This window comes from Mus caroli, unplaced genomic scaffold (assembly GCF_978045245.1).
Source record: "Mus caroli unplaced genomic scaffold, Mus_caroli_1 scaffold_2, whole genome shotgun sequence".
NCBI classification, from domain to species: Eukaryota; Metazoa; Chordata; class Mammalia; order Rodentia; family Muridae; genus Mus; species Mus caroli.
In genome coordinates this window covers 26775446-26840507 of record NW_028227257.1, presented here as the reverse complement: position 1 = coordinate 26840507, position 65062 = coordinate 26775446, and the positions used below count along the sequence as shown (strand labels likewise).

The 65062-nt window shown below is 44.2% G+C and overlaps 1 protein-coding gene across 3 annotated transcripts; it reads left to right on the top strand.

Moving 5' to 3' along the window:
* Positions 1–5332: 5332 nt before the first annotated feature.
* On the top strand, positions 5333–50895 carry Tpx2 (TPX2 microtubule nucleation factor). 3 transcript variants are annotated; one of them, XM_021152745.3, is made up of 18 exons: positions 5333–5434; positions 12282–12392; positions 23926–24099; positions 25541–25663; positions 29084–29210; positions 31405–31536; positions 32424–32546; positions 36101–36222; positions 37004–37155; positions 38497–38665; positions 40508–40646; positions 41353–41569; positions 44646–44738; positions 45907–46083; positions 47009–47155; positions 48116–48227; positions 48786–48973; positions 50267–50895. In XM_021152745.3, the coding sequence occupies exons 3-18, from the start codon at positions 23994–23996 to the stop codon at positions 50372–50374; spliced, it is 2235 nt and encodes a 744-aa protein (XP_021008404.1). In that variant the 5' UTR covers positions 5333–5434; positions 12282–12392; positions 23926–23993; the 3' UTR covers positions 50375–50895. The 3 variants fall into 3 exon arrangements, with proteins under 3 accessions (XP_021008404.1, XP_021008405.1, XP_029325021.1); XM_021152746.3 differs by having other exon boundaries at positions 12282–12405; XM_029469161.2 differs by lacking the exons at positions 5333–5434; positions 12282–12392 and adding an exon at positions 15129–15207.
* Positions 50896–65062: the final 14167 nt, after the last annotated feature.

Below are 65062 nucleotides of genomic sequence, written 5' to 3'. Positions count from 1 at the left end.
GGCTGGTTCCACTCCCTGTTAGCAGCTTTCCTTAGTATGTATCCCATGGCTCTGGCATCTTTAACATCTTTGAGTCTCCAAGACAATTTCAATGTTACAGCTTCTTGTTTCAGTGTCTGGGATTCATTCACACTTGATCTTTTGGGCTCCTCCTAATGGCTGGCATCACTTCTCCAGCGCTGCCCTCGGTAGCACTCTAAGCTCAGGTTGATCCACTCCACTATGGCTGCTGTTCTTGGTGATCATCCTATGGTACTGACATCTCCAATACACTGGGGTGTTCCACTCCAATTAGACTTTACCAATAGCCTCTCATAGGCTCTCTTCGTGGTGCCAAACCTCAAATCCTTTGCATGACCCCTTCAGTCCTGGGCCATCAACTACAGCTGAGGTTACACTTTCTCCAATGGCCTTCCGTGACCTCTCACAACTGGGGTGTTGCTGTGATAGGCCTGACCATGCTTTTATTTGAAAGAATGTGGATTTTGGGACTTTGGATTTGGAAAGCAGTGGAATGCTTTAAATGGGGTTTAATGGATCATCCTAGTAGGAATATGGAAGACTTTGTTGTTGGGAGTAATTTGAACTGTGTTGACCTGGCCCAAGAGATTTCAAAGGAGAAGAATTTCAGAATGTGGCATAAAGACTGTTTTTGTGGTATTTTGGTGAAGAATGTGGCTACTTTTTGCCCTTGTCTGAAAAGTCTGCCTGAGGCTAAGGTGAAGAGACTCAGATTAATTGCATTGACAAAGGAAGTTTCAAAAAAGTCCAGCAGAGCTGTGCGTGGTGGTGAATGCCTTTAATCCCAGCACTCAGGAGGCAGAGTCAGGCAAATTTCTGAGTTCGAGGCCAGCCTGGTCTACAAAGTGAGTTCCAGGACAGCCAGGGGCCAGGGCTATACAGAGAAACCCTGTCTTGAAAAACCAAAAAAATGAAAAAAGAAAAGAGTCCAGCCTTACAGTTTCGTGCATTTAGTCCACTAGTGTCAAGGCAAGAAGCCTGGTGAGATGTGGACAGAGAGATAGTGCTGAACAGGTAGCTGAGATCTGCAGGCTGAGGAAGAGAGACACTGGACCTGCCACCACACCTGGTTTATAGGGGCCATTCTTATTGAAACCACTTCAGGGGTTTAGAGCTGTACTGCTCCTGCAGAAAGGACCCAAGTGTAGTTTTTAAACAAAATCTCAATTGTTCAGTTTTACCAATGAAGACTTGGGAGCCCAATGCTGGAGTGAAAGCCTGCAAGCTCAGAGAGGCAGAGAAAATACCCATTTATCTGACCTTCCTCCTCAGCCAACTCCCAGAAGGAATATCCTTCTCTCCTGATGTCTCAAGAAACCTTCTCCAGTTGGATGTCCCTCCCTTCTACTTTCTATCCTTTTTAAAAAAAATTATTATTTATTTATTTTATGTATGTGAGTACAGTGTACTGTCTTCAGACACCCTAGAAGAGGGCATCAGATCTCATTACAGATGGTTTTGAGCCACCATGTGGGTGCTGGGAATTGAACTCAGAACCTCTGGAAGAGCAGCCGGTGCTCTTAACTTCTGAGTCATCTCTACAGCTCCATATCCTTCTTGACTCCCTCTTATTCTCTATATTTTTTTCTTAATAATCCTATGTTCACTGTCAACTGGTTGCTTGTTCCAACTCTCCTCCTATGGTTGACTTCATTTAATCCTGTTTACAATATTGAAGCAGAAAGCTCTTGGATTAAAGGTATGTGCTAAGGCTGAGCCAAACCTCAACTAAAAACAGTTTTTCCAGTAAATAACACAATCTCTGGGTTTACACCATGATCAAAAATTCTGCAACACCCAAGTTTAATTTTTCGCACCTCTGTTGTGTGCTCACAATCACCTGCAGCTCCAGCTCCAGAGACTCTGCAGGCATCTGCACTCACAGGTACGCATCGACCCAATGTACCTAATTAAAAATTAATCTTAAAGCCAGCTGGTGGTGGTGCACACCTTTAATCTCAGCTCTTGGAACGCAGAAGCAGGTAGGTCTTTGTGAGTTCAAGGCCTGCCTGTCAGAGTGAGTTCCGTGACAGCCAGCTTTACACAGAGAAACACTGTTTTGAAAAAACAAAACAAACAGCCTTAAGAAAGGAAAGCACTTAATCGGCTTGCTGCCTTGGGATCTATTGCCATGCCCCACCCTGCTTAGAAGGGCCAGGAGACCTCTTTAGCAATGACAGGATGCAACCCATTCCTGGCATCGGAGGGTTTATTGGTGGCCTAAGGTGTCTAGGTTAGTTGGAACACTCTCTGTCTTAGTCAGTCTTCTATTGCTGTGAAGAAAGACAATGACAAAGGCAACACTTAGAGAAGAAAGCATTAATTGGGGGATTTCTTACAGTTTCAGAGGTTTAATCCATTATCAGCATGGCAGGTAGCATTGGCACTCAGCACTGGAGGGGAGACTGAGAGCTACATCCTGATGTACAGGCCAAGATAGAGATAGATGGATGGAGGGAGTGAGGTGGACAGGGAGAGGGGAGGGGAGAAAAAACAGAGAGTGTCCAAAAATCCCAGTCCCACACTCCTGACATCTGTCCCAAACCCTGTCACCTGAAGTCATCAGCCCTCACCCCAGCATAAGCCAAGCATGTGACAGACAAATCATTTTCTTTCCTTTGTTTTTCTTTCTTTCTTTTTCTTTTTTCTTTTCTTCGAGACAGGGTTCTTCTGTGTAGCCTTGGCTGTCCTGGAACTCACTTTGTAGACCGGGCTGGCCTCGAACTCAGAAATCTGCCTGTCTCTGCCTCACAAGTGCTGGGATTAAAGGCATGCGCCACCACTGCCCGGCGCAACAGATCATTTTCTTTTGCTTACAATTTACTAAAAAACGTCACCATCATAGTCTGCCCTCAGTATTTTCAGCTCTTGTCCCCTGAGGCCGGTGAGCTTGCCTAGGAGCCCATCCAGATAAACTCGACTTTTTTTTTTTTCCCTTTTAACTCGACTGGAATTGGCTTATATTTTCAACATAGAAAACATATTAACTATCTCATGAAGTGGAAACTTTTTTTTTTAAAGATTTATTTATTTAGTATACAGTGTAGTACATTGTACTGTCTTCAGACACACCAGAAGAGGGCATCAGATCCCATTACAGATGGTTGTGAGCCACCATGTGGTTGCTGGGAATTGAACTCAGGACCTCTGGAAGAGGAGTCAGTGCTCTTAACCACTGAGCCATCTCTCCAGCCCATGAAGTGGAAACTTAAGGGTCGGTTGGATGATGTTTTGCTGGGACAAACACGTGAAGGAACGTTTTATTAAAGTGGACACAGGTGTGAAAGGCTAAGACAGACTCTCGAAAAAAAAACATTTTGCTGAAGCAGACGCTGGAGAGAGGATGTTCTGCTAAAGCAAGCATGTGAAAGGAGATATGATGAAGGATTCTTTGCTAACAACGTGCATTTATTGGTCTGACTTACACTGCATAGTTGAGGTGCATTTGTGGAGCCCCACAAGTGCACCTCAACTATGCACCAAAAAACTTCAGGTAGTATGCTGCAGTTACTTGCTAATTCCTTGGACTCGGGCTGTTTGGCAGAGTCAGCTAAGACACATGCACTTGCTGAGGCAAGACCCATGGAGGACACATGATGTTTGGAGGGTATACATAGGACTCGATGGACAGTGACGGAGGCTGAGCTAGGTTTACGTATAGAGCTAGCTATGCAATGCTTGTGAGTCTCCCTCCTGCTGACTGAGTCCAGGCTGAGGCCTGGCTGTCTCTGTTAGATCGTGTCACTGATGTTGCTAACCTGACTATGGAACTGGACTGTTGCTGTATCCCTGTATCCGAGAAGTGTTTGTGAGTGGATGGAGGTGCACCTGCTGACCTGTGAACTGAGCTGCCAATTTCCAGACAACACAGACAGGAATTGCTCCAAAGAACCTTTCTAAACAGGTCCGTTCATCCTCCCCCCAACCCTCCCTCTTCCATATCCTTTCTTTCCCACTACCTTTCGTGGGTGGTGGTCTACAAGGAAGGTTAAAGCATTTAAGAACCACCATTAAAAATAATTTTGAAAAAAAATTAAAGTTACAATCTCACATGATTTTAGAAAGTTTACTCAAGCTTCTAATTTTTAGCTTCTAAACTGTGTTTCATGTGCCTTTTATACATGTATGAAATGCAACATATATCATTGTACCTAACTCATATTTGCTCCTTTTCTATTACCCACCTTTTTGGTTTTTCTGAGACAGGGTTTCCCTGTGTTGCCCTGGTTGTCTTAGAACTGGCTCTGTAGACCAGGCTGGCCTCTAAATCATAGGCATCCACCTGCCTCTGCCTCCTGAGTGCTGGGATTAAAGACGTGTGCCAGCACCTCGCACCTTTTTAAAAAATGTTTATTTTATATATATAATATCTTATCATATATATATATATATATATATATATATATATACACTGTAGCTGACTTCAGACACACCAGAAGAGGGCATGGCATTCCAGTACAGATGGCTGTGAGCTACCATGTGGTTTCTGGGAACTCAGGACCTCTGGAAGAGCAGTTAGTGCTCCTAACCACTGAGCCATCTCACCAGCCCCATTTTTTTTTTTTTTTTTGATATGCTTTTTTTTTGAGACAAAATCTTCCTATGGAGCCCTGATAGGCTGGGAACTTTCCCTGCACACCAGCCTGGCTTGAGGCTTAGAATGCACATAGATTCATTCTGTTTCTGCCTCCTGAATGTTGGGATTAAAGACCTGGGCTACCACACTGGGTTTATTGTAGGAAATACATTCATAGACATGGAGAGAATAATCTTTAAAAACTAAAACATTTCCTTCCATGACTTTCGGGAGGCCTAAGACTCAGTCTACTGTTTTAATATACTTGAATGGGGCTTCTCACTTCATCTAGTTTCTAGACTCTAGTGCCAATTCTTCCAATTAAGTAGGAACAAGCTTAGCATGATGAAATAATTCTGAAATCCCTGTGGTTGGGACGTGGGGAGGCAGAAGTTTAAAAGTCAGCAATAGTTTAAAAGTCATCCTCAGTTACACTGAGGAATCAGGCAAGCTTGGAATCCAAGTGGCCCTATCACAAACAAAACAAACAAAACCTCACAACCCTATCAATCCCTATACAAAAACCAAATAGGAGCAGAGGATTCTGGGTTTTGTAGTCAAGTCCTTTCAATGCGCCACCCTCCGCGCAAGAGACCACATTTCTCTGAAAGCGCTCTGGCAAGTTATCATCTTGTCCCGCCTCCTAACTTCCGGTATCGCTGAATTTTCTGAGGCCAGTCAGAGGGCAGGGTTTGTTGGCTTCCGGCTCTCTGATTGGTGCGTTCGACCGGGTGTCTGAGTTCAAATTTTCAACCGTACCAGTTGAGTCCGGACGCGGTCGTCAGTCGCTGGACTCCTAGAGTTGGTGCTAGCTGAAACCGGGAAAGTAGCGTGAAGGTGAGGGGAAGCAGTGGTGCGCCGGGGGCCGTTTCTCCAGGGTTTTGAGAGGGCAGGGGAGTCCCCGGGGCGGGGCGGGTCCGGACAGCCTAGACAGCGCGCGGGCTTTGGACGCCGGTGACAGGACTTCGGGGTGAAGTCTCGTCGGCGTTGGTATTCCTGGGAACCCCGGAGCAGAGGCTGCTCCAGGCTGTCAGCCACTAGACGGTAAGGTCTGTTGGTGTAAGCACTGCTCTGCAGTTCCCGCACCAAGCTTATTCATTAAGCGTTCCAAACATTATTTTAGGGAAGGAAGTCGAGGCGCAGTGGGCGGAAATTGCCCTGCCATTAAATATTTTTGGTGGAGGAAAAGAGGTGTGATCACCAACTGCGTTTGTCTGGGATAGCAAAGTAAAATTGTTGTCGTGCCAACACAAATTGAGGTAGAGTTTAATTCCATTTTGATTGTCTTCTGTTTGGAATGTAAGATTCATTTTATTTTCTCCTTATTGCTCGCTCTCTTTGTATCGAGTCACTAGGTGTTTCTGCCCTTTTATCTTCCTTTCTTGGAACGTTTATAGATTGGAGGGGAAGGAAGGATGTGGCCCAGATCATATAGTACTGTGGGTTGGGCTTACACCCAATTTTCCTGATTCGTAGTCACATATAATTTTCTCAATAGCAGCAAGGACTCCCACCAAACTATTTCCTCCTTATGTATGTGTGTGTGTGTGTGTGTGTGTATGTATGTATTTCTGCCTCATTCTTACCTTGTATCTTCACATCTTTTGTCTGTTTTGTTTTTGAGACAGGGTTTCTCTGTGTAGCCCTGGCTGTCCTGGAACTCACTGTAGACCAGGCTGGCCTTGAACTCAGAGATCCGCCTGCCCCTGCCTCCCAAATGCTGGGATTAAAGGCATGTGCCACTACTTCCCACTGTCTTTTTATGAGTACACTGTAGCTGACTTCAGACACACCAGAAGAGGACATTGGATCCCATTACAGATGGTTGTGAACCACCATATGGATACTGGGAATTGAACTCAGGACTTCTGGAAGAGCAAGCAGTCAGTGCTTTTAACCACTGAGCCATCTCTCCAGCCCCACATCCTTTGTCTTTATTTGCCCTTTTCTCATATTAAAAAACAATTAAAGAACTATTTGGTAATATAGTAAAAATATTGGTTTTGCTGTTGTTGTTTTGAGACAGGATCCCTTTACATATTCCTGGCTGTCCTGGAACTCACTGTGTTGCCCAGGCTGGCATCAAACTCACAGAGATCTGCCTGCCTCTGCCTCCCAGGTTCTGGAATTAAAGGTGTGTGTCACAGTGCCTGTTAGCAAGAATATTCTTGTGTGTGGCCTCAGTGTATTTTAACACCTGTCAAGTTGCCCCAGATCATACTGTTTTCTCTTGCTTGGTTTGTGTCTCTACAGTAGTTTCATGTTATCATTTTTAGTTCAAAATTATCGTGGTCTACAGCTAATTGGGCCAAGTAATTGGCCTTTGAGAGTATATTATGTGCTTATGTTAGTTGATTTTAGATTCTGTATACAGATGCATAATGTAATTTTAGATTCTGTATGCATACAGATGCATAATGTATTCAAGGGTTTTCTGGTATGCTTGAAATCAAAATGGTTGATTATTTGTGTGTGTGTGTGTGGGGGGGTATTGGTGTTTGAACCCAGTATCTTGCTCATGGTAGAGAGGGTGGCTGGGGTACTTTGTCCTTGTGTGTGTGTGTGCGCGTGTGTATGATATTGATTACTGTTGAGACAGGGTCTTGTGTAGCCCACATGGGCCTGAAAGAAAGGCTGTTCTTTTTCATAGTTTATTTATTTTATGTGTTTTGCCTACATATATGTCTGCATGAAGGTGTTGGAACTTCTGAAACTGGAGTTACAGGCAGATGAGAACTGCCATGTGGGTGAATTGAACCTGGATCATTTGGAAGAGCAGCCAGTGTTCCTAACCATTGGGCATCTCTCCAGCCTGCATAGGCTGTTCTTGAACTCCTAGTCCTCTTTCCTTCACCACCATACCCAGTGCTAGAGATTGAGCCCAGGGCTTTGTGTATACTAAGCAAAAACTCTACCAGTTTCTATGTTTAAGACAGAATCTGTCTAAGTGATTATGTAGATAAATGCATTGTTTTGGTTTACAAGTATTCTGGCAATTTAGAAGTGGAGATGGATGAGATTTAAAGAGGGAAGGTTGGATTTCTGAAGTGTCTGGGATACAAACTCTCAGAAAGCAGGGTAGACAGGGACAAGAACAACCAGGCTGCATATATGTTGAATTGGATGTCTAGGGAGGCCCTGTCTAAGTTGGCAGCAAAATAGCAAGTGTGAGAAACTAGATCATAGTAATTTTAAGTTTTCTAGTATGCAAATAAAAACATTCCTTGGCCAAGTTTATGCTAATGTGCTCATTAGAACCAAATTCTCATCAGATTATCCTGCTGGCCCAGTTACGTTTGGTCAAAGAAAAGTTTTGTTGAAAAGTCCTTTGTTTCTTGTTCTTGTATCAGGAGAGACTGAATTCTACATTCCCTTTATATTTTTATCCTTTAGCTTTTCTTGGGTCTGTTCTCTACAATATGAGCCTGTACACCCAGCTTCTTTTTCAAAAAAAATTTTTTTTTAACTTTTGGGAGAAGAACAGAGAGGAGAATTTATGTATCCTTTCACAGAGGTGGTGGGGTTTTCTTGTTTGTTTTTGTCTTTGCCATGGTAGCAGTTAGGAAGCAGATCTGAGAATGGTGTGATTGACTAGCCTGAGTTATTACGTAAGATAGATTTGTATTTGAGACAGCCATGTAAAGATTCTGTATAATAGAAAAGTGTTAGTCAGGGCTCTCTAGAGGAACAGAATATTTCACACACACGCACACGCACACACACTCCAGCTAGTCCAGTAATGGTTGTCTACAACTATTGATCCAGTAGTTGTTCAGGCCTCGTGGCTGGATGCATCAACTAGGCTCTAATGGCAGTGAAGGAATGGACTTGCCATTGAGAGCAAGCAGGCAAAGAGAGCAAGCTTTCTTCCATGTCCTTTATATAGGCCCAGATTAATAAATAGGTGGAGCTTCCAACCTCAAAAGATCTGGATTAAAGATGTATTTTCCTATCTCAAGAGATTCCTATTAAAAGCAGGTCTTTCCACTTCAATGATTTAATTAAGGGAAGAAAAAGCCTCACAGGTGTACCTCACTGCTTGGGTTTTAGTTGATTCTAGATACAGTCAAGTTGACAACTAAGAAGAGCCATTTCAAACTGACCCCTTGTCAGCTTGACACACAGCTATATCTATTTATGCTATTCTTTTTTTTTTTTTTTAAAGATTTATTTATTTATTATATGTGAGTACACTGTAGCTGTCTTCAGACACTCCAGAAGAGGGCGCCAGATCTCATTACAGATGGTTGTTAGCCACCATGTGGTTGCTGGGATTTGAACTCTGGACCTTTGGAAGAGCAGTCGGGTGCTCTTACCCACTGCGCCATCTCACCAGCCCTATTTATGCTATTCTTAATTTCTAAATGAAAACAATAACCAGGTCATTATCACACCCTTCATACAACTGCAAATGCATTATAAATGTTAGCCTAGATAGCAGTGTCCCTTGAGGGACATGCTTTTTTTGGGGGGGGGGGGGCGGGGGTGTTGGGTTTTGTTTTGTTTTTTTTGTTTTTTCGAGGCAGGGTTTCTCTGTGTAGTCCTGGCTCTCCTGGAACTCACTCTGTAGACCAGGCTGGCCTTGAACTCAGAAATCCGCCTGCCTCTGTCTCACAAGTGCTGGGGCTAGAGGTGTGGGGTACCACTGCCCGGCTGAGGGACATTCTTTTGGCATCTCATAACTTAAATATGATAACCACTGATATTCTCTTTATTATTTTTTTTTGATGTTACATTGTATGATAAAGAAATCAAGGGAGTGGTGGTGCATGCCTTTGATCCCAGCACTCAGGAGGTGGAGGCAGGCGGATTTCTGAGTTCGAGGTCAGCCTGGTCTACAGAGTGAGTTCCAGGACAGCCAGGGCTATCCAGAGAAACCCTGTCTCGAAAAAAAAAAAAAAAAAAAAATCAAGGAAAAAACACAAATGTCCATAAACATATTCTTAACAAAGTATGACAGGAACACTCACATCAATGTTAATCCTCATTTCTACAACAGGTCACATAGTCTTAGCTGGTATTTGTTTATTTATTTATTTGAGTACGACTGTTGCTATCTTCAGACACACCAGGAGAGGGCATTGGATCCCTTTACAGATAGATGGTTGTGAGCCACCATGTGGTTGCTGGGAATTGAACTCAGGACCTCTGGAAGGGCAGTCACTGTTCTTAACTGCTGAGCCATCTCTCCAGCCCCCTTAGCAGGTATTTATAACTACCTTCCTCTACTACCCATTCTGTATTTTCTCCTCCACCCTCAGCAAGCTCTTGGTCCCTCTCTACCTCCATCCAGGAGCGACCCATACCTGGATTTTTTAAGAATCTGTGCCCTTTATCATCCTGCCTGGATTAGACTGTTTAGTTCCCCATAGGCTTAAATCACAGGACATGGTAGTACCAAGAGACACCCTAAAGCTCTCTTGTACTCCAGACCTAATCTTTCTTACCTCTTCTGTGGAGAAGCAATCCAATTTTCCATTGCTAATCTGGATCAATCACCCCTCCTAACACTGTTATTCCTTTCTTTTACTGTTGGCTTAAGGGCATCAGAAACCCCAAGTGGCCAGGGGGAGAAGTCTGAACTTCTAGTTCAATTGGATGTTTGTTATGGCTCCTGGCAGGAATGTTACCAGCTCTGGAACCAAAACTTTTAGGCCAGCAGACCTTAGGGTCCAGAACAGGAAGCAAAATTTTTCCTAGTGGGTTACTAGCGATGGATAGTGCATGGAATGATTCCCTTTTGAACGCCTTGATTCCTAGACCCATGGATTTTGGCTATGGAAGAAACTACCACACACTGGATGCTGATTCAAATCATGCATTCTGGAGAAATCTGTCTCAGCCCTCCAGGCTGCTGCCACCTAACTGGTGCTGTAATTGTCTTCAAAAGGTCATTCTATCTTTCTATCAGGCCAGCTACTTCAGGATGGTGGGGAACATGGTAAGGGGATCGTGAATTCCACGATTGTGGGCTCACTGCCGCAAGTCTCTGGCTCTGAAATGAGCCAGATCAGCCTCTTTCTCTAGCCATCTGTTATTGTCCAATAGACCCATGAACAAAGTATCCAAGATGGTAGAAAAGGAGGTTATGCACAGGTTAACAGTGTGGATTTCTACTCACCAAGGCTGACATGGGTACAGCTGCTGCTGAATGCCAGATATGCCAACAGCAGAGACCAATACTGAGCCCCAGATGTGCCTGAAGTTCTTCCCATTGTAAAGATTTCCTCTTTCAGGGTTGTTTCAGAAAGGGGTTTTAATGCTATAGTTATCCACTCTGGGTGGTGACTTCATAACATACAGAACCATCAGTAAACCAGCCCATAGTCTTCTCTTTAGAGCACACCCCGTGAGGCTATAGGTAATGCTTGGTAACAGATGGTATTTGTAATGGGAGTAGAAACCATAGGCATTTAAGCAACTTCCTTATGTGTAACTTCCTTATGCCTTTAGGATCTGATCACATACATATTACTTATATTTATTTGATAATAGATGCTGCTGTGCATGTCCTGCTTTATAACTTAGTGAGTTAGATAATACCCAGCTCATGATGGCTAGACCAGGTTACATGGTGGCCCATCATCAAACTTTCAGTTTCCATTAAGGCCCTATAACAGGCAAAGAGCTATCTCTCGACAGAGAATAGTTGTTTGCGGGTGATGGTTGAGTCTTGCTCCAAAATCCCAAAGGTATCTTCTGTGATTCATCTTGTAGAGGTCTGACAAAGGCTCCAAACAGCATCTCCATTTGACATCTTAAGTACCATTGGGTTTGCTAGGTCATATTGTCAAGTGGTAGAGCAGCCTGCACAGCAGCCTGGACATGTTGAAGAGCCTTCTGTCACAGGACCTATTCAAAGCTAGCAAAACTTTGTATTAGGGGCAAGATAACATAACAAAGTGAGGAATTGTCTATCTCCAGAATCCAAATAGGCCCACTAAAGTATTTAAAAGTATTTAAAATACTTTTGGTGGTGAGGGGCCACGTACAATAACTTCTCCTTCACTTAGAAGAAATATCTCTGCATTCCCCACACCACTGGACTCCTAAGAATTTCACTGGGGTAGGCCCTTAAATTTGGTTGTATTTATTTCCCATACTCTGATGTACACATGTTACCATCAAGTCTAAAGTGGTTACTACTTCTTGCTTACTCACTCCAATATTGTTATCTATATAGTGGACAAATGTGATATTTTGTGGGGCAGAGAGACAGTTGTTATTTGTTATGATATCAGGCTGCAGGCTTACTATACCCTTGAAGTAAAACTATAAAGTATTCTGCTGAAATTGTCAACTGAGAGCAAATTACTTCTGGTGGTCCTTATGGATAGGTACTGGGAAAAAGGCATTTGTTAGATCAATAGCTGCATTTCAGCTACTAGAAGATGTGTTAATCTGCTCAAATGATAATATATCTGATATAGCAGCCACAAATGAATCCGTGCTTTATTGAGTTCTTTGTTTCTTTTCTTTCTTGTTTTTTTCCAGACAAATCTATGTGCAGCTCTGACTGTCCTGGAATTTGCTCTGTTAAGGCTGGTCTTAAAATCCTATAGACCCGCCTGCCTCTGCCTCCCAAGTCCTGGGATTAAAGGCGTGTACCACTACTGCCTAGCCATACACAAAATATTTTAAGTTTATTCTTAACCTTTTAAAAATACCTTTCAACTGCTTCCAGGTTCTTCATGAGAAGTGTATGCCAGACTGCAAGAATTCAAGAGACTTGAGAACTTGATTGTGGCTTTGAGCGAGGTTGTAAGAGGTGGACTCAAGAGACAAATTGTGTCAGGTGTGTATCCATGGTGAGTTATACTCAAAGGAATAAGAGAAACGTTAGCATACCAGCTTCATAAATGTTTAAAGAACTTAAATGTATCTTTTTAAGTTAATACATATCTTAGAAAGAAATTCCTTAAGCTTGGAAAAGAAAATGTAAAGCTACCCATTATCATACTTTTTCATACATTTTAGAGAAATTATGGCTGCCTTGTGCTTGTGTTGGATTGAAGCCAGACTTTCACAAATCCTACCACTGAGCTAGTCTTAATTCTCTTCTCTCTCTCTCTCTCTCTCTCTCTCTTTCTTTCTTTTTTCAAGACAGGGTTTCTTTGTGTAGCCCTGGCTGTCCTGGAACTCACTCTGTAGACCAGGCTGTTCTGGAACTCAGAAATCTGCCTGCCTCTGCCTCCCAAGTGCTGGGATTAAAGGAGTGAACCACCACTGCCCAGTTTAGTCTTAAATCTTTTTGTACTTTTAATTTTTATTATTGTTTTATTTTGTACATATTTTTAATCTTATGTATATAGTATTTTGCCTGTATGTATGTCTGTATCTCATGCCTGTTGGGTGCCCATGGAATCCGTGATGTCAGTTCTCTTGGAACTGCAGTTACAGACAGTTGAGTACCACCATGTGGGTGCGGGGAGCCCTACCCAGGTCCTCTGGAAGAGAAGCTCATACTCTTGTTTTGCTTTGTTTGTTTGGAGATGGGGTTTCTCTGTATAGCCCTGGCTGTCCTGGAACTCATTTTGTAGACCAGGCTGGCCTCAAACTCAGAAATCTGCCTGCCTCTGCCTCCCGAGTGCTGGGATTAAAGGCGTGCACCACCATGCCAGGGTTTTTTTAAAAAGATTTATTTATTTAATGTGAGTACACTGTGGCTGTCTTCAGACACACCAGGATCCCATTACAGGTGGCTGTGAGCCACCATGTGGTTGCTAGGAATTGAACTCAGGACCTCTGGATGAGCAGTCAGTGCTCTTAACCGCTGAGCCATCTCTCCAGCTCACAACTTTCTTTTGGTGTTTTGAGAGAGTGTCTCACTATGTAGCCCTGGCTGACTTAGAACTCAGAGATCTGCCTGCCTCCAGAGCTCAGGGATTAAGGGTGAGTGCCACCACTCCTGGCCCCTTTTATACTTTCTGTCTTGACTCAGGGTCTCACACTGTCACCTAGGCTGACTTTGAACCTGCAATCCTCATGTTTCCATCCCCTGAGCAGTTAGTTACAGGTCTGTGCCACCATGTCTAGCTTGACTGACAGAGGTTTTTGTCTAAGACCATATTTCAAGTAAAAAAATGATACTCTAGCTAGGTATGGAAGTGGAGTCATCTCAGACTTGTAACCTCAGATTTAGGAGGTTGAGGCAAGAGAAGCAGAAGTTCTAGGCTAGCTTTGCCCATATATTCACTTCAAGGCTGGTCTGCCTGCCTGCCTGCCTGCCTGCCTGCCTGCCTGCCTGCCTTCCTTCCTTCCTTCCTTCCTTCCTTCCTTCCTTCCTTCCTTCCTTCCTTTCTTTCTCCCGATCCTATCTCAAAAAACCACAACAAAACAAGAACTAAGAACAAACTGTGTTTGGGGGCACATCCTGTAGTCCCAGCTCTTAGGAGGCAGAGGCAGAAGCATTAGGAGTTGAAAGTCATTGTCAGCAACAGATTGGGCAACATGTGATCCTGCCTCAGAGATATGTCAAGGGAGGTGTGGGGAGGGGGGCAAAAAGCCAAGTGAATGTTTATTGTTAATATGACCACACAAAAAAACCAAACAAATACAAGACAGATGTGGTAGTCACACCTTTAATTTCAGCACTTGGAAGAGGCAGAGGCAGGCAGATCTCTGTAAGTTCAAAGCCTGCTTGGTCTTCATAGAGATTTCCAGAACAGCCAGGGCTACATAGATAGACCCTATCTCAAGACAAACTCAAGCAGGGCAGTGATGGCACATGCCTTTAATCCCAGCACTTGGGAGGCAGATGCCAGCGGATTTCTGAGTTCGAGGCCAGAGAGAGTTCCAGGATAGCCAGAACTACACAGAGAAACCCTGTCTCGAAAAAACAACAACAAAATAAGACAAACTCAGTACAGTATGACACTTACAAGGTTTTTGGTGTGGTATGGTGTGTGTGTGTGTGTGTGTGTCTGTCTGTCTGTCTGCCTGCCTGCCTGCCTACCTGCCTGAGTCTGTGTATGCAGGGACATGAGTACAGTGATGTGTGTAGAGGCCAGAGGATAGTTTTAGGAATTGGTTCTCCTTCCACCACAGGCAGGGATTGAACTCAGTTCTGACCACAGCTCCTTTACTCACTGAGCCATCTCCATTGTCCTTGCTTGTTTTTTGAGATAAAGTCTTATAGGCTGGCCTCAAATTTGCTAGGTAGCCTAGGTTGGCCAACAACTGATGGCTATCCTGCTGCTTCAGCAGCCCATGTACTGTGATTCCATTCATAACGACACCATGCCTATCTAGAATTGATAAGCTCGAGAAAGAAATGAGAACATGTTCATTGGCATTCTGGACAGTGGCAAATTAGAACAAGTGTCCAGTGTGTCCTGTGCTGACTTCTGAGTGTTGGGTGGTGAGGGATTGTTTCGGATTTTAAACTGGCCCAATTTTGGAAGCTTCATGGATCTGTTTCTGTAAACAGATCTGATTTCAACATTAGAAGTTAGCAAATGTGGAAACAAAGTCCATTAAACTTTCTTCAGATTTAGTTTGTAAGTTTGATTTATAGTCAAACCTAGATGCAGGATATGTTGCCATTTGCTCACTCTTTCTAATTCCTTATGTACAACAACAACAAAAAAATGAAGATGTTTTCTCTCTGGGTGAGTGAAAATATGTGTTATGTAGTGAGATCACTTACTCAGTGAAGGTGGGAGAGTGTTGGGGGAAATGGCCTGGCCTGGATGAGGAGAGTTTGACTGACGTCTAATGAAGCCCTGACTCGTGTTCACTCTTGATTACCACCCGGTTAGCTAGTGCTTCCTTTCTGTTTCACAGGCTGGGCGCTGGGCGCTGAGCTGCTGGGCCTTCCCTCACTGCTGGCTGTTTAGGGAAGAGCACTAGCCTGCAGTTTCAGGCCTGCTTAGAGTGTGCTCTGTGCAGCTTCCCCACCCCTTCTGAACCTGCACCTTTTGATTTATAGAGCTTGTCAGGGCTAGTTATTTTTGGTTGGAGGATGAGTGAAGAGAGACAAGAGGTGACAAGAGGTAAATTTCAGATGAATGCAGAAAAGGTTACATTGCTTCTGCCATCTTCCTCATGTGTATTTGTCTTCAGTTTTCTTTCTTTTCACCTGTTTCTTCCTCAGGAAAAGTTAGTCATTTTTATTTTTATGTTTTCTCAGACAGGGGCTATCCAGGAACTCATTCTGTAGACCAGTCTAGCCTCAGACTCAGAGATCCTCCTGCCTCTGCTTTTTCAGTGCTGGGATTAAAGGTATGCTATGCACCACCTCTGTCCACCCCAATTGTCTGTTTTTTAAGGAAAAGGATTACACATTTATAAATCATTTCAGTGTTTATTTTGGGAATCAGATGGGTATAAGATATGATAGGTGGTGTTTAATACACAATTTTATAAAGAACTAGTTCATATGTCGCAAATGATTTATGCATAGAATACTGTGTAGGCTTTCTTTAAAGAATATTTCTACTTAATTTTATTTTGTGTGGCTATTTTTGTCTGCATGTATGTATATGTACCATGTGCATGCTAGGTGCCTGTAAGTCTGAAGAAGGCAACAGAACCCCAGGAACTGGAACTAGAGTTAGAGACGATTGTGAGCCACCATGTGGATGCTGGGAATCAACCCTGGACCGGAGAGAGCAGAGAGTTCTCTTAAGCACTGAGCCCCTTTCCCTCCCTCGGGTTCCCTGTAGGATTTTTTGTTAGGCTGGAATCTGCTCATCCCCAGCACTAGCTGGGAAAAGCCCTGCTGCCCTCCTTCTCCCAGCCCTGCCCTCAGAGAAGTTTCTGTCCCAACAGTGCCCGCCCAAGGGCTCAGTTTTTGACCATGTTTGGACACCATTCCAACTCCTAGCTGACACATCATCACTCCTCCCTTCAACTGCATAACCCCCCCTGGCTTTATCCTGGATAAGTCACTTCCATTGTCAGATTAGGTGAACCCACCCCAGAGCTGCCTCCTAAGAAAATTGCCTTTATTTACTTTTAATCTGGTCTGATCTGGCATCACTGAGGAAGAAAAAGTCTATTTTTATTAAAAGCTGGGTTTTTTTCTTTTTATTTATTTAATTTTCATTTTCTTAATTTGTTGTTTAGTCAAGGCTGGCCTTGAACTCAGATCCACTGTGTGTGTTTTCCAGTGCTGGATTAAAGTGCCATCAAGCCCATTTTCTCCTGAGAATATTTGTAGTTTTTCAGGAATCTGCACTGTGGCAATTTCAGATAAGTTTGAAATATGAAGTTAATTCTCTTGTTTGGCAGCTTGATTTGTGTAAGGGAATGTGGTTGATGTATCTGCGTTTTTTCCCCCTTCAGTGAGACCTGTTGACAGAAATTCAATCTTGATTAAGGGTTGCAGGAGGATCCAGTTCCCACCATTCCTGGGGCTCTCAGTTAAACAGCTGCCCTTAGCTTTGACCTGTGCGGTATCCAACTAGGCCCCAGCAGACTTTAATTTTTGCTGTTTTGACAGCCTAGTATTTATTGTTTGTAGTGAGGCAGTGTTATAAAACTGTCTTGATTTAGCAGTTACTTTGCTCTATGTCCTGGTGCCTGCCCCTAACCCACTTCCCCTGTTTATTTTCTCACCAAGCTCAGACCCCAACCCTACTTTTGGTTATCTTCATATACTTTGTCAGGCTTGAACAAGAGGATGAGAGTTCTCAAGGGATAACTGATTCGTATTTGTTAATTTGATTCCATTTTGAGGAGAGACAGGGTGTTTTTATCATTCTTATGTTTTTCTTTGTTGAGACAAAGTCTCACTTTGTAGCCCAGGCTAGCCTAGATGTCAGTATATAGGCCCAGGTTGATCTGAGTCAGTCCTCTTGCCCTAGGTTCTCGAGTGCTGGGATTGCAGTGTGAGACGCCATGCTCAGCTAGTGTGGCAGGGTGGCCTTCTGAGTTGGCCACTCTAGGTAAAAATATATCTTAAAGGGAGCATTTTAAGAAAATAGGCCATTGGGCTGAAGAGATGTCTCAGTGGTTAAAATGGTTGCTGTTTTTACAGAGGATCCAGGTTTAAATCTCAACACCCACATGGTACTTCATAATCACCTGTAACTCTAGTCCCAGGCCATCTGATGCCCTCTTCTTACCTCTGCAGGCACCAGGCACACATGGGGTGCACATACAGACATGCAAGCAAAAAACACTTGTGCAAGTAAAAAAAAAAAAAAAAAGACTGGAGACATGCCTTAGCAGTCATGAGCATTGGCTGCCCTTTCAAAGGTCTTGAGTTCAATTCCCAGCAATCAACTATCTCTAATGGGATCATCATGATGCCCTCTTCTGGCATGCATGAAGACAGAGCACTCATATACATAAAATGCATAAATAAATATTTAAAATATACATAAATACCAGAAAGAGTATGTAATGTTTGGATAAGTCAAGATAGTGGTCAATTTATGAACCACAAAAATGCAAAGTAGAATTTCCAAAAAGCAATTGATTTGAAATTATTGTCAGATTATCAAAAATATTTAACAAAAACTGCAGGAGTTCCAATCTTTTCTGAGTGCAAACTTAGAGGAAAATAAATGCCTAGCTAGCTAGCCTTTTCAATGAAAAGGTAAACATTTATTTTATATAATAATAAAGAACACCAAAGCTTTAGAGTGTGGTCTCTCCTACTGCAGGATTCCCAAGTCCCTCACAAACTCAGCTACTAACACTCACTACTTCTTCATCCATGGATATGGATATATGAATATGTTGCTTTTTCCTCTTTTTTGTTTCTTTGAATTCAGAGGCCCAGACAGGAGGACAGAGGTTAGCCAGAGAAGATCCCCCCTCCAACACAAAGACACAGATGTATACACACACATACACACACAGAGACACAACACACACACATACAGACACACAGCAAAAAATAAAGCATGTGAAAAGGTAGATTTGAATACTTGTCAGGTTTTGTTTTGTTTTTTTACCAGAATTCTTTAGTGGAATCCCTCCCCCTTTATTTTTGTTTTGTTTGTTTTTTGAGACAGGGTTTCTCTGCATAGCCCAAGCTGTCCTGGGACTTTCTCTGTAGATCAGGCTGGCCTTAAATTCAGAGACTGGCCTCTTTCTGTCTACTGAGTGATAGACTGAAAGAGCGAGCCCCACTGTCTGGCTTTTTTGTTTGTCTGTTGTTTTGAGACAAGGTCTCACTGTAGCTCTGGCTGTCCTGGAACTCAGGAACAGACTGACCTTAGATTTTTCTGCCTTGGCCTTGCAAGTGCCACACCTAGCTCGAGTTAGGGTTTGTCCAGAAAGGGATTTAAAACAGATTTAAGCATGGCACTAAGGGTAGGAAAGGGGCTTGAAATGGCCCAGCCATTGACATGGCTGCTTTTTCCGAGGACCTGGGTTTGAAGTCCTAGCATTCACATGGCAGCTCGGTTCCAAATGGATCTCACCACCTTTCCCGGCCTCTGCAGACACTCCATACCCAGACATGCAAGTGAACAAAACACCCAAGCACATAAAAATAAGAATTCATACATAAATAAAAAAGGCAAAAGGAATTTGAGATCTAAGTAAAGGTCAAAAGAGTGCATATCCTAGAGTGATGGCCAGCTTCTCCAGAGAATTGCTGGAATCGAAGTTTTGTGTGGTTGGGGTGTGTTGTGTTCCTGCCTCTTCCTCCCCAGCTCTGCTTGTCTTCATTATAGTCCTGGCTGGGAAGTGTTCCCAGTGACCTCAGTTAGCTATTGAGATCATGGGAATCCAAGATTTTCCCATGTCTTCCAGCATAGTTGTTCAAAGAAGAAAAAAAAAATTTTTTTTTCCAAGCAGAGAAATCCTTAGCTAATTGTGCCCCCCCCTTTTTTTTTAGCTTTGCATGTGTTATTTGGTATGAATTTATATATGGTGTGTGTGTGTGTGTATGTGTCTGTCTGTCTGTCTCTCTGCATAACAAGTTCTAGGCCAATTTGTGCTATGTAAGTCCCCGTCTTTACCCCCCACCCCCACCAGCAACAACAACAAAAAAAGCTGGGTGTCCTGTTTCATACCTTTAATCCCAGCACTCTAGAGGCAGAGGCTAAATGACTGAGTTTTTGAGGGCAGCTTGTTGTAGAGATCAAGTTCCAGGCGAGCCAGGGTGACACAGGACGAGAGATAGTGAGACCCTGTCTTAAAAAACAAAACAAAAAACCCCACAAGGACAAAAACAAACAATGGAACAAATAATAACTCACCAGAAAAAAAAAAAAAAAAAACAAAAGAAAAACAAAAAAAGATAAAACAAATAAGCAAAACAAACAAAAAGCCCATGAATAATGAAGAGAAATGGAGGAGAGTGATGTTAGGGTGGTGGAAGAGAGAAGCCTTCTCCAGGTCAGGAGACTGCAGAGCAAGGGCCAGCCTGCACACAAATGGAGACCTGATCCTCCTAACACTGCAGAGTCCTAGAGTGGGGTGAGGCGTGTCAGGGTGTGCTGCTAGGAGACAGCTCTTTACACGCAGGATAGTGAGCTGTTATTTAATCTCTGGTCTTCAGCTTTCTCCTCTAGGATGAGGACAGTAACTGATGCTTTACAAGGTTGCAGATGAACATTAGAGTTGATAGAGAGTTAGTACATAATACAACCTGCCATCTCTGGGAGTTATTTTTGTTCCTATGTTTGTTTTTAACCACAATTTTAGTATTGTTATGTGGTTTTTGGTAAACCCTAGTTTGTTAATCATTATCTATAAGCTGCAAAAATCAGATGTTACCATCCAGGCATAGTGGCATACTCCCTGAATCCCAACATTCAGGAAGCAGAGGCAGGTAGATCTCTGAGTCTGAGGCTAGTCTGGTTTACATAGTGAGTTCCAGGACAGCCAAGGCTATACAGAAAAAAAAAAAAAAAAAAAAAAAAACCCTGTCTTGAAAAACCAAGATAAAAAAACCCTCAGATGTTACCTACAGTTCCTCACAATTTTAGAGTATCAGTTTCTACTCTAAGTCCTCAACTAGAATGTTGCCATAAAGAGCTAAAGCTATAATGAGTTCAAAGGAAGAAGTTGTATGGTATGTAGAGTATGTGTGATGACGTCATTGTAGAAATCTGTTGTTTGTTAAAACAATTGTTTCTGAGACACTCTAAAACCCAGAAGTACTTTCCACGTGAGTCGTTCACTAAGAAGCTAAGGAAATGCTGGCAAACCACTGGGCAGAAATGAAGGTCAGGTGACTGAGCTCAGAATATGTTGACAGTGGTGTAGTTCAGACATCCAGTATGCAATATGCAACGAATAGAATTGCTGGTGAGATGGCTCAGTGGTTAAGAGCGCCGACTGCTCTTCTAAAGGTCCTGAGTTCAAATCCCAGCAACCACATGGTGGCTCACAACCATCCGTAACGAAATCTGATGCCCTCTTCTGGAATGTCTGAAGACAGTGTACTTACATATAATAAATAAATAAATCTTTAAAAAAAAAAAAAAAAGAATTGCTGGTCATGGGGTTGGGGAGCTGACACACTCCCCCAGTGATGTGATGTTCTTCTGATTTCCACAGTATGCATTAAGACCCCCCAACTCAGCATTTTTACCTCATTAGAATTATTTTAGAGAAAAATAACCAATATGTACAGAATATTAGCTATAAGAATTTCTTCTCAAAGTTTTTTGGTTTTTTGTTTTTGTTTTTTGTTTTCATTTGAGACAGGGTTCTTCTATGTAGCCCAGGCTTTCCTGGAACTTACTCTGTATGTAGATCAGGCTGGCTTTGAATTCACAGAGCCTCCCAAGTGCTGAGATTAAAGGCATGCACCACCACTGCCCAGTTAGAAGTATTTTTAAAGTGGAAATATTGAAAAAAATTCAAAAAAAAAAAGGGTATAAATAATTTCTACACATCATTAGGTAATGGTATATGCTCAAATTTTGGTATATTGCCATGGAGTATTTGTAGAATATATGAAGCAGATTCAAGATGTGCTGGGACTGCAGCTATATCTGACTTTAATGTGTGTTTACTCACTATGTAGCTCTGTCTGGCTTAGAGCTTGTATATATAGACCAGGCTGGCTTTGAACTTGTATAAAGTCATCCTCCTGCCTTTGCCTCCTGGGTGGTGGGATTCTAGGCATAAGCTACCAGACCTTGGGGTGTGTGTGTGTGTGTGTGTGTGTGTGTGTGTGTTTTGAGGGTCTTAATGTAGCTCAGACTAGTCTTAAACTCCCATCCCTTTGACTCTACCTCCTGAGTGGTGCTGGTCTATGCTATTACACCTGGCTCTGGTTTAATTTTTATACAAGCGTTTTTGGTTTAAATGAACATGAATTTTATAAAATTAATTTTTACAGGCATTTAGAGAAAGTTTTTGTGTGTGTGTGTTTCATTTTTGAGTCATGTTTCGCTATATAGCTCTGGCTTGGTCTGGAACTCAGTAAGTAGACTATGCTGGACTCAAACTCCAAAGAGTTTACCTGCTTTTGTCTTCTGTTGTGTGATTAAAGACACGTTTCACCACACCCAGCTTAAAGAAAGTTTAAAAAATATTCTTAGCTGGGTAGTGGTGGTGCATGTCTTTAGTTCCAGCAGTTGGAAGGCAGAGGCAGTCGGATCTCTATAAATTTGAGGCCAACTGGGTCTACAGAGTGAGTTACAGGACAGATCTACACAGAGAAACCCTGTCTTGAAAAAACAAAAGCAAAAAACAAAAAACAAACCTTATTTGTGTTTGTGTATGTGTGCCCTGATACACATACATATGAAGGTTGGAAAATTGCTTGCAGGTGTCAAATCTCTCTTTTCTTGTGGATACCAGAAATGGCACATAGGGTTGTCAGGTATGACTATCCCATGATCCCAAGAGAGGATAACGTTTATGCAAATATTATCGATCTCTACATCCCTTACAAGATACAGAATCCCTTTTCCTCTTATTGAGATAGGGTCTTGCTCTGAATCTTGAGTTTTCCTGTTTCTGCCTTCTGAGTGCTGGGAGTGACAGACATGCCCTGATGCCTATCTCAGTATGCTAGCTAGCACAAACTGCTCACTCAGTAGGCAATTTTTTGTCAGTGAACATGCCATTTAGGCTATTTTTCTGACTGCTGCAGCTATTCTATTACCTGGATAGAAGCAGAGTGAGAGGGTTGCGTTGCTGTTTGCTGCACACAGTGGATGCAGTTTTGCTGGTGTTGGGCATAGCCTGTAGTGCTGACTTGGTCCTTTTACTTACTCTGCTTGATGTCTATAAAGTCATTCTCCTCATGCCTAGGGAAGTTTTGCTTTGTTTTGTTTCTCCCCCCTCAGTGTGAGATTAAAATCACATTCTTATACATGCTAAGTTTGCTTTCCATCACTGAGCTATACCTTCAACTGGGGAATAGAGTTTTCTTAAAATATTTCCAAGGGAAAACTATGTTTCACTCTTCTGTGCATAAGACACTCTGCTAAGCACCCTCATATACACAACTAAGATTAACTTTTGTCTTCAGAATGCACAGTCTGCCAGGATAATCCTTTATGGAGTTACCTGATACCAAGTTGGATGCTCGTTATTCTAGAGAAGATAAAACTCTAACACTGTGGGTTTGGAGATAATCATATGTAATGGGTGGATATTTGCATAGCATTTTCTAGAATTTTAGTTGGACTTGGGTAAAGATTGTTAGGTAGAAAAGCTAATAATGTGTTTTAGAAATTAGGTTATGGGGCAGAGAGTGAGTACCTAGGTGGAAGAAGGCTTAGAAATAAGAAATGGCAGATTGAGGGAAAATGAATAGTGAGTGCCACACCCAGTAGTACATGGCAGACTGAAGTATGCATCAAATTTGTCCTTTTCTTACAATAGGAGAAACGAGGAAAAAGTTTGTACAATTATTTGTCTGTGTGGGTTGCTTGCTTGCTACGTCTATGGAGCTCAGTGGACAACATGCAAGAGTCAGTTTTCTCTCATGCTACCTTGTAGGTTTTGGGGATAAAACTAGGTATTCATGCTTGGTGGCAAGTGCCTTTACCCACTGTGCCATCTCACCAGCCCCAAACTAACTTCTTTCTAAGTCCAAAAACTAGAGCAATCTCCCAGGCAATTAATTTTTAGGTTGATTTCAAAAGGTAAGGTATATTTACGAGATTCCTCTCCTCCCCTCCCCTCCCCTCCCCTTTCCCTGTGTTTTGATTTTTGAGACAGTGTCTCACTATGTAGCCCTAGCTGACCTGGAATTTATTATGTAGACCAGGCTGGTCTTGAACACACAGAGATCCATCTGCCTCTGTTTACTAAGTGCTAGGATTATAAGCATGCAATTGCCATGGCAGCCCCTGGATGATTTTCTGAATTGGAAATATAAAAACCAAAGTATTTTGTAGGAATCAATATTTACTATTGATGTACAACCAATTTTTTGTAACCATTTCTTCCCTCAGAAAACAGTCTATTGAGGAGAGTATTAGAATCCTGGAAAAAGCTTGTTTTTCTGCACTAAGTTGGGGCAATGTCACAAGTCCCGACTACTTACTCTTTCGATGCCCCCACCGACTTTATCAATTTTTCATCTTTGGATGCTGAAGAGGATACTGAAAATATAGACTCATGGTTTGGTAAGTGACACTTTTTCTTTTGTTTGTTTTGGTTTGGGTTTTGGTTTTGTTTTTGTTTTCAAGACCTGATTTCAATGTGTATGTACCTCTGGCCATCCTAGAACTTTTACTCTTTAGACCAGGCTAGCTTTGAATTCAAAGACTCCCCTGCTTATGCCTCCTGAGTATAGGCATTAAAGATGTGCGACACCAACCTGCTGTTTCTCTGCCATTATAAGGGTTAGTGTCTTGCTTGCTGAGGACATTTCAAGAACAAAAGGGCTGGAGGGAAGGCTCAGCAGTTAGGAGCAAACCCACTATGGCAGCTCTCAGGTGTCTATGGCTCCAGTCTCAGAGGATTCAATACCTTCTTCAGGCCTCCACAGCACCAAGTGTGCACATGGTGCACAGATGTGTGTGTGGATAAGACACCCATACACATAAAAAAAATTAATAAAATTAATCAAATTGAAAATTGAGAGTGAGATAAAGTAAATACATTCTCCCATGATTTAATAGAAAAAGCAACTCACTTTTGAACTACAGGAGTCTGCTTATATGTGAAATTAGTTGTTTTCTTTTAAAGATTTATTTATTTTATTTATATGAATACACTGCAGCTGTCTTCAGACACACCAGAAGAGGGCATCAGATCCCATTACAGATGGTTGTGAGCCACCATGTGGTTGCTGGGAATTGATCTCAGGACCTCTGGAAGAGCAGTCAGTGCTCTTAACCACTGAGCCATCTCTCCAGCCCCCTGAAGATTTCTTTTTACAAGTTTTCTCTATGTTCCCAATATCTACAGAAAGGAGATATTAACATAGCAATATTAATGAAATTAAATACAGAGTCTGGGAGAGAAAAAAAATTCTGTACTTTAAAAATCATCTTAGCTGTACTCTTTTTCTTCTTTTCTTTCTGCTTGTCACATCTTGTCACACAGTCATAATCAGAGTGTCCATGCATGCTGTAGTTATTCAGGGACTCCTGAGCTCCTGCAGCCTGTCACAGTGTGCTGTTGCTGGGACAGACTGTTTTTACACCAGCTTTAGTCACAGCAGAATCCAAGATAAAACTTCAGAAAACTTGGTTCTGCTCTACTCTCACACCCCACGCTCTGAATATAAACTGTCCCTTGTCCTTCTAATCTTACAGTTCCTGGGGGCCAAAGCTTCTTCAAGGTCAATGTATTTAAATGGTAGATAAGGACAGATAATGTTGGTGTGGCCCTAACAGTATCTTAACAAAGGTAGGAGTCACTCAGTACAGAATCTGCAGCGTTCCTCTCTGTAGGATGCTGGGTGTGGCAAAGTCTTTGGGGATGGATTTTGCCTCTGTCCTGATGTGTAGTGAATGCACTGTGCTTTCCTTTAGCTGCTGACAGTGCTGGAAGCGGACTTTTCTCCCTTTTGAATGCATGACTCTTCTCTGGTTTGTTTCCTTACTGATTATTGCACAGATGAGAAGGCCAACTTGGAGAACAAGTTTCTTCGCCAAAGCGGAATAGGAGAACCTTTTCAGGGGAAGAATTCCTTGAGAAAAGCCAAACTTCAACAGGGCTCCGTCACACCGTTGAAGGCAGGTAAGGAGAAAAGCTTAGACAGGAGCCTTGAGGGCAGCTGGTGGTGACTAGAGCTGTCACCTGAGGGAATCACCAGAGACTGGAATTGTGGTTTGTTAGCGACATGTGTGAATTCAGTCCCTGGTAAATGTACTCTTTTTCCCAAGACAGGGTCTGTGTGGAGCTCAGGTTGCCCTCAGACTTGTAATCTTCTTGCCCCTGCCTCTCCCAAGATTGTGGGCACCGCCACGCCTAACTATACTTTTCTTTTGACTATGCCTTTAGGATTCATTTGCTTTTTTTTTTTCTCCAGTGCTATGGGTTAAATCTAGGAGTTCATGCTTAACAAGTGCTCTACCAGGGTTATGGAACTATCCTGAGCACTACATTTTATTTTTTTAAGATTTATTTATTATACATAAGTACACTGTAGCTGTCTTCAGACACCCCAGAAGAGGGCATCAGACCTCATTATGGGTGGTTGTGAGCTACCATGTGGTTGCTAGGATTTGAACTCAGGACCTTGGGAAGAGCAGTCAGTGCTCTTACCCACTGAGCCATCTTGCCACCCCCTGAGCACTACATTTTAAAAAGAATTTTGCACAAAGGTTCATGAATAGTGTTATGTTATAATTTTCTCTTGTGATTTTTTTTTTTTCTCTGCTGGTGTTTGTCTTCCTTTTTTCTTTTTGCTTTGAGCATGGCAGCAAATGCTTCCCTACTGGACAGCACTCCAGCCCCCATTTATGTGATTATAAGCACGTAACTTTTATTTTTAAAAAAAATTTTAAATAATTAGTTATATATATATGAATGTAGCCAACTGCTGAGCCATCATCTCTCCATCCCCAGCACATAGCTTTTATAAACAGGCCTTCTGTATAACTTTACCTGAGTTAAGGTTACCATGCATAGGAATAATATTTGTATGTGTGTGATACATATGATCTTCATTTTGAATTTTTTAGTCACACACACATGCTATGCATACCTGCTTACATATATACAAATGTGCATATATATATATATATAATTTCTGATTTTCTTGAGAGTTGAGTACTGATTAGTTTCTATTCATTTAGGGGGCTATTACTTTAATTAAAAATATTTACTGGGGTGCTGAAGAGATGGACCAGTGGTTAAGAGGACTGGCTGCTCTTCCAGAGGACCCAGGGTTCAATTCCCAACACCCACATGGCAGCTCACAACTGTCTCTAACTCCAGTTCCAGTGGATCTGACACCTTCTCACACAGACATACATACAATCAGAACACCAATGCACATAAAATAAAAATAACTCTTAAAAATACATTTTTTGCTTGAATTCATACATGCATATTTTCTTTTTAAAATTAGGTTTTTTGTTTTTAATGTATGAATGTTTTGCTTGCATGTATGTATATGTACCCGTGGAATTCAGAGGAGGCCATCAGAATCCCTGGAGCTAGAGTTACAGATGACTGAACCACAATGTGGGTGCCAAGAATTGAACTCAGATCTTCCCAAAGAACAACAAACCTACCCAACCGCTGAGCCATCTCTTCAGCCCCATATATGATCTAATCAAATCTATCTCCTATCCTCTCCCTTCTGACTTCTCCTCTGTCCCTCCCATTATTATTGCAAGTGTGTGTGTGTGTGTGGTTTACCATGTTTTAAGACAGGGTTTCTCTGTGTAGCCCTGGCTGTCCAGGAACTCTCTTTGTAGACCAGGCTGGCCTCGAACTCAGATCCACTTGCTTCTGCCTCTCAAGTGCTGGGATTAAGGGCATCAGTGTAGGACCATCTACTGGAGCATCCCTGAAGAAAACTGACTTTCACTCTCCCAACAACCATTGGTTGTCAATAGTTCCTTAGGGAAGGTTCTTCATGACCCACCTTCCCATCCATGTTGGGATTTTGTGTGGCTTGATCTTTGTCTTAACCTCTGGTGCATAAAATCCTAGCTATTAGAAGTTCATGTGTGGGCTGGTGAGATGGCTCAGTGGGTAAGAGCACCCGACTGCTCTTCCGAAGGTCCAGAGTTCAAATCCCAGCAACCACGTGGTGGCTCACAACCATCCGTAATGAGATCTGGCGCCCTCTTCTGGAGTGTCTGAAGACAGCTACAGTGTACTTATATATAATAAATAAATAAATCTTAAAAAAAAAAAAGAAGTTCATGTGTGTAACTGCTCTGACATAGCTGGATAAATGCTGGTTCACTATAGTCTTTTCACTACCTGTGGCTCTCTCTACCCTCTTATTCTCTGATCCGTGAGTCTTAGAGGAAGTGGTGTGATGCCCCATTTAGATCTGAACAATCTACAATCTCTTATGCTCTACACAATGATCAGTTTTAACTCTCTGTGTTAATTGTCATATACTGCAAAAAAGAACCTCTCTGAGTTGTAGGTGAGGCAGTAACCTATGGATATAAAGATCAATAGAGGGCAATTAAATCCAATGTCCATTTAGCAGAATAGTAATATAGTAGTAGGTTCTCTCAAGAACTCATGGCCTCCCTAGCCCCAAGTTCTTGGACCTGCTAATGGTGCCAGGTGTGAGTTCCATGTTCTGGGTGGACTTTAAATCCAATCAGAAAGTGGCTGGTTACTCTCAGAACATTTCTGTCACTATTGAAATATGGTGTGTATGTCTTGACAGGGCAATTACTACTGTAGCTGACAGGGTTCACGTCTCAGATAGACTATTGATTGGTTCTTCAGTAGTATACATACACTTTCAGCACTGTGAAAAGTCAACTATAGGACTGGGGCTTTTAGGTTGATAACAACTTGATTTTCTCCATGTTCTATGACTCATGTGTGTGGTGTCTTAGTGTCAAGTTCTGGAGGGAGGCTAAGAACAATGGTAATAGCCTGGACTATGGTGTAGGCAGTTGTCTATGGGGGAATCCACTGACAAAAACTTGAAAAGAAGTAATGTGTATATATGGCTCTGTGCTTTTGATTTGGTAGCTTATGGTGTCTGGGAGAGGTATTGCCCCCTCCTACAGGGTAACTCCATTTAAACTTTCCAATTTTTAAAGTTTTATGTTTATGGGTGTTTTCCTTGCATATGTGTCTGTACATCTTGCTTTCAAAGGCCAGAAGAAGATGTGAGATTCCTGAAGTTACAGATAGTTGTGAGCCATTATGTGGATGCTGGGGATATAAGCTCCGGTCCTCTGGAAGAGATAGCTGTTGAGCTGTCTCAACAGTTAAATAGCTACCATTTAAACTTTTTTTTGTTGATGGTTTTTGAGACAGGGTTTCACTATGTAGCCCTGGCTGTCCTGGAACTCAGGTACCATATAGACTCAGAGATCCTCCTGGTTCTGCTTCCCAAGTGCTGGGAGTAATAATGGTGGGCACTACCACTGCCAAGCTACACTTTTAATAAGTGGCTACTTTAGGATACTTTTGCATTAGTCTGACTAGGTTTTTGGTCTCTTGTAGTTGACAACACTTACCACAAAGAGACAGAAAAGGAAAATCTTCAGAAACAGTCTATCCCATCAAATGATTGTTCTTCCCTGAATGCTAAGAGAGCTGCATCAGGAAATACTCCTGTCCAGCCTCAGAGGTAAGAGTGGGGCACAAAAGTGGATATTACTGGTTCTGCTCAATCAATATAGTAACTCCACAGATTCCTTATGTTACTTCAGTGCTTATGGATTGTAGCTTGCAGGTTTATTTATAGGTAAGTGCTTATAGACACTTAGTTGCTTGGTCAGGGAACATTCATTTCAAAGCCAAGATTCAAACTTGTCAGTCTGACTTTAAAAGCTGTGTATGGATGCAATTGTTTTTCTGATGTCAGTTCTCTTTCTATCTCTTTTTAAATTTTCATTTTTATTTTATGTGTATGGGTATTTTGCTTGCATTTATTTATGTGTGTTATGTACACTCCTGGTGCCTGTGGAGGTCAAAAGGGTGACTCCTGAAACTGGAGTTGCAAATAGTTGTGAGCCCTCATGGATGCTGGGAGTCATTGCTCCGGCCCTCAAATGCCTTTCTTTGTCTTTGTATTACATATAGAATCTTTCTTGTGGTTATGTTTATTTTCGTCTTTTATTGTTCATGCTTAATATTTTGTGGTGCAAGAGTTTAAACCAATCTCAGGTATGCTAAAAGCAAAGCACACTTTCTACTATGGAATTATATATCAGTTCTTGTTTAAAATTCTAAAATTACATATATATATATATATATTTATTTTGTGTGTGTATGACATTGTACACATAGACAGTAGTTGGAGAACTGTGGGAATAGGGACTGGAGAGTTGGGGTGGGGGTTAAATGGAAACAGAGTCCATGATGATGCCCAAGATTCAGACTCTGGAGACCAGCGTCAGAGTGCAGATCTAACTTTATCGTTTACTACACGAGCTTATATTTAGCTTTTTAGTATGGTATGGGTATGTTTATGTATTCAAGGGCAAATTGGGCTGCAACAGGTGTTGTTTAGCAGAATCTGACTCAACGTGTCTCGGATCCTGTCCGTGGGGCCTGTAGAGGAGTGTTCACTCCCCTATGGAGATTTCCATGAAAACAAGGGAAGCAACTACAGCCCTGGCCTTGGCTTGTTAGTGTATGCCAGGAGCCGTGTCAGATCCTACACTGTGTACAGCGGACCAGGACTCCTCAGGAGTCACAGGAGCCTGTGGTGCCTCACTCTCCCTCCCCTTGCTCCCAGGGTTATCTTCACATCCCCTCACAGAGAAGTCAGGTCATGTCTCAGGCCTGGACATAAGCTTTTCTGTCTCCTGAGTCATCTGACTTCCAACCCCATCCTTGCCTTTCATGTTAATGGACAGCTTTTAAAGTAACCAAACAATCACAGAAAGTACATGGTGCTTAGTGGGATCTCGCTTTAAAGAAAAAACTGGTCTGATTAGTTATATTATAACTGCTGATTTGGTTAGATCTGTCACAGCTTTGGCTCCTGGTCATGTGTCTTTTCTTTTTATTCTACTTCTCTTTTCCTGTGTTTTGATCTTAGCCCTCCCACTTTCTCTGTGTTTTGCCCCATCTCCCCTGGGGAGTAAAGAGCTCTTTGCTCCTAGTCCTTCTAGGTGAGAATGTTTAGTATTTTATTTTAACTGTTTTAAATTTGAGACAGGTTCTCTCTGTAGCTATGACTGGCCTGGAACTCAAGGTATAGACTAGCCTAACCTCAAGCCTTGTACCCTTTTTACATCTTTTTGCTTGTTTTGTTTTGTTTTGTTTTTGGTTATTTTGGTTATTTTGTTTTGGTTGTTTCTCTGTGTAGCCCTGGCTGTCCTGGAACTCACTTTGTAGACCAGGTTAGCCTTGAACTCAGAAATCCGCCTGCCTCTGCCTCCCAAGTGCTGGGATCAAAGGCGTGCGCCACCACCACTCCCCGGCTTGCTTGTTTGCTTTTTGAGACCAGGTTTCTTTGTGTAGCCATGGTTTCCTTGGAACTCATTCTCTAGACCAGGCTGGCCTTGAACACTAGGATTAAAGGCACATACCATCCATCCCACACCAGGGTTTGTTAGATTCCTAAGAGCTGAGATTATAATAGAATATAATAGAATGTTTGGTTAGTTTTAACTTATAAACCACCAGCATATTTAAATAGCGAGATTTTATGTTTGGAAACAACAAGTTTTCAGGAACATTGGATTACTAGAGAATGGATAATAAAGGTTTTATTGGCCTTTTAGTTGACATACTTTGACTTTAGGAAGAACATTTGCATGTCTGTAGTAATTGTATTCATCATAAGATAAATTGTGTCTTTTCTACCATAGAAGATCTATTAGACTCTCTGCTCAGAAGGATTTGGAGCAGAAAGAGAAAAACCATGTTGCCTCTATTGAAATGAAAGCCAAGAGATGCGTTGCTCCCGCCACTGATTGTCCCCCACAGAAAAGAATGAAAGTGTGAGTACCCACCATGAGACCACCAGCCTGGGTCGAGAGTTGTAAGTTACAGAGTAACATTACCAATGGTTTCATCTGCAGTCTGCATGGTGTCCCTTTAGCCTGGGAAACTCCAAAGCTATGCCATGGTCAGGGGAGCTGTTACCCATGTCCCATCCAGAAGGTTTGCCTTCAGTGTTCATCTGTGGCAGGAGCGGACCAAAAGATATGGTGTTCATGCTTCTTCTAATTTTTTAATTGGAAATGTGTTTCACTGTAGGAACACTCCAAAAGTGTCTAAATAATTTATGTACTTCACAGAAGTCAAAACTAGATTGCCACTGGCTTCGGTCGATTATTATCTATTGCTTCTTATTTTTTGTTTTTTTCATTTTGCTTGAGCTTCATTATCAGAAGGTAACTAAAACTACTATATCTTTAGCTGTGTCCCTGTTCAAGAGAATATATTGTAAAGGGAGCAGCCCAGCATTCATTCAGGAAAGTGAGGCTTTCCTCAGGGATTATAGCTTACATTTTATCTTAGTTCTAAAAATTGTCACTTGGATCTCCCAAGTTGCTGTAGAAGCAAGACCAACACTTAGTTATGGCTGGGTTCACTGCTGCTGCCTTCGGATTGCCTAAGAAGCAGATTGTAGGTATCAGGGACAATGTCCACGGTCTTCTGGTTGTTGACTTGATGACATAGAATCCTTGTATCCTGAAACACTGTTGGCTGCCTCACCTGACCTCTGAGGGCTTTCCCATGGTTGACCTGTTGGAGCTGCTGCTGTGTTAATCTGGTGATGTGATTGAAGGACCTTGTGGGTCAATCATGCTGTTATTCCCCAAAATGAGGGCATGTTTTAGGAAATTGAAACTTACTTATTTTTCATTCATTTTGAATCAAGTTCTCATAAAAAGAAACTGGAGGAAGAGGAGGAAGGCAGTGTTCCAGCTACTTCAAGAAAGAATGAAAGAGAAACCCTGGAGAAAAAGGGCAAGCACACTGTGCCAGGTGTGCCACCTGCAAGGTACTTTCTTTCCCAGAGTAAACTTTAGAGGAAGACAGTAATTGGCATACCTGCCCTTCAGGAAAGAAACCCTTAAAAGCTGTCAGTGACCTGAAGGATGCTGAGGCAGTAAGCAGCACAAGATGCTGGTTTAAGAGGTACACAGGACAAGATCAGTACACGTTCTTACCACTTAGTAAACGTATGTGATTTTAGTCAGTGATCAACTTTGGGGTTTAGTGTTATTCCTTTGCCAGAGATCATTTCAACTTTTTCTGGAAAATCTTGTTTATGCTTTAATGGATAATGGTTGTCTGGGTGTTGATTTATTTATTGCCAATTTTATTTCTGAAATTAAAAATCAAAAAGATGTGCAGTGCTGCCACTTCTTGGTTGTGTTTGTAGAACAGGCTGACCTTGCACAGCCGAGGACAGCCTGGAACAGTTCTGCTCTTTTTGCCTCCCCGGTGCTGAGAGTGTGGCTATGTAGCACCACAGCTGGTGTGTGTCACAGGTTTTTGTTTTTTCTGACACAGGGTTTCTCCGTGTAGCCCTAGATGTCCTGGAACCTCTCTGTAAACCAGGCTGGCCTCAGAAATCTGCCTGCCTCTGCCTCCCAAGTGCTGAAAGGCATGCGCCACCACTGCCCAGCCTGAAGAGTTAACTTTAAATATGGTTTTGTGAGAGTAAAGTAAATGTTGCTTAATATAATAATGTTTACCTGTTTTGACCCTAAGCTGTGGGCCTTTGGCAATTAACATTCAATTATTAAACAGCATTGGTGGGGGCTTAGGGGTGGGCTAAATAAAGGATTTATTGCTATGACTCCTTTCTTTCTTGCCCAGAAGCCTCACCTCTCACTGGCCAGGTGAAAGTGAGGCTTGGAGCAATTAACTTCTATTGAACTCAGAAAAAACTGAGTCATGTTCACAGAAATACTTTTACACAAGTAAATATACCCAGACACATATACATTCATACATACATTTACATTTTTATTCATTCACATTCTCACACATTAACACAGTCATCTTTTCTACTGTGTTTTTTTTTTTTAAGATTTATTTGTTGTTATATGTAAGTACACTGTAGCTGTCTTCAGACCCACCAGAAGAGGGCATCAGATCTCACGTTAGCCACCATGTGGTTGCTGGGATTTGAACTCAGAACCTTCGGAAGAGCAGTCAGTATTCTTAACCGCTGAGCCATTTCTCCAGTCCCATATTCATCTTTTTATTGGGCCTAACCATCTGTCTTATCTACTCTGCAAGTATCCCTGCATACTTATATACACATACCTAGACTTACATGTGTATTTATATATGTGTGTTTATATATGTGGTGGGTGGAGCTAAAGCCCCAGCGCCAGTGCAGAAAGAACTCATTCATTCTGGATAAAAAATCAGCTCCAGCCTTTATTGCATAGAGAAAGAAAAAGCTTCTGGCCTTTTATTGCTAAATGAAAGAGAAACCCAAGTGTGTAAGAAAAAAGCCCATCCTCATCAGTTAGCAGCAACCTGCTGCTCTCTCTGCCCTCTGTTCAGCCTCTCTCTCTCTTCTTGCCTCTCTCTCTCCTCAGCTCTGTACCTAGTTTTGTACTGTTTTTAGGAGGATAGATCACATGCTATTCCAAGCATCTTTTTTCAAAAGTTCACAACAAGTTCAAACATAAATTCAAATCATAAATTGAATCAGGAGTCACAACATGTGTTTCCATTTAGACTAGTTATCTAACTAAGCATTCATTGTCTGTCACTAGCTCTACAGGTTCATAAAAGTTAAAAACTAGGGGCTGGAGAGATGGCTCAGTAGTTAAGAGCACTGACTGCTCTTGCAGAGGTCCTGAGTTCAATTCCTAGTAACCACATGGTGGCTCACAACCATCTAATGGGGTCCATTGCCCTCTTCTGGTGTGTCTGAAGACAGGAATAGTGTACTCACATACATAAAATAAATGAATCTTGCCGGGTGTGGTGGTGCACACCTTTAATCCCAGCACTTGGGAGGCAGAGGCAGGCAGATTTCTGAGTTCAAGGCCAGCCTGGTCTACAAAGTGAGTTCCAGGACAGTCAGGGCTATACAGAGAAACCCTGTCTTGAAAACAAACAAACAAACAAAAATAATAATAAAATAAAATAAAAAAATGAATCTTTTAAAAAATTAGTTAAAACTATAATTCTTATGTCTAAGCTAACACAGTATGTCAAAAGGCAAATCATCTGCCCAGTGTCTTCTTAGTACTGAAGCTTTGTATAGATAAACCCAGTCAGTATTATCTTCTGTTATTGCATCCATCATAGATAATAAATCATTCATTTGCAGGTTATGGTCTTTCGTTAGCAGGTAATAGTTTTACAACCAGCCTAAGAGGAATATTTTCCTTAATGGTAAATCTGTTTGATGCCTGCTTTTTATCTTAGTGCAATTAACTCATGATACTTGAAGGCTTGCAGGGCCCTGATTGAAGCCCATTTTACTAGTATAAATTTAGGAGTGTTATAGAATAATTATTAGGAATTAAGAAATCATTTGTCTGCATATCATCACTACAACACATCTTCATTGACCTCCAGGGTATCTGCTCAATAGGGTGGGCTGATGCCCAGGGATTATTATATTAGTTTAATAATGACAGGAAAGGCATTAACTGCAAGAATCAATCCTGAGATGAGATTTCTGAAAGCCTTGCAATTAAGAATTGTGCATTGCAGAGCATGCATACGCTGTGCCATCTGTAGAATGTCACTTGTATGCCTTTATCCTTTCCTAGATGGCTCCTGACAATCGATGGGCCTGGAACTAGCTCGGTAACCCAGGCTGGCCTCTGACTCACAGTCCTCTAGCTTTAGCCTCCCATGTGCTGCAATTCTAAATGTGGCTTTTGTGATTTTTTAATTTAGCTTTTCCAGTGGCATAAAAGTTGGTCACTGGCCGGGCGTGGTGGTGCACGTCTTTAATCCCAGCACTCGGGAGGCAGAGGCAGGTGGATTTCTGAGTTCGAGGCCAGCCTGGTCTACAGAGTGAGTTCCAGGACAGCCAGGGCTATACAGAGAAACCCTGTCTCGAAAAACCAAAAAAAAAAAAAAAAAAAAGTTGGTCACTGGTGTGGTCAAAAATGTGTGTCTTTTGTGTGTCTTACTGCCTTGTATAGTTAGTTTTAGCAATTGTCATCTGGAAATTTTATAATATCTTAGTGTAAAATACCCTTCTTTCTTTTCTTTTTTTTTTTAAGATTTATTTATTTATTTTTATGTAAATACACTGTAGCTGTCTTCAGATGCACCAGAAGAGGGCATCTGATCTCATGGGTGGTTGTGAGCCACCATGTGGTTGCTGGGATTTGAACTTTGGACCTTCGGAAGAGCAGTCGGGTGCTCTTACCAACTGAGCCATCTCACCAGCCCCCCTTCTTTCTTTTCATGTTACCTAATTAAGCAAATATCTGTTTCTGGTGGATAAACTTTTTGGCTTTGATAGCTATCATAGGTTATAAACATAGTCTACTCAGCAGCTTATTGTTCTTTGAGTACTGAACCCTTCCTTCCTTTGGCCTCTCTACTGACTCTTGTTTCTAGGGAGAAGGTTCTAAAGAGTACTGAGGAGCAGGAGATAGAGAAAAGGCTGCGAATGCAGCAGGAGGTGGTGGAACTGCGGAGGAAGAATGAAGAGTTCAAGAAGCTCGCGCTCGCCGGGCCAGGTCAGTTGGGCCTCACTGAGTCTTAACTACAAGGGTGCTTCTTTGAATTTTGGTAGCATTTTTTTTTCCTTTGTGGTTTTTACAGCAAGAACAAAATAAGAAACAACCAGTTTGAGTGGTCCACATACAACAGTGTGTTTACTTAAAATTGTGGCTGTAAGTCACCTGCACCTCAGGGGTTACTCTCTAGTTGGACCACCCAAACTAGCACTTTCTCAGAGGGCACTATTCTTCTCTTATGTGTTAGCAAAAGGATTGAGACAGATGACAGTCAGTCTGGCCAGTTTGTCGTTTCCTTCTTTATACAAATGGCAGAGGATGAGAAAGAGGACTGTCAAATTCAGTTGCAGTTAGAAGGAAAAACGGTACTGAAGAGCTCTTAGCTGGCTTTGCTCTGGCATAGTGGTTTTGGTGGCACCAGTTCTGCTTACTGGATTTTACAGGCTCCCCTCTTAGAGATTCCGAGTTAAATTTTGCTTTTAAAGTCACTCTCTAGGGGTTGGATTTTCAGTGTTTGATTAGAATTTGTAATGCCCTGGGTTCCATCTCCAACACTATTTTTTTAAAAAGGATGTGAGGTCATGACTTTATCAAAGCTATGGCTACATCCTAGCAGTGGGCTCCTCTGCTTACCTAGTTTGCATCTGAACAAAGGCCTTCAAACCCACTACAACTCAGATACAACTCGAGCCGCAGTAACAGAAATACAGGAAGGATTAGAGGGTACAGGGCTCACTAATGATCTCTTCTTAATGTCACCGTGTGCTTTCCTGTTCCTCAGGGCAACCTGTGAAGAAGTCCACGAGCCAGGTTACCAAGACAGTTGACTTCCACTTCCTCACGGATGAGCGAATCAAGCAACATCCCAAGAACCAGGAAGAGTATAAGGAAGTGAACTTCATGTCTGAACTTCGGAAGCATTCTTCCACGCCTGTAAGTGAGCGTTCGTTCTTATTACTGATTCAGTCGGTCGCAGCTGTGACGTTTTTGGTCATTATTTACAATGGGATGATTGAGGGACGCTTACTCTTTGAATCAATATAGATACAAATTCCCTGTGAACTCTGTGACTGTCAACAGATCACTCCCATTCGAAAGCATGCTACGAAGTTGGTGTAAAACTTGGATGGGACACGAAGCATATAAAATTATGTGTGGCAAATTTGTAGAGGCTTTCTTTCTCCCACCCCTCAGGCTCGGGGTGGAGTCAGGTGTAGAAAGTAGGACTGCATCTCAAAGGCACCACCACCAGGCTTTGTGATCATTAGTTCTCTTAATGTTAAAGACTAGTAGGCATAGCCGGGCGTGGTGGCGCACGCCTTTAATCCCAGCACTCGGGAGGCAGAGGCAGGCGGATTTCTGAGTTCGAGGCCAGCCTGGTCTACAAAGTGAGTGCCAGGACAGCCAGGGCTACACAGAGAAACCCTGTCTCGAAAGTAGTAGTAGGTGTAAAGTCATCTCTCCCGCCTCCTTTGTTTGTTTTTCATTTTTAAGATGGAGTCCCAGTTAGTCTAGGCCTGCCTCAAACTCGCTGCTGTCCAGCCGGCGATGACTTGGAGCTCCTGATCCTCCTGCCTTCACCTCCCTATAATGGGTGCTGGGTGTGCACCAGCAGTGCTGACTTCACACACTGGTTTATTTTCCTTTTACTATTTATTTTTATACCTATGTGTCTTGTGAGTATGTGCCATGTTGGTGATGGTGGAGGCTGGAAGAGTGAGTAGGACCCCCCCCCCCTACACACACACACACACACACACACAAGTGGAGTTAGAGGGTTTGAATTGAAGTATGCCTGGACGACGAAGCCATGGACTATGCGTGTCTGGAGTTCTGGCTTGGCCAGGGCTATGCAGAGAGACCCGTCTAAAAAAACTCACCAAAAATAGATAGAAAATGAATGATGCGCAATGGGTGGGCTTGCGACAGTCAGTTTGAGGTTTATGTGGAGAGATGTAAGTGAGGCTCCTGTCTGACCTGATGCAGGCCCAGCAGCCCGGACCAGTTTTGTATGTTTGCTTTTTTTTCTTTCCTTCCCCATTCCCTTATTTTAATAAAACTTTCTGCAGATTGGTTCAAAACATTTATATACTTGGGAAATGCATGTATATATACAAAGCAAAGCAATCTTCTAAGCACCAGGTTCTTTAGAAGAAGACAAATAATAAAGGGCTGCTGAACTGGTGTAAGGAAGGACTCTGGCTGAGCACCAGTACCGAGGATGGGGCTTGCAGGAGGTTCCCGCCCTTTGCTGAACAACTCTTCTCTTCCCAGGCCCGAGGAACCAGAGGATGCACTATCATTAAGCCTTTCAACCTGTCCAAAGGGAAGAAAAGAACATTTGATGAAGCAGCTTCTACGTATGTGCCCATTGCACAGCAGGTTGAAGCCTTCCACAAACGAACCCCTAATAGATACCATCTGAGGAACAAGAAGGACGAGAGTAAGTTTCCTCCCTGACCTTGCTGGCCAGAGCCTCTTCTCCAGTGGCTGGCACAGCAGAGTGGAGAGGGAGGTGAACGGGTGCAGATGCTGATAAGTTTGTATAGATCTGGTGGTGAACAGATGAAAGGATTTTAATTGTTTCTGTCATTATGAAAGTAATTTCTACAAGAAGATTAAGAAGGACTAGAGATGGAAAATAATGTAAAATATGTTATCAGGAAAATATAAAAAAGCTGGGTTGGTGATGTATGCCTATAATCCCAGCATTTGGGAGGTAGGGGCTCAAGATTTGGGCTTGGTCCAAATGGTGATTTCGAGGGTTCCTGGGCTCCACAGAACTGGTCTCAAGACAAAAACAAATAGGGCTAGTATTTTGGGTAAAACAGGATGTGCTTTGAGATATCTACACATCTCTTTTTCATATTGTTTAGCTCTTTGCTTTAGGTGGCCACATGAATTGCTTTAAATGCAGTATTTCTCTTTTCTTTGGGCAGTGTTGGAGATTCAGCTAGCAAGCACTGTATCAATGTGCTACACTCTCAACCCTAAATATAGTATTTCCCAGTATTGTTAACACATTCTAATATTTTCTACTATGAAAAAGTGAATTTTTTCTTATTACCATAGAATTTGTGTCTATCTAGCCAAGGCTTCATAGACTCTTTCAAAAGAAAAACCAGTAAATGAATTAGATAATTAATTTTTCTCACTCTGTTATGTAAGGTCTAGATAGGAGAATTCCTTCTAGGTAATTATGAAAATCGATAGGCTTGTTACTGACCAGGTAAATCAGTAAATACCTTTTGTAAGTGTTCATAATGTCCTTAATCAGTGGTTTTCAATCTATGAGTTGAGGCCATAAGAAAACACAGATATTTACATTACAGTTCATAACAATAGAAAAATTATAGTTATGAGGTAGCAACAAATACAATTTTATGGTGGGGTCACAATGACATTAGGAACTGTATTAAAAGGTCACAGCATTAGGAATGTTGAGAGCCACTGCTCTGAATAACGCTGTGTTGGCAGAGTTGTTCTCCCTCTCTTTGCCTCTAATTCTCTGTAACTTTCTCCTGTTGACTATCTGAATCTCTGCCACCCCACCCCCACTGTTTGGTGTAGCTACCTTGTGAGGTTGGTTTGAAAGTTGAAATGCACCAGGCTTGGTAGCCACGCCTTTAATCCCAGCACTTGGGAGGCAGAGGCAGGCGAATTTCTGAGTTCGAGGCCGGCCTGGTCTACAAAGTGAGTTCCTGGACAGCCAGGGCTACACAGAGAAACCCTGTCTCAAAAAAACAAAACAAAACAAGAAAAACTAAAAAACAAAACAAAACAAAGTTGAAATGCAGTAGCCTTAAACTATTGATCCTTCTGCCTCAGCTTCCTAAATTCAGGATTACAGATCTGTACCACCATGCCTGACTGCACCATTTGACTTGCTATGAGAGGTGGCCTAGATGTTTTGATACAGATGTTTTTGTGAAATTCATTACTCACTGGTTTGCAAAGGTCTGGTGTCTTAAAATTGTAAGAAAAACATTGTCAACAATAAGCGAAATAGTTGGTGTTCTCCATAGAAAGGCCTATGTAATGGCAAGGACCCCATCAGACATGGCTAGATTTTAAGTGCAGAGATGGCAGAAGAATTCACCTAGATACTATCCTTCAATAAGAATGATAAGAGGAAGGGAGGGAACATCTGTCAGGTTGAGTGCTATCAACTGAGTTGAGCATAGAAAAGCAGGTTGTCTGCTTTGCCGGTTTCTAGTTGGGTTAGCACTTAAGGGTGACCTGGATGGTGGGGAACTAAGCAGACGTTTGTGGTTTTGTTTTACAGACTTGTTACCCTCCAAACCTGTGAACAAGATTGCACGAGACCCCCAGACCCCCATACTGCAGACCAAATATCGTACAAGGGCTGTGACTTGCAAAAGTACCGCCGAGCAGGAGGCCGAGGAGCTTGAGAAACTGCAACAGTAGGTCCCCTGCAGTGTCTGAGAAAGGCTGGCCACTCCTGCCTGCCTGCTTTCAGTCCTGTTGGACGGTGGTAACTGTTTTCCCGTTCATGAAAATGCAAGCCATTTAGTGGCTCCATAGACTGTGCTACTGTCTCTGTGACTGAAAATGGGACTATGTAGGTGCCCTGGAGCAGAATCTGAGAAGTCATCTGAAAAGATGACTTTGCTTTGGTTTTTTTGTTTGCTTGTTTTTAAATTTTATTTGTAGAAGTTTTGCTTGCATGTACCACTGGCATGCCTGTGCCCATGGAAGCCAGAAGAGGACTTTGGAGCCTCTAGAACTGGAGTTACAGATAAATGGTTTTTAGTTATCATGTGGGTGTGCTGGGGATTTTTGGGGAGTAGCAGCCAGTGCTTTATAAACCCCTGAGCCATCTTTCCAGCCCCCCAAAGTTTGGGAACTTGAATTTCTGGTCCTCTGTCTCTGCCTGTACAAGTGCGAGGATTATAGGAGCATGCACTCATAGAGCCCGGAGCCCCGGCGGGAGCTCAGGCCATGCCGTTCACCCTTTTCTCAGGAGGTGAAGATGGCTATGGAGAGGAGAGATCATGCTGTCCATGGTGGATCATCTTACCACTTCTTCATAGGTTTTGTTCTACTTTGTGTAGTTTTTATTTAATTTTAAAAGCCTTTTATGTTTATTACTTTTTGTGTTTGTTACAGATACAAATTCAAAGCACGGGAACTTGATCCTAGAATTTTTGAAAGTGGCCCCATCTTGCCCAAGAGAGCGCCTGTTAAGCCTCCTACTCAGCCTGTTGGTTTTGATTTGGAAATTGAGAAACGAATTCATGAGCGAGAGTCAAAGAAAAAATCAGAAGATGAACAATTTGAATTTCATTCTAGACCTTGTCCTACTAAGATCTTGGAAGATGTTGTGGTAAGAATATTTGAGGGGTTGGGTGCTGGCAGAGCTGACCAGCCGGTGACTGAATATCCACCCAGAAATGTTCGCCCTGTGATCCCACCAGCATATCACAGGAGGTGACAAAGAGATGCAGCGGAATTGGATTTTGGTCTTAGAACTTCAAGTCTAGTGAAAGGCAACATGAGGTTAAATAATAGACTGATAGGAACATGGAGCTTAAAGGGCTGCAGAAGAGGGAAGCTTTGAGCACCTGGAAGAGGAGGCAGGCTTTGATGACATGCAGTAGAGTTGACATCCTTGTGCTGTCATTGTGTTGCTGTGATGGCTGACACTTGTCCCTCTTTCATATGGATTCATCCCTCAGTTTCTGCAAGATTGGTTTCAGAACCTTGCATAATGTTCAAGTCTCATAAAATATAAACTAGCACACCATACGCTATTTAAATAGTTAAGTTTTCCTTTGAGATGGGGTCTTGCTTTGTCTCTCAGGCTTGTCAAGCAAGACTCCAGAGCTGTCCTTACATTAGCCTAGTAGTTGGGACTGCAGGTTCATGCCACTGTGCCTGGCTTGTGGTACGGCTTGCCATCTTTTCCTTTGCTGTTTCAGAGTCATCTATGAGTGAAGCTGTAATATATTACCCCTGGTCACTAGTTCGTTTATTCCATCTCCTCACATTAAACCAAAAGCAACCTCATGGTATGCTTTCTAAACTTTTTATTTTATTATATATATAATAAAATTTTATTACATATATACAATTGTGATTGTACCTAGAAATAATCATTTCTTACTTAACTGAAAGCTTTTTCTTTTCTTTTTAAGATTTATTTATTATTTCTTTTTTTTTTTTTTTAAAGATTTATTTATTTATTATATGTAAGTACACTGTAGCTGTCTTCAGACATTCCAGGAGAGGGCGCCAGATCTCGTTGCGGATGGTTGTGAGCCACCATGTGGTTGCTGGGATTTGAACTCTGGACCTTTGGAAGAGCAGTCGGGTGCTCTTACCCACTGAGCCATCTCACCAGCCCCTATTTATTATTTGTTAAGTACACTGTAGCTGACTTCAGATACTCCATAAGAGGGCATCAGATCTCATTACAGATGGTTGTGAGCCACCATGTGGTTGCTGGGATTTGAACTCAGGACCCTCGGAAGAGCAGTCAGTGCGCTTAACTGCTGAGCCATCTCCTCAGCCCTGAAAGCTTTTTCATATACCTCTCTCCGTGTCTATCTCTGTCTGTCTCTGTCTCTCTGTCTTTATCTTTGTCTCTCTCTCTCTGTCTGTCTGTCTCTCTCTGTCTGTCTCTCTCTCTCTCTCTCTCTCTCTGTCTCTCTCTCTCTCTCTCTGTGTATGGGTGTGTATGTGTGTGTGTGTTTGTAGGGAAGGTGTGACTGAAACAGTGGGGTGCTGAAGGAGCATGTTGTCTGATCAGCTGCTTTTCAGAATCCTCTGGCTCTTACATAGATTCCCAGTCTTGGCGTTTTGGTTTGTTGAGTTGAAGACAGAGAGAGATCTCTGGTGAAGAGCTTAGGGTCCCTGACGCAGTAAGCAGTGATGATAGAAATACTTTCTATATACCTTCGAGTGTGTGTGTTGTACTAGGGTGTTTGGGGCTTTGTTTTGAGACAGGCTCTCCCTATGTAGCCCTGGTTGGCTGGGATTAAAGGCGTGCACAGCCATGCCTGCCTTGTCCTGAGTTTTACATAGATTATTTTATTTCTCATAACAACTGTAAAAGACTCTGTTCTTAATTTCTGTTTTAAAAACAAAGGACTCTACCACCAGGGTATCTAATAAAAGGAACTGGGCTATGAGTCTGTCACCTCTTTAAACACTGCATGGTTCCACCCCACATCTCATTGTTCCCGTAAGTCATGTTGATGTCTGAGGTCACTGTCATGACAGAGCTATCTGTAACTTTCATCAGTTTCACTAATTTAATTCATTTTTAGTTTCTAGAGAAGGAATGAATAAAACAGACAATAGATATATTCTTTTTCTTTTTCCTTTCTTCTCTCCTCCCTCCCACCCTTCCTTTCTTCCTTTTTTTTTTTTTTTTTTTTTTTTTTTTTTTTTTTTGTGTAGCTTTGGCTGTCCTGGAACCCTTTGTATAGACCAGGCTGCTCAGAATTTACAGAAATCCACCTGCCTCTGCCTCCCACATGCTGCGATTAAAGGCATGTTCTGCCATACTAGCTTAGCTGTATTCATCTTATCTTCACTTTTCAGAAAACTAATAAAAATGGGTGTGTGGCTTGCCCATAAAAACATTTTAAACATTGTGTGCAGAACCAAGATGAAGTTACTTAACTTTCCGCCCTAGAATCTCAAAGCCTAGCTGAAGGGCCTGCCTCTGAGAGCCTGCTGCAGTCATCTGCTGCTCTCTACTGGCCTCCCCTAGTGGCAAAGCTCTGGCCTCGGGTGCCCTTACAGTGTGTGGAGATACAGTGGGTGTGGTGTGGTGCTGTGGTACAAAGAGGAGCAATCAAAGCCCCTAAGAAACAGCCATGCAGACAGTTTGCAGTGGGAATCAGTCCTCATGATTTGTGGAAGGAAAAGTTGTTAAGAAGTTAAAGGAGGGGATTTCCTTTCCTTTGTTTTACACTGAGATTGACAGGTGGTAAAGACAGTGAGAGATGGACTTGAGTAGCCGAGAGCATGAGGCAGAGAAAGCCAGTGTGATGGAAGTCTTGAGCATGGATGTGGAAAGAGAAGTTACTGTGTTTAAAGTGTGGGTTTCTAGAGTGGGACTTCTAGGGGCCTGAGGGTGCCAACCACAGAGGCTTCTGTTCTCTTGGCATGTGATCTTTTAATTTTGTGTGTGTATGTGAGAGAGAGGGAGACAGAGACAGAGAGAGATGTTTATATGAGGGTGTTATGTTAGTCCTTGCATAATCACGTGGAGATCAGAGGACACCTCTGGGATTTAGTTCTATCCTTCTGCCATGGGTTATGGGATCAAGTACAAGGCAGGCTTGTTCAGCAAGTGGCCCCTCATCAGGGTTCTATCTTCCTGGCCTGGTTTTTAGTATTTTATGTAGCATTGCTCTTTGATGTCTAATTGAGTTAAACCCTTCTTCCAGGGTGTTCCTGAAAAGAAGGTAATTCCAGCTACTGTCCCGAAGTCACCAGTTTTTGCATTGAAGAACAGGATCCGAGTGCCCATCAAAGATGAGGTGATTCCCTGGGAAGAGGGAGTCTTCTTTTCTTTTTCATGACCAGTCTGAGTCTTAATCATTCTTTTTTTTTTTTTTCTTTTTTTTTTTTTTTTTTTTGGTTTTTCGAGGCAGGGTTTCTCTGCATAGCCTTGGCTGTCCTGGAACTCACTCTGTAGACCAGGCTGGCCTCGAACTCAGAAATCCGCCTGCCTCTGCCTCCCGAGTGCTGGGATTAAAGGCGTACGCCACCACGCCCGGCCTTAATCATTCTTTATATTTAATGGGGCTAAAAGGCAATCAGCTCTTGTCTGGAGTTGACTGTAGGAATGATGTGAATGCTTGAGCATGCGTTTTGTTCCTCTGAGAACACTGAAGCTGGCTGTGCTGTGACTCAACTTTCAGTGATAGTGGGTTCGAGTCTGCCATTAAACCTCTGCATCCTGTAGCATTGGGATCATGCAGCCTTTGTAACATGGTCAAGTGTTTCCTGAGCTATTGTCACTGCTCAGGGACCTTGAAAATTCACTTGAGCAATTACATCGTATTGTCCTTGATACCTAAGGGTCACAGAGGTGACTGAGGGTGATGAGTTATGGGTCTGTAAGAAGTGAATTGCCATTGATAGCATCTTATTACATCTCCTATTTTATTTATAAATATCCAGCCTTGGGGTAATTTTATAGCAGATATCAGCATAAACCTTTTTATAGGATCAGTTGAAACTCAAATACTTGGTAATCTTATGTTACTAGCTTGGTAATCTTATGTTACTAGCTTGAACCCAAACAACTTACTTGGTCCTATTCTGGGTTTGGCAACCATTAATTTCTGTCACATGTTTTAGTGGAGTCCGAGTCAGAATATAAGGTGTAAGTGTGCTTACTCAGAACCTTTCTTCAAGTCTTGATTTTACCTGTCTGGTGTCATCTAGTTATTCCAACATTCCTGAGAGGAACTTGAGATTCTTAAAGAGTTACTGTGTCAGTCATTCACCCAGTGCTCTTACAGATTGCTTTGACCCATGATGAGTGGGCATTGTCTGTCTTTGAAAGAAAAGTCATTTGGTGCTAAGTGACTTGCATCATCAGTAGCTTATCCCATATGTGCTTTCCGAGACCTCACTCTGAGCTCGGTGAGCAGGGCAAAGACGAGGAGTCTTGGTTCTCAGCTGTAGTTTCTCTCTTAGGAAGAGGAGAAACCAGTAGTGATAAAAGCTCAACCTGTGCCACATTATGGGGTGCCCTATAAGCCCCACATCGCAGAGGCAAGAAATGTGGAGGTGTGCCCTTTCTCCTTTGATACCCGGGACAAAGAGCGCCAGTTGCAGAAGGAGAAAAAAATAAAAGAGATGCAGAAAGGGGAGGTAGGTGTTTCATATCTGTAATTTGCAGAATACTGTTCTTTGATCCCTCAAAAGGAACCTTTCCCCGTTTGTTTGTTTGTTTTGAGCAGTGTTTTGCTGTGTAGACCAGATTGGCTTTGGATCTGTGGTTGTTTCCCTGTCTCTGCCTTCCACATCCTGGGATTACAAGCATGTATAATACATTTCACTCAGAGAATGGTTTATATAAAATTACTATATAGAAATATATAAAAACATACTTTGAAGCAAAAAAGTATATAAAATCTTTATAAAATTACTATTGAATCATTGTTTTCCACTGATGCCTACATGACCCGCTATGAAATGTTTATTGCGCTTTGAAGTAGTAGGAAAAAAAATCTAGGTTTTCTTTGGGTCTAAAACGGTCCATGGCTTTTCGGCTAGACCATCCCGCTTTAAAAATTGAATTCCTCTGTTTGTCTTTCAGGTTCATACACATATTTAGGAGTAAATATTGTTTTATCTCTGTCTCAATTTGCTTTCCGTTGCTGTGATAAAATCAAAAGCAGTTTGGGAAGAAAGGGCTTGTTTGGCCATGTTTTCTCAGTTGTTTCTCCCCAGATAACTCTGGCTTATATCAAGTTGATAAAATGCTCACCATCATACTTGCTAACAGGCCTTTTTTGGTTTTGTTTGGCTTTGGGGACATTGTCTCAGCATGTAGTCTAGGCAGGTGTGTTGAGCTCCTGATCCTTAGAAATCTGGAATTATAGGTGTGCATCACCAACTCTGGCAAGCATTCTTTACAATTTTTTTGTGATCAGCCTATTTTATTCAGAGACACGAAGGTGAGGGGGCACTGAAGTCATCAGTGGGATCTGAGGTCCTCTGCAGGACAGTGTTTCCTGACCCCCACTGAGGAGAGCTCCTTATGTTGCTCTTCTGTTCTCTTCTCTACCATAAGGTGCCCAAGTTCAAGGCACTTCCTGTGCCCCATTTTGACACCATTAACCTGCCAGAGAAAAAGGTAAAGAACGTGACTCAAGCTGAGCCTTTCTCCCTGGAGACAGACAAGAGAGGCGCCTACAAGGCTGAGATGTGGAAGCACCAGGTAAGAATGAGGAGCCATTGAAATGTTGGATGCTGATTGGTTGATGGGTGAGTAGTGGGTGGACAAGCCTATAGGTTGCAGGCCTATAGATTGGGCCTGTAGATTCACTATCTGTACTGAAATCATCTGGGATGTCAGATTTGACTATTTTAATATATTCTATGTAAACCAGGAGTCACATCAAGTTTTCCCTACAAGGCCAGGCAACATTTACTTTAGGTTTTATAGGTTACATATGACTTATGTCAGGTATTTTCTCCCTGCCTTCCCTCGCCCCTGTATGTATATTTGATCCTTGAAACATGTAAAGACCATTCTTAGTTCAAGTTGCATTTGACTAGCAGGCTGAACTGTGCTCATCTCTCCTTTAGTAGTCTCCTGGGGAATGTGAGACTCCTCAGTTGGGAGTTTCTGTAAGATCTCATCTATTTCCTTAAGTGGGTGCTTTTGGTAAGAAATAGGTTGGAGCCGGGCGTGGTGGCGCACGCCTTTAATCCCAGCACTCGGGAGGCAGAGGCAGGCGGATTTCTGAGTTCGAGGCCACCTGGTCTACAGAGTGAGTTCCAGGACAGCCAGGGCTGCACAGAGAAACCCTGTCTCGAAAAACCAAAAAACAAAAAACAAAAAAAAAAGAAATAGGTTGGGAGAATTGGTTCTTAATAAGATAGGCTATTTTTTTCAACATGGTATATGATATAATTGCTTTTTATTTATCATAACAGGTGATAAAGACAAATGATTGGTTAGAGAGTGATAGAATTGTCTTATCATTTTGTCGCTATTCCTGTTCTCTGTCTCACCTCAAAACAAACACTAACAAGGGTTTAATGGAGCCTCTGGGTCTAATTGCTCATTTAAAAGAAATAAAGGGATAGAAAGCTCTATCTTTTTAGTCGTGTGTTCCTGCTGCTGTAGCCAGCAAACACTGTACGCCACTGTCTGACGGCTTCCTTCCCGCAGCTGGAGGAAGAGCAGAAGCAGCAGAAGGACGCCGCTTGCTTCAAGGCTCGTCCAAACACCGTCATCTTCCAAGAGCCCTTCGTTCCCAAGAAGGAGAAAAAATCACTGGCTGGTAGAGTTTATTTTTTATGTACTCTTTTGGGGGTTGGGGCAAAATGTCACACTTCGCAGTGGGGTGCTAGGACTCAGAATATTGTAGCAGACTAATGCTGTGTCAACAAGAACGGCTCTGTCTGAAGGGACGGTAGCTTTACTCCCTTAGAGCCAGCCTTTTGCTTGTGCTGGAGCCAGTGGCTCCCCTTGAACATTATCAAGTATGTTGGGGCATACATATGCCAAAACAGGAGTTTTGGCAGACACAGCTGGCCTTTCAGTGACAGTCACAGGCTGTCCACACCCAAGAAGGGAGCAAGCAGATGAAGGAAGGGTGTGGGGATTTCTTTCTATACACAAGGCTTGGTTTCTTAGGCCTTGGACAACATGGCTGGTGGGAAGTTAGGATTCTTTTACTTACAGTAGCTGTGTGGGAGAGCAGCATGCAGGGCTGAGTAAGCCACCTCACCTCTCTTGTCTCACTGATGACTCCTCAGCGTTCTAGGTCATGGGGTGTGGCTTCAGCCCTGAGTGCTGCATGTGCATCAATCAGTGTTGTCTTTGTTTCTGTACTCAGAGAACCCTTCTGGTTCTCTAGTTCAGGAACCTTTTCAGCTGGCCACCGAGAAGAGAGCCAAAGAGCGGCAGGAGCTGGAGAAGAAAATGGCTGAAGTAGAGGCCTGGAAACTGCAGCAGCTGGAGGAAGTCAGGCAGCAGGAAGAGGAGCAGCAGAAGGAGGAGTTAGCCAGGCTCCGGAAAGAACTGGTAATCTATTGGGCGCCAGAGGCACTCAGAAGCCTGGCTTGTCGCTGTTCTGCTCTCTGATGGATTTTGGACAGACTAGTCAGCATCCACACTGACAGCAAACAGTATAGTCTCTCCGGCATAGTCACGCACGCACACACACACACACACGCACACACGCACACACGCACACACACACACATATACACAGCCATACCTGCCTGTTGAGTTTGTTCCCAATATAAGTTTATTTCTTAAAGCAGTTCTCAGTGCAGGCCAGAGGCAACACCCTGTTAACCAATGCTGCTTATTAATGAATTATGGCGGCTTGCTCTGAGGTTGATCTACTCTTCAAAAGGATGGGTGGCACCCTGCTTCCCCAGCTGCACTGCCCCTTTTGATTGTTTCTCTTCTGTCTTTTGTTTTGGTTTGTGATTTTGTTGAATACTAAGAGTCAATCAAATAAGTGTAAAATTTCACTGGCAATTTTGGCATCCCGCCAGACAGATGATTTTTCTGTGTAGTTCTGGCTGCTCTGGAACTGACGGTAGACCAGGCTGGCCTCAAACTCAGAGATCCGCCTTCTGAGTGCTGAGAGTGAAGGTGTGCACCACTGCTGCCCAGCAACTCTAACAATTTTTTTTAATTAATTAATTAATTTTATGTATATGAATACACTGTAGCTGTCTTCTGACACTTCAGAAGAAGACATTGGATCCCATTACAGAGCCACCATGTGGGTGCTTGGAATTTGAACTCAAGACTTCTGGAAGGCAATTCTCTTATCTGCTGAGCCATCTCTCCAGCCCCCTTAGTTATTATTTTATACATATGGGTGTTTTGTTAGCATATATGCATATCCACTATTGTGTGTCCTGAGAGGTCAGAAGAGGGTGTCAGATGCCTTAGGGCTGGAGTTACAGATGATTATGAACTGCCAAGTGCATGCTGGGAATTGAACATGGGTCTCCTGGAAGAGCAGTCAGTGCCCCTCACCACTATCACAAATGTTTAATTTGTAGCTTTTGTCTGCTACAGTTTATCAAGACCCTGTTTCTCCCTAGTAAGTTACACTGGGAATAAGTTTGAGTTTCTCAGTGGGAGGTGTGTGTGTGTGTGTGTGTGTGTGTGTGTGTGTGTGTATACACATTCATGCACTGAACAACAGTAGCCACCTGTTTGGGCTTCATCTCCTTCCCCTGAATTTGTAATTGGGATCTATAAATCCTGTCCCCACCATTCTCCCCTAACAGAACAACTGTGCACATAGATGTGTGTTGTCCACCTCAGGAACCCTGTTTTCTTATTCTACAGGTGCACAAGGCAAATCCAATACGGAAGTACGCAGCAGTAGAGGTGAAATCTAGCGAGCTGCCTCTGACTGTGCCGGTGTCTCCTAAGTTCTCCACTCGGTTCCAGTAGAAGCTGCATCTATATCACAGGCATGGAGACCAGGTCTTCAGACTCACCGGCCATGTGTGGAAACACACCTGATAACTAACGGATGCCAGGTGTTTTGAAGATGACTACACAGCAACTTTGAAGCTAATGAGCCTCCGCTCATTTAGACTTTAACCAGACTTCTTGTAGTTATTTCCTTCAGATATTAGCTGGCCCTTTCCTGTTGGTCTTAACGCTGGCTAGAATTTCAAGAATTCGTTTTGGTATAGTCTACTTTTTACCTAGTCCCCCCTTACTCCCCCTTATATATGTATTTTAAGCATAAAATAAAGGCAGTCAATTCCTGGGTTGTGGTTTCAGTCACAGTGTAAGTGAGAAGCAGCCAGTCTATTGGATTTCTTCTCTGTTCAAAATGAGTTTATAAAGGAGCCCTGTGCTGTGAGGTAGGAAGGGAACCTCTGTAATGGCTCCAAGGAAGACTGCGCAGCCTCCGGAAGACCTTACAGAGCTGCTGTTGAGCACGTTCTTATTGTTGGTGGTGACAATGGGATGCCACAGCCTACAGTTTCCCACCTCACTTGGATAACATTGTTTTTTTAAGGTCACAAGAATTTATTTAAGGTCACTGTTTTCTGGAATCCAGTCCATCCTGGAGGGGGTGGTGAGGTGATACTGTTCAGACTGTGTGACAGATTGGCACCTTCAAAGACCTCTCCCTGTTGGGTTACATACTCCAGCTGGGCCTTGCAGGCAAAAGTCCTACAACTTCCCAAAGCAGTGCCAGGCTATGGACCAAGAAACACTAGCCTATGGTGGGCATTTTATACCTACATGATAGCATTTCATCTGTGGGTGCTATAGGCTCACGGTCATTGCCCAGTGCAAAGGCATGTATTTCAACTTAAGAAGAATCTGTAGTGTATTTTTCTTTCTGAGATTTCTTGATTTTATTTTATTTTATATATTTGGTTTTTAGAGGCGAGGTTTCTATGTAGCTCTTGCTGTCCTCGAACGTGATTTGTAGACCAGAGCCGACCTTGAATGAATTTTTTTTTTAACCTGCATGTATGCATATGGAATTCTTACCTACCCTGTGCCAGTGGATGTCTGTGGAGTGTGTCAGATTGCTTGGAATTGGAGGGTGTCAGATGCCCTGGGATTGGAGTTACAGATGGTTGTGCTGGGAAACCCTGCCCATAAGGTCAGCTTTTGACATTACCAGAAAGCCTAGACTGAGGTCGGTGCAAAATGGTGGATTCCTTTTGTCAGCAAGGTTTCCTCTTCTTTACTTGAGGGATCCCGGATCACACACCATCTACCTGTGGAATATCACATGGCCTTGGTTAGATTTCAGGTCTGACTTCTTTTCTACCTATACGAACCCGTTGGAGTAGCACCGGAGACTGCTGGACGATGGAGTGCCTCCGTGTGTGTGTGTGTGTGTGTGTGTGTGTGTGTGTGTGTGATGGTTTGTATATTCTTGGACCAGGGAGTGGCACCATTTGGAGGTATGGCCTTGTTGGAATAGGTGTGGCCTGGTTGGAGTAGGTGTGGGCATAAGATCCTCACCCTAGTTGCCTGGAAGTCAGTCTTCCACTAGTAGCCTCTGGATGAAGATGTAGAACTCTCAGCTCTGCCTGGATCCTGCCATGCTCCCACCTTGATGATAATGGACTGAACCTCTGAATCTGTAAGCCAGCCCCAAGTAAATGTATTTTATAAGACTTGCCTTGGTCATGGTGTCTGTTCACAGCAGTGAAACCCTAAGACAGTGTGCTAACGAGGCATCTCAGTACCTTAGCCTCCAGCCAATGACCTCTGCCCACCCTGGGTATTCCTGCCCACTTCCCCCAGCAATATAACACTTGATGCACCCCAAATAAAACTGGTCTGTCTTCCCGATACTGATCCCAGAATGTCCCTTTCGGGCCAACAACTCCAGGGAGAAGGGAGCACCAAAGCTGTGAGACCCCATGTGGGTTCTTGGAACTAATCCTGGGTCCTCTGCAAGAGGCATTCATTTTGTGACTAGGAAGTCCTCAGCATTGTATGTGACATTAAGCCTATTTTTATATTCTTTTTTTGTTCTTGTTCATGCAGTGACCACTTTTAAAATTTATACAAGCCTTTGTAGATTCAGCTGGGAGTAACAAAGCCAGATATTGTTTCTTACAGGATGTGTGTGTGATCTTGGTCCTCCTGGAGACCCACAAAGCAGTACAAAGAGCACCTCTCCAACTTGTTGACTTTAGGTATTTGCATACAGCATCATAATCTGTAATCTGTTTATTTCACAAAAACACGGTACTGCACACATGTCTACAGCGTGGCACTGTTCCACCCTCTGCAAATCCAGTGAGGGCAAAAGCAATGGAGAACACTTGTTTGAACTTTAACCAGGGAGACAGACAGTGGGCACGAGCAACTTGCAGTTGCCAATTAATCCTGCTCAAATCAACACAGCTGTGGTAGCACATGTTCCTCAATGCCCACCCCAATGTTCAGGGTTCCCAGATGGAAGGCAGACAGACAGACAGACAGACACACACACACACAGAGACACACACACACACACAGAGCCTTCTATTTTAATATATCTTAGCTCAATGGCTGGGCCACTCCCAAACCTCCACCCGGCTAACACCCTTTCCCAGCTCATCGCTTACTAAAATCTGCCCTAGACCCAGGGGTGGGGCCCCTGGGGCCGCTCTTCATGGCTCTTACAGGTTGGCTGTCTCTGTCCTGCACTTCTCAGGCCTGGTTTTTTACCCTTCCCTACATGGCGGTTGTCAATCCTTCTCCTTGCCAGAGAAACCTAAAGTCCCCACTTCTTTCTCCCTGCCCAGCCATTAGCTGCTGGCACCTTTATTTACCAATCAAAACCAACTGGGGGCAGGGACCCCCAGTCCCTTCCATGAGGATTCTTGTGCAATTTTGGGAACCCAATTAACATAATACAAGGTATAGACCAAATCCACAACACATGCTTGTGCTTCCTGCCGGTCTGATGAGGCTGCCTGGGGATTCCAAAGAGGAGCTGTCCAGGAAGGGACTGGCTGTAGCTTGGGCTTGAGTTTGTCGAGCTGGTAAGCACTGCTGAGTTCTGAATGTTTTAATGTTCAGTGTGGACATTAAAATCCCTGAGAGACGAAAAGATCCCCTGAGCTGGAGTTACAGCTGGGTTTCCATGGCGTGGGTCGGTTGCCGGATCAGTATGTGGTCCTGGCCAGAGCCATCGCTCCAGCCCCTCTGAATGTACTTTATTGCCAAGAGTTTGGATATGGAGAGTAAGAAAACAAACCAACCAACCAAACAAACAAACAAAAAACAGACCCGTGCTTGGGGGACAGAGAATCCAGTTTCCCCCAGTCCTTGCAGTTTGGTTGTCCATTCTTGGAGCTTCCATTTTATTCTGGTCACTTGGTGTCTTCTCCCCACGTGTTTGGTCCCTTGTCCAGGCCTGTCCTCTCTGGTTCTTCCCTGCAGTGCCAGATGCTCACCACCATTGGTGCTGGGGACACTTACACATATCAGGCATGTCCCTGTGGTCCTGCAAGGACTTGGTCGCTGTGGGGGTGACCTGACTGGAGAGGCCACGGCCATCTTGTCTTCTTATCCCTTCAGGCTGTGCCCTTGAGAGTTTCATCTTTTCACTTTCAGGTACCTTGGACATTTTTCTGAACAAAGAACATGCCCTGAGATAAAACTTTGTACATTTTAAGCTGGGTTTGGTGATACACACCTTTAATCCAGGGAAGAGGCAATTGGATCTCTGAGCTCAAGGCCAAGGTGAAATCTCGTTTCAAGAAAATAAACACATGAACAGATGAGCGGATCTCCTCCACATCTGGACCTTTTCTGTATGTAGCCACTTTCCGCAGAAGTTTAAGTTTTATAAGAGACGTGGTTATTTTAGTTGTTATGTATGTGAGTGTAGGTGCCTGCGTAGGCCAGAGATGTCAGATCCCTGTGGGGACTGGAGTTACAGGTGGGTGCTGGTAACTCAGGTCTTCTGCCAGAGCAGTTTACACCAGCCCTGAGCTGAGACAGAGCCCAGCCCCCTGGCTTCCATCTTATTTTGATCTTGGTGCTTTTTATCTTTCAGTAGTTTCCATTAAACTGACATCTCCTAATATAAATTTGAAAAGAAAGAGTTTACTGGATTTTACTAAGAAATCTGGCTAACATTTGCCGGGCAATTTTGTAAAATCCCCACATTTGTTTGACATGCAGATTGCTGAAATTTCCACAATTTAGAGCGCATCTCAAGATGGTTTTGACTTGTGTGGCTTCTGTACTAACTCTTTGTTTGTTTTTTGGTTTTTCCGAGACAGGGTTTCTCTGTATACCTCTGGCTGTCCTGGAACTCACTTTGTAGACCAGGCTGGCCTCAAACTCAGAAATCCGCCTGCCTCTGCCTCCCAAGTGCTGGGATTAAAGGCATGTGCCACCACGCCCAGCTGCTTCTGTACTGACCCGTGTGAGGTCGATGTCAGGCTTCCTCGGCCCATGTTTGCCCTTGCTCTGTCGTTTGGCCACCATATTGGTTGCTGTTGCATTACGTTTAGGTTCTTTTCCATGGAGTTTCTGTCCCTGGGAAATATAGCTGAGTGCTTGGCAGACTATGGCTGGTACTGCTTGCTCGCTGTAGCGTTTCAGAGAGGCCTGGATACAAACAGTTGTTTAGCAAGATGGACTGTGACTCACCCCTCGCAGCTCAGTACCGTGGGGGCACAGCATTAATTTTGGTTTTTATTTTTCAAGGGTTTCTCTGTGTAGCCCTGGCTGTCCTGGAACTCGCTCTGTAGACCAGGCTGCCTCTGCCTCTTGAGTGCTGGGAGTAAAGGTGTATACCACAGCCTCCAGGGTCTCTGCACTTATTTTAGAAGTTGTTTTTCACAAGGTTTGTACATGGCATGCATATGGTTCAAAGCTGTGAAGGTAGAAAGGTGTCCCCCCTGCTCAGTTGTCCTCCCCAGAGATGGTAGGTGTCACCAATTTCTTGTACCCCCTTCCCCTGCACCTCCACACACACATTCCCACCCCTGCCTTTATCTTGATATACAAATCACATCCCTTTTGCTTTTTTTCAGTGTTTTGTGGCTTTGAATGATGGAACTCCTGCACTACCTTGAGTATGTCCTGGCTTCCTGAGCGTGAAGCCTCATGGGAATCGAGCAACGTGGCAGTCCTGAAGCCCAGGGGCAGATCAGCAGCTGGCCTTGGAATGGCTTTGTTGAGGTGTGAGAGGATGCTGCTATTTATTAGCTAGAGGACCTGCTTAAACCTCTGTTTCCTGTTAGAGAAATCTATTTACTTATACAAAGCTCCCTGCTAGCACAGCTGGTTTTGACCTCACTGTGTAGCTCAGGCTGGCCTTGAACTCACGATCCCACCCCCCCTGCCTTAGCCTCCCAAGTGCTAGGATTACATGTCCGTACCCCTGGCCCGCCTCTAGCATCATTCTTTTCAGGTTCGTAGAAGTCTCTGGGGGAAGTTTCTCAATGCTGACAGTTGCAGTTAAAAAAGCTGTGAGCCACGTGGCTGGGCTCCTATTTCTGCGGAGGCTGAGTTTCACTGTGGTGGTGTGGCTCCCTAGGCGCTGGTCAACATTCTGAAGCCTGAGCTGCTGTCTGCCTCTCAGCCTGCTGGGATGCTCATTTTAGGCAACATATAAAGTTTCCTGGAGACAGGACAAACCCAGGCCTATGGAAAGAGCAGGAAGGTTAAAGTGTGTGGTGCTTTGAGCAGTGACGAAGGTGTAACCAGGGAACCGACATGTTTGCTCCAAGGCCAAGAATTCCAGGACAATTTGTTACTAAGTTAAAGCCAACAGTTGCTACAGAAAAGGTGGGCAGAGGCATGGGCCTTGTGTTTTCTCTGCCTTCTGATATATCCAGGTCGGCAGAAGATGATGGTGAGCATTGCAAACAGCGCTGATGAGTTTTGCTCTTTTCTTTACTGTCTTGTATGGCAGAAGCTGAGCTCTGGCCAAGCCATGACTTGTATGTTGTGGTTCAAATATTGCTGCTCACTTGGAGAAAGTGTGGTTGCAGAGTCAGGCAGACTGGAAGAGATTTAGGTTTATCTGGAAAGATATCAGCTTAGAGACATCAATTGCCCGTCTCTCTTTAGGGGGAAAAAAAGACTGGACAGAGGATACTTGCCCTTCCTGATCTCAGGGCCTGTCCCAGCACTGTGGGCATGTGGCTGAACATGCCGAGAACCTTGGCCAAGGGCTCTGGCCCAGCTCGTTTGGGCTTCGACAGTATTCTCGGGTCTTCTTTCAGGACCAAAGGTCAGAGGAGAAGATCTCAGCATGTCAGACTGTTAAACACTAAACGTGAGAAACAGTTGGGGCCACACTGTTTTCAGTGTTTGGTGGTGAGAGGAGATGTCTCTCCAGGCTCCTGTTGACTTCCTGACAGGCACAGGGCACAGAGGAACTGCTGTGTTCCTAGGTGAAACTGTAGCCTGCTTATGTGTGAAGTCAGTCTCTCCCCATCCCTTCCTCCTCTTCTCCTCCTCCTTTATAGTACCACACTTACATCACACTCCTACTTTATCAACACTAATTTAACTGCAGCATACTACTCCATTCAGAGTCTGCTTCTCCTTGGTGAAAACGCTTGCTCTCTGAAGGATTGTTCAGGGCTCTACAGACAACATTATCCTCATTTCCCTCCCCTTAATGTGTTAGGTTTGTATCAACTTTAAATGAATATCTTCTCACCACTTGCAGGTCCACCTCATTAGTAAAAATACTAGCTTAAAAAAGGGGGGGGGGGGGCAGACGTGGTGGCGCATGCCTTTAATCCCAGCGCTCGGGAGGCTGAGGCAGGCAGATTTCTGAGTTCGAGGCCAGCCTGGTCTACAAAGTGAGTTCTAGGACAGCCAGGGCTATACAGAGAAACTCTGTCTCAAAACAAAACAAAACAAAACAAAAAAAAAACAACCCTCCCCCCAAAAAAACCCTGTCTCAAAAAAAAAAAAAAAAAAAAAAAAAAAAGAAAAAGAAAAAAAAGGAAAACAGAAAAAAGAAAAAAAAAATCCTCAAAAGTAAATGGGCAGGGAGGATGCAAACTTGCAAGCCTAGGAACCTGACTGAGATCAATTCCCCAGAACCCATGTGCTGTGAGCCACGTGCAGTTGTGAGCCCTTGTCATCCTGGGGTTAAGGTGTAGGCCAGCAGATTTCTGGGGTTTGCGAAGCAGCCTGCCTAGCCTAACCGGAGAGTTCTAGATCAGTGAGAGTCCCTGTCTCAAAAATAAACAAAGGCAGGGTGAGTGGGGAAAGGTGCTTGCCGCTAAGCCCTATGACCTGAGTTCGATTCCAGGGACCCATATGGCAGAAAGGGAGAATGATGTCCCCAAGTTATTCCCTGACCTCCAACACATACACACACACACACACACACACACTCACACACACACACACACTCTCTCTCTCTCTCATACACACATAAGTAGATAAATGTAATAGTATTTTTAAAAGCAAAGAAAAATGAAACTAAAAAATTAAAAAAAAAATAACGAGGAAAGGAGTGCCCCAGGAACAGTACACAAGGTCTGGCTGGCACGCACGTGCACACACGTGCTCCCAAACACTCGTGTGTGTGTGTGTGTGTGTGTGTGTGTGTGTGTGTGTGTATAAACAAGTTTCCCTGAAAGCTACAGTCAGGGCTAAGGGAAGACAGAGTTGGTCAAGTGCTTGCTCTCTAAGCATGGAGACCTGAATCTGCACCTTCACACCTATGGAAAAAGCAGAGGAAGACCGGCAGCTCTGGAGCTCTGGCAGCTCCTTGGAGCTCAGTGAGCGATCCTGTCTCAATAAGATGGAGAATGACTGAGTGTCTGACAGTGACTTCTGGCCGTCTCACACAGATGCACCTGTAGACACACCTGACACAGACAAGCACACGCGACACGCCATCTGACCCACAGAAACAGCACAGGCGTCACCCTGGCATGCAGGCGTTACCCTGGTATGCAGGCGCTGCACAGGCATGCAGGTGTTGCACTGGCATGCAGGCGTTACCCTGGCACACACGTTTATTTGCATGTTATTCTCACTTGTGGAACGGAAGGCTGCTTTGAGCTAACGTGGTGTCCGTGTTACTGACACCCATGCCCAGCAAAAACAAAACCTAAAAACATACCGGCGCCTAGCCAAGCCTTCCTGGAAATAATTCTAGCTATGTCGTTTAAAACCCAAGCTTGCAACTACATTTTCAAGTTGGTATCCACTGTGGACCTCTTGTAGTCGTCAAGCCTTTAAGGTCACATTTGAAAGGAGAAAGTCCTTGGTCTTTCTTTCTCTGGAGGCTGTGATGTGAAAGTGTGGAAGCGGAGATTATAATCTCTCTCCTGTTAGTGACAATCGAGGATCTTTAGTGCATGATTCCTCTTTTCAGAGTCTGCATTTCCTCCTGAGAGGAAGGTTGAGGCAGGACAATGCCTAAGGCTCCTTTCATCTTAGATACCTTCAGGGTTTTCCCTAGGGGGTTTCTTTAGACACAGTGTCCACTTTTCTGCTTCTGTTCTTCTAAAACCTGCCCCTTTGCCCTGGGAGAACCCCCCACAGCTCCCAGCCTGGTTTGCCCTGGGAGAACCCCCCCCCCCCCACACACACACAGCTCCCAGCCTGGTTTGCCCTGGGAGAAACTGCCCCCCACCCCAGCTCCCAGCCTGGTTTGCCCTGGGAGAACCCCCCACAACTCCCAGCCTGGTTTGCCCTGGGAGAACCTCCCACAACTCCCAGCCTGGTTTGCCCTGGGAGAACCCCCCACAGCTCCCAGCCTGCTTTGCCCTGGGAGAACACCCCCCCCCCCCAGCTCCCAGCCTGGTTTGCCCTGGAAGAATCCCCCCCCCCCCCCAGCTCCCAGCCTGCTTTGCCCTGGAAGAATCCCCCCACACAGCTCCCAGCCTGGTTTGCCCTGGGAGAACCCCCCCACAGCTCCCAGCCTGGCTTTCCCATATGCACTTCAATGAAGCATGTCCGATGCCAGTGTTCTATCTTGTTGAGGACTTTCCAAGAGTTGTTCTGGAAGCGGAAATCTAGCCCAGATCACTCCAGGGGACTAATCCCTGAATAATGTTGTCCTCTGACACACACATATTTTCTGATGTTTCTCTTGACCTTGGAACTAGTTAGAGACTGCACAGAATGTTCAATTACTAACAGACTCCATAGAGCCCCCATCCCCAGTCCCATCCAAGATGGTTTTTCCCCCTTGGAAGTGGTCCTTCTGTTGTTGGAGGTGGGTTAGAATATTACAATAAAACTGACACCTCATGTTTCTCCTTTTTATTTCTTCCCACCGCACCTCACTTTTATGGCATTGGCGGCCGAGGGGCCTGCTCGCATTGCATCCTTCTCCAAAGTTCAGGAGGAACACGGGATAGTTAAATAAACCTGATATTAGGGAGTTTGGGGTTGCTCCTCTGGCTTCATGGCTTCGCGCATGACATTTGAATTCCCTAGATTTCGAGCTCATCTTAGTTGCAGAGACAGGGGTAGAGATGTAGCTCAGTTGGTAGAGTGCTGACCTAGCACACCAAGAGCCCTGGGTTCAATTCCCAGCCTCTGTGTTAAACCAGCCATGATGCCCCTAATCCCAACACTGGGTATTAGGAGAGTGGGAAACAGGAGAAGCACAAGTTCACGGTCATCTTTGGGCTGAATCAAGCTTGTATTTAGCCTGCTAGGCTAAAGACTCTGTCTTCAAAGAGAAGATGAGGAAACAGTAGCTGGAACAGTGCATCCCACAGAGGCCTTTCCTCCAGTTTGGTGAAGGGGAGGTTTCTCCAGCTTTAAAATGACCCTGGGCACCAGGCACTGATTGATGATGACCACACTTGAGTCACATATTCAGTACTAGTTGTCAGTGGGCATGTGTCACCAGCAGTGGCCAGAAGCCCCCGCTGCTTACCCTTTGGCCACCAGCCTGACAGGACAGGCTCAGTGGCTTCTAGTTAGCAGCCAGTGAAAAGAAACCTGGAGCTTTCTTTGCAAATGAGGAGGCTCATGGGAATTCACAAAATCGAGAGGAGCTAGGGATAGGCTTGAGCTGAGCGGATGGCAATCTGTCCTGCTGGCCGCTGGCTGATGGGCTCCTTGAGCTTGGTTTGGACTGTTTTCTGCTCTTTGCTCATAGTTCTTTCTGTCTTTCTTGAAGTTTGTAGTGAGGTCATGAGAGCCCAGTGCAAGAAGCAGTCAGCTTGGCAGGATGGTGAGGTGAGTGTCTGTCTGTGGTTCCTTCCATGCACTGACACTGCTGTCTGCTGCCAGGAGCTTCCGGGCAAAGGGAGGGGTTGCCCAGCATCTTGGCCTGAGAACTTTCTCCACGAAGCCCCAGAGTACGCATCGCCCAGGGCTAGAAGTGCCAACTCACCACCCTCATTGTGGGCCCAATGAATCAGACCCCCTTGGTATGGACCCAGACTTATGTGTTTTTGTAGGCCCTCCAAGGGAGAGTGTCACATGCCCAAGGGTGGGGACCACTGTGCCAGGGAAAGGACCTGCTGATCCTGACTCAGGTTCCCATAGAGCTGGCAGCTACTCTCTCATGTGACCCTAAGTGCCCAGGCTAATCAGAAACAACCCAGGCTGAGCTTGCTTTCCTTCCTACCCAGCGCCCTGGGGAGTTTCCCTCTCCAGCTGTTCCTGCTCCTGAGTCCCTTGAGTGGGTGTTTATCTCTTCAGTAAGACTGCAAGACTAGGAGGAAGATGGGGGCAGATGCCTTTCCATAGATCCTTCCAATAAGCCACGTGACAGGCCAGAAGACTTTTTTTTTTTTTTCCTGCTGGAAGTGACAAGGTCTTTGTATCCCCAACGTTTCTTGTGGAGCAAGAAACTTTGCCTGGGTGTGGGTGTCTTCAGGAGCTCCTGAAGGGTGCTGCCTATCTCTCTGCTTATGAGCTAGGACCTCACTGAACTCAAGAGTGTGTGTGTGTGTGTGTGTGTGTGTGTTGGAGGTGGGGGTTGGGGAAGCCCCAACTAAGCCTTTCACAGACAGGCCCTTTAAAAGGGAGATCCTCGCCCTTTTAAACCTGTTGCTAGCAGGACAGACATCTCCTTGATGTGGGCCATGCCCTGCCAGATGTGCAGGCTCCTGTCCGGGCTGCGGCAGCTACTGGTCATCAAAGCCACAAGCTTCAGCAACCCTGAATGATTGCCAGAGTGGCCCAGGTGTCAGGTGAGCTATGCCCTGGAGGGGCCTCTTCAGCCCCTGCCTCACTGTTGGCGCGGACACCCTTCATTGTCCCAGGCAGGGCCCCATCCACCCAGCAGCCGTTTGGAATTCGCCAGGCACCCCCTCATTCTTATGGTCACCCAGCTTAGTTAGCCAAGAGACCTGGAGCTTTAAAAATAGCACAGAGGCAAGCCAGGCCAGGAGCCGCCTGTCCACACAACAGGACAGAACACGCATTCCCCACTTCTTGAGCCATTTCCTGGGATCATGTGTTGAGAATAACTCCCAGAACAGGTTACTCACTCCCGGGTCTGAACTCTGCCCGGTGCACCACTTTGGGCCCCATCTGCACATCACCCTGCCGCTCTGCAATCCCATGCACTGTGCTCAAGCCTGCTCCAGGGACATTTCCTGTTCTTGGAACAGCTGCACCAGACTGGGGTACCCTCCCGCCATTTGATCCTATAGGGAGGTGTCCAGTGGCTGTGGGCAATTTTCAGATGACCTTGTTCCTCTGACGTCATTAGGGAGCTATTTTTAGCTTTGCTGTTTATGCTGCAGAAGTTAGGCTGGGGTGGAAGGAGCAGGGGAGGGGCTGGGCTGGTTTCCCTTGTCCCAGAGTCATGCCAAAGAAGGAGTATTTATTCTTCCATATTAATAGAACTCCTACTGGGGCCACCAAGTTGATGACAGTGTCTCCATATTCTTATTTTTTTGTTTGTTTGTTTGGCTTTGTTGATTTTTTTTTTTTTTTTTGAGACAGGGTTTCTCTGTGTAGCCCTGGCTGTCCTGGAACTCACTCTGCAGACCAGGCTGGCCTCGAACTCAGAAATCCGCCTGTCTCTGCCTCCCAAGTGCTGGGATTAAAGGCGTGCGCCACCACAGCCCGGCTTTTTTTTTTTTTTTTTTTTTTTTAGAAAAAGTCTCACCTCATACCCTGCCTGCCTCCTCTACCTCCTTGGTGCTGGAATTAAAAAGGCTTGCACCCCCATGTCTGGTTCCCATGGGTTTCTTCACACAGGACTTTACCAGTGGCCATTGCTTTGGCACACAGTTGAAATGAAGCCTGTGGGGTCTAGGGGATGCTTGAGTTAAAATTCTGGTTGTGCCTCCGCAGCCTCGGGTCTCTTTCTCCTCTGCCTCAGTTTCCTCTTAGAAAAGGGAATGACTCTGGCCTCTACTTGGGCTGGTGAGAGGAGCTGACAACTAGCACAGAGTCAGCACAGCATGAATGCAGTATTTATCTCCACCAACCACAACAGCACCACGTACCACTTGGGGCAGAGGGTTGATGGCATTGTGGTTCTTAGCACCTGGGCTTGCGGGATGGGGGATGGGCATACAGCCTCACAAATCAGAAGGAACACCTCCCACGAATGTCACTTTCTCCTAACCCTGGAGGGCTTTCAAGGCAAGGGAGAAGCAGTTCTTGCCCCAGGAAAGCCCCTGACTGCACCTCAGATTCTTCTGGGGAGATGCTCCTTCCTCAGGCTTGGGTGGAGCCATCACAGGTTCTGAATCCTCCATCCTCCCTCCCCCAACTTCCCCAGGTGTTTTTGCCTGCAGCTTAGCCCAGCTCCTGGGCTAGAAAGCAAGGATGTTCGGCCTCAGACCTTCCCTTTGGCTGTACCTTTGACACTTACCAGGAGACTGTCCCTCACAGCTAGCAGCCCTTTCTGGGGACTCTGGCAGTGAATGGGGCTCTGCCTTGGCAGTCTTCCAACTTGGGTTTGCATATGGACCATCTGAAGTGCTGCTCAAAATGATAAAGTTTCTAGAATCCCATCCCATCCTGAGCAGCCCTCATCTGAAACAAATCCCAGAGACTCAGGTGCCCAGACAGCTTCTGAGAACGGCCCTCAACTCTGCTTTCTGTGGCTTTCAGATCTCAGCCTCACCCTTACCGCGACTGTGCGTGTCTGTACTGACATGGCTCACTTGTTTATCTATCCAGTCAGAGCTACAACGGATCATATAAGGAGCTAGAAAATCCAAACAAGAGACTTAAAATGTCCCCTGTTGTCTCCTTACCAACCAAGCTCAGCAGCACCAATGGGACACTGTGGCAGGGACAGGGTTTTCTCACAGGTTCAGGGAAGGTCTGACATGGCTCAGAGTGGGCGAGGGCAAGGAAAACAATGGGCTGATGACAGCCCCAGTGACTCTCAAAGAAGGCTTGGAATGGAAGGCGAGGAAAGGCCAAAAGGCCATTGCTCAACTGCCTGGATTTTCCATCACAGCGAGCGAGCGGGGAAGGGTCAGGCGGGGAATGTCTCCTCAGGCAGGTCCTTGTAAAGCCTCTTGGCCTGACTGGTCTCCTTTGGGGTGCCAAGAAACACTGCTGGGTAGAGTTAACCCCTGAATTCCCAGTGAGATTGCCTAGAGATGGGCAGGACCGGGAGCCCTTGCTCCTGGAAGGCAGAACTGCTCAGGGCAGGTGGCCTAAGGAGCCGTGAACTCTGGCTAGAGAGGCCTTCTCTCTGGCCTTGTTAAATCCAACAGGCATAATTGCATCCTGCTGACCTTAATTCCCCTGGCGGGTTTAATTAGGCCTGGCACTGTCCCACTTCCTGCCTTGGCCCCATGGAGGCAAAGGGCGTCTGCTCAGCTGGCACGGGGTGGGGGAAACCCCTTCATGAGTTAGGTGGGCAGGGGTTCTGGCAGCCTCTTGCAGGGTTGAGGAAGTTACCCCATGCCCCTCCCCTGTGCCTCCTAGGGAGTGCTGAGAAGCCTGGGGACTCCCTGTGGAGCAGCTGACAGGACCAGGTCATCCCACAGGGATCAGACCCACTCCCACCTCCCATCCCAGCAGAAGGCATCCCAGCAGAAGGCACTTCTGGTAGATTAGGCGAAATGGCTGAGCTCTCTATCTACAGTGGTCACTACATTACCAAGTCCCAGGCCCTTTTGCTCTGTGCCAAGCGTTCTACGTACACAGCCATCCTGGGAACAAGTTCTCAGCCATTCTGGGTACCCACAGGTCTCCAAACACTTAATGAGCTTCCTCCTGGGAGCAGGTGGCCCTCCAGCAGAAGGAACCACCGGGACCCATGGCATTCTCATAGATGGTGGTCTCCACCTCCATTGTAGCACTCCTGACTCTTATACCCAAGAGAGCGGCTTCAAGATTAAAGGTGCAATGTCCTGGGGCTGGGGAGACCCATTCATCAGAAAGCATTGCCCTGGAGAAGGTCAGCCATGAGGCAGCCGGTCTCCTGGTAGGCACTGCATGGTCCTGGCCTGCAAGCCTGAGGGCCTGAGCTCCATTCTGGGCACACACGTAAAAGCTGTGTGTGGCAGCACTTGAAACCCCAGCACTAGGGAGACAAAGAGGTAGATCCGAGGGACCTACCTTGCCAGCCCAACTGAACTGGTGTGTTCTAGGCTTGGTGACAGACCCTGTCTAGCTTGCTTTCTATCGCTGTGGTAAAACACCATGGCCAAAAGCAACTTGGGGAGGAAAGGTTTATTTGTGCTTATCGTTGACAGTCCATCACAAAGGGAAAGCAGGGAA

Bases quoted from the DNA above. Each gene is read 5' to 3' on its own strand.
- Tpx2 (XM_021152745.3), top strand. From the start codon at position 23,994: ATGTCACAAGTCCCGACTACTTACTCTTTCGATGCCCCCACCGACTTT. The intron at 25,664-29,083 runs GTAAGGAGAAAA...GGTCTCTTGTAG, and splicing joins CGTCACACCGTTGAAGGCAG to TTGACAACACTTACCACAAA. The intron at 47,156-48,115 runs GTAAGAATGAGG...TCCTTCCCGCAG, and splicing joins CTGAGATGTGGAAGCACCAG to CTGGAGGAAGAGCAGAAGCA.